Source organism: Nymphaea colorata, chromosome 1 (assembly GCF_008831285.2).
Source record: "Nymphaea colorata isolate Beijing-Zhang1983 chromosome 1, ASM883128v2, whole genome shotgun sequence".
NCBI lineage: Eukaryota > Viridiplantae > Streptophyta > Magnoliopsida > Nymphaeales > Nymphaeaceae > Nymphaea > Nymphaea colorata.
Window position 1 is genome coordinate 20,461,548 of NC_045138.2, and position 72,089 is coordinate 20,533,636.

The 72,089-nt window shown below is 36.4% G+C and overlaps 4 protein-coding genes across 6 annotated transcripts in view; 2 read left to right on the forward strand and 2 right to left on the reverse strand.

Annotated features, from left to right (window-relative positions):
* Positions 1-7,318: 7,318 nt before the first annotated feature.
* On the forward strand, positions 7,319-32,714 carry LOC116257625 (beta-galactosidase 10). Its single transcript, XM_031634574.2, has 19 exons — positions 7,319-7,682; positions 7,932-8,027; positions 8,122-8,234; positions 8,699-8,765; positions 8,860-8,952; positions 15,463-15,606; positions 19,223-19,311; positions 19,919-20,024; positions 20,158-20,245; positions 20,386-20,504; positions 21,402-21,566; positions 22,691-22,899; positions 24,359-24,468; positions 25,314-25,423; positions 28,154-28,261; positions 29,189-29,299; positions 31,217-31,428; positions 31,588-31,918; positions 32,424-32,714. Exons 1-19 carry the CDS (start codon positions 7,491-7,493, stop codon positions 32,532-32,534), a joined length of 2,574 nt encoding a protein of 857 aa, XP_031490434.1. The 5' UTR covers positions 7,319-7,490; the 3' UTR covers positions 32,535-32,714.
* A 103-nt stretch (positions 32,715-32,817) lies between these two features.
* On the reverse strand, positions 32,818-38,515 carry LOC116257636 (N-glycosylase/DNA lyase OGG1). Its single transcript, XM_031634584.2, has 3 exons — positions 37,708-38,515; positions 36,434-36,644; positions 32,818-33,545 (listed from the first exon to the last, which is right to left on the reverse strand). The coding sequence occupies exons 1-3, from the start codon at positions 38,475-38,477 to the stop codon at positions 33,315-33,317; spliced, it is 1,212 nt and encodes a 403-aa protein (XP_031490444.1). The 5' UTR covers positions 38,478-38,515; the 3' UTR covers positions 32,818-33,314.
* A 1,704-nt stretch (positions 38,516-40,219) lies between these two features.
* Positions 40,220-59,355, reverse strand: LOC116252673 (protein EI24 homolog). 3 transcript variants are annotated; one of them, XR_007573376.1, is made up of 12 exons: positions 59,196-59,355; positions 58,964-59,029; positions 56,091-56,241; positions 53,299-53,351; positions 52,171-52,293; positions 49,346-49,409; positions 47,491-47,576; positions 46,246-46,328; positions 44,895-44,971; positions 43,568-43,700; positions 42,486-42,601; positions 40,668-40,691 (listed from the first exon to the last, which is right to left on the reverse strand). XR_007573376.1 is itself a non-coding variant. In XM_031627113.2 (11 exons), exons 1-11 carry the CDS (start codon positions 59,297-59,299, stop codon positions 40,625-40,627), a joined length of 984 nt encoding a protein of 327 aa, XP_031482973.1. In that variant the 5' UTR covers positions 59,300-59,355; the 3' UTR covers positions 40,220-40,624. The 3 variants fall into 3 exon arrangements, 2 of the variants coding, with proteins under 2 accessions (XP_031482973.1, XP_031482966.1); XM_031627113.2 differs by lacking the exon at positions 43,568-43,700 and having other exon boundaries at positions 40,220-40,691; positions 46,252-46,328; XM_031627106.2 differs by lacking the exon at positions 43,568-43,700 and having other exon boundaries at positions 40,220-40,691.
* Positions 59,356-62,876: 3,521 nt separating this feature from the next.
* LOC116246291 (cleavage stimulating factor 64) overlaps positions 62,877-72,089 on the forward strand; it is a 10,154-nt gene continuing 941 nt past the window's right edge. The window contains exons 1-9 of the mRNA XM_031618093.2: positions 62,877-63,097; positions 63,217-63,295; positions 67,883-68,057; positions 69,271-69,304; positions 69,386-69,621; positions 69,713-69,790; positions 70,347-70,382; positions 70,470-70,967; positions 71,483-71,800. Of these exons, the coding sequence (XP_031473953.1) occupies positions 63,067-63,097; positions 63,217-63,295; positions 67,883-68,057; positions 69,271-69,304; positions 69,386-69,621; positions 69,713-69,790; positions 70,347-70,382; positions 70,470-70,967; positions 71,483-71,800 (1,485 nt within the window). The 5' untranslated portion in view covers positions 62,877-63,066. The remainder of the gene's footprint in view (positions 63,098-63,216; positions 63,296-67,882; positions 68,058-69,270; positions 69,305-69,385; positions 69,622-69,712; positions 69,791-70,346; positions 70,383-70,469; positions 70,968-71,482; positions 71,801-72,089) is intronic.

Consider the following 72,089-nt stretch of genomic DNA (forward strand, 5'->3'; position numbering starts at 1 on the left):
CACTTGCAAGTGTTTGTTCAATGCATGTGCTTTGCTACTGAAAGCCTCCATTTTTGGAGATGATTCCCTTCCAACACTGGTTATGGGAGACATGAGAATGAGGTGCATGAGGGTTGGAAACCCATTTGGTTCCCTTCTCAAGCTACCATTGCACATGCAACTCCTTGTTTTTATTGGGCACACAAAACAAAACTAGGTCCCACTCTAACCAGTGATTAAAGCAATATCTGTTGGCTAAACAAACTCAGCTGCACTTGCCATGTCAATGGAGATTGCACATCATTCATGAATGAGAAAGTGTTTGGTAAAGTTTAGTCTCTCATAAATTATTCTAAAATCTATTGGCACCATTGGCCTGTTGGATTGTCTTGAAGCTTTGAAGTCGAGGAAAGGTTATGGTTTAGGGTAACACTCTACTTTGAAAAGTTTAGTCTTTTATACAAGGGTAGAGCCAAGGTAGGGCCCGCTTGGGCCCTGGCCCCACTCAATTTTTTTTTTTTAAAGTTATATGTAAATTTTAGAAAATTTCACTTGTTTTATACAAAAATTTTGAAAAATAATATTTCGGCCCTAATCAAAATTTAGAAACTTTAATTCGGCCTCCCTCAGAAAAAAAAAATCTGGCATCGCTCCTATCTATATATAAGATTGCAAAGAATTTTGGACGACTTGTAAAGGGGGGTAGTTAAGCGCTTGGTTGTCCTAGAAATTCTGTTGGTGGAAATTTCATCGAAATGAAAATTGTGCTACCACCCATGAGCCCGGATATATATATATATATATATATATATATATATATATATATTTTCTCTTTTCAAAAGTTTATTTCAAGATCAAGCGATGTTTAAGAGGCTTAGGGTTTGGCTCCATGAGTCAAGTCAATTTACCCAATGAAATGACACCTGTTTACTCCTTCAATGGGCGTCCATGGTGGATAAGAACGTTGAAAAAGGGAAAAACATGTTGATGACAGAGTGAAAGAGAAAGGGCAGACAATGGGAATTCAACAAAGGTAGCTCAGTATGCATTTAATGAACATACAATATACTATGGCTTGACATTTTAATGAACCTACAATATACTATGGCTGACACTATTTGAGATTCGCCAGACCATCGGTCTCTTAAGTTAACTTTTGAGCCGAACTATTTACAATTGATATCAGACCCATGTTTAACAATTAAACTAGGGGCCACCATACGATCACAGGCGTTCTTTGAGAGGTTAACAAATTGTAGCATATATATCTAAGTATCAGAAGCAATGGCGGAGTTAGACATATTTGGCTGAAATGAGTATATAGGAGGGATATTTGATATGGAAATATATAAAAATTTAGGGTTAAATAAAATATAGTTGGACTGTGTGAGCAATTGCCCACACGTCTCATCGAAAGCGGCGTGAGAACAATCGTATATATACTTCAGAAATTGAGATATATATATATGCTCGTGAATTGTGATCCCCCACTTGAGTTTATTATGACATCTGGGATGTCTTGTCTTCTTTCTACTGTAACTCATTGGACAAATGAATGGTGGGTCTTTATTGAATGAGGCTGCTGATTTTGTGGCCTGAGAGTTGCAGAGAACGGTAGCTTTTTCAACTAGAGTTGATAAGTTGAGCAGATCTGAGAACGACTCTTGTGACCACAATTGAGTATGCTGCACTCGCATCAGCAAGTATCACGACGACTTATGATCATCCCAACCCCTACCAGATTTAGTCAATGAAGATGTGTTCATGTTATGTATTAGATAGAGTCTTCATTTTCTCAGCATGAAGGTTTTAAGCCTTAAACTGTTTGCTGGGCTTGGCAATATTTATCAAAATCATGAAACCCAAATGTTCTTTTCAGACAGGGAGAGAAAGAGCTGAAAAAAAACTTCATTAAACAAAACTGCATCCAAGAGTAACAAATAAAAATTTCGAGAAAGAGAGAAAGAGAGCATGGAGGGGGAGAGACGTAAGACAATGTTTATCAAGAGTAATACGACTTGAGAGTGAAAGTAGCTTTTTCTGTCACAATAGAGGTGATCCAAAAGCTTCTACTCCACTTCATCCCAAAAGGAGAGTGCAGTAGGTGACAGCGTAATCTGAAGATCTAAGTAGTTCATGGGCAAGCGAGCAGCCGTACACCTAAAGCAAGTTTTAGCAAGAAGTATCATGGCCAGCCACGTTATTGAAGATAAGGCTCGGGGCAAATATGTTGCCGCTTTTGTTTATGAGAAGATTAAGAAAGAAAATCATATGTATAATCAACAATATCGTCAAGATATTAATGCCAATCAAGATCCTAAAAATTGAAACAGATGACCCTTGTATTCTTTTAAATGTCAATGGAACCTCTTACACAAATGACTGAGGCGTTAGAGAGAGATAATTTGTTCGTGGATGTAGACTCATTTTTGAGTCGAACCTCGTTAAAATCTCTTTGTTTGCTTCTTTCCCTTTTACAAGTGAATGAGAGAAATGTGACATTGGAGGAATCAATAGAAAAACCCGAGATGAGCTCAAAAACTCTAAGGATAAGTTGAGTTGTCCCATTCTTTTGGTGAGAAGCAGTGCCAAATAGGAAAAAGTCGTAAGAAAGAAAGAGAAAGAGAAATATTATGACATCTTTGACAGACAAAAACTTTTAATTTGGACCACAGTGAGATCACGTGTTTGCATTGCAGTGAATCTTGAATCCCTTCCATAAATCAACTGACCCTAAGCCATACTGGAAAGGGTCAATTAGATTTGGATCTGGTTCAGAAAGAGCCCTGACTCTCACTGGGAAATTTCTTCTAGACAAAAGTTAAAACATGATAAGGTTTTAACGATCCTGGACTTATATTTTGAAGGTCCATTTTAGGGACCAACTTTTGGATTTAAGCGCAACAGGGCAATAATGGATCCTGAACGGGGACCATAACCGACTGTTTGGATCCATCTACCTGCTGTGTCGTTACCACAAAAACTGCAGGTCTTTTTTTCTTTAATTCCATGTGGAGATGTGAAATGCTTCCCCGTGTTTGAACCGCCAAATACTTCTAAAAACTTTCTGACGGTGCCCATATGGGCTTGCATTGGATACCTACCAGATTCCATAAAAATACAGGAAGCATTTAATGTCACGTATCACTCATAGAAAGCACATGTCTGCAATGGCACAAACGAGTGATTAGTTTCAGCACTATATGTAATTTTGAAAAGGTAAGGCCTATATATATATATATATATATATATATATATATATATATATATATATAGAGAGAGAGAGAGAGAGAGAAACCAAATTATTTTTGTACCATGTAACCTTATAGGTAAGCACTTTAGAATAATTAATAAAAGTAGTGCTAAACAAAACTTTTTCAAATTTGTGCCCTTTTATTCATAAAAAAATAACGGCTCTTATATTATTAAAAGTTTGATAATAGATAAATTAATATTTTTTATAAAACAACTCGCATGTATATTTTGTTTATTATATATTTTCAGAATAACTTAAATATTTTGGTTCTTCTCTATATATGCCAAATGATTTGAATACATATATGTATATATATAAACATACACATATGGGTAGGTACCATACCTTTGCATGGTATACCAGATGGGAATTGGGTGTTAAGTTGAAGCAAGTTATATTTTCAATAAATAGAAATACCTTTCATAGGAAGAAACAAAATAGTTCTTAATTTTGATTCTTTGTTTCCTTTTAACAAGTATTTTGTTTCCTGAAAATATAACTTGGTTTCTAATCTTTTCAACTTAATATACACAATTTAGTCTCTTTAAAATCGATCCCATCCAACTGGCATATAAAGGTAAGGTAGCTACTTATTTTCTTATATATGTATATATATAATAAAGGGCAGAGCTATGATTTTTTTCAGGAATGAACCAAACGGTCTAACGAACTTATCTAAATATGGTCGAACTAAAGCCGAATCTAAAAAATACACTATGCAACTAAAAATTTTCAATTTTTTTAATGTATTTTTTTTTTTAATTAGCTTGGGTGCTGAGGCGCCCCCCTTCTTCCGCCCGTGTATATAATCATTATAAGGGAAAACATGAACTTATATAAATTATCGACATGGAGAGAACAAGAAAGCAGATAGTCAATTACCTATATAGTAACAGAATGATTTTTCACATAGTAAGGCAACTAGATCAGAACATGGTAAAAACTGAAGAAATTTGTTCCTCGTTAAAAGTAAAATATATTAAAAATTGCAGGGCCAGGGCAGCAACTCTCGTGGTTGGAAGAGTGCTTACAAGTGACCGTGGGCTTGATTATTGATTATTTTACCAAAGTACGTAGATTTGATCTTGGGACTGCAGTAGCATTAAATATGACGGCTCCGACACTACCGATAACAAAAAATTTTTAATAAAGCGCCCTTATTTTATAATGTAAAAGGCAATCTTATTAAAAAATAATATGGCAAATTTGTCAGCGTCCCTGTCCCTACAAAGAAAGATGGTGCCACGAATACCAAGAAGACGATTTAGACAGTTTATTCAGGTGATTAAAATACAATTTCATAAGTTTAAGAGGTCTTTAACTCATTATCCCCACCTGACACGGCATCACGCGTTTGTCACATTGGAAAAATATACGAGAGATATGATAAAATATATGAGAAAGAATGCCATATCTGATTTGTTGATAGCCTTGGATTTAAGATACTAAGTTAGTGTTTGATGATATGAGGAAGCATTGTATGGTAAACATATGATCTTAGTAGTGTGAATCATATTTCACATTACATGTAAAAAACTGTGGATTTCAGGTTGGATGGATTGAGGATCTCTGACTTTGAATCCATGAATCTGAAATTCTGGTGATTTCATATCATGGTGGATCTCCTATCCACGGTGTAACAGGTACACCCAAGTGATTTGAGGTCTGGAGAATTTTAACCTTTCCTTAAACCTATGGTTTTAGAACTGTAAATCTAAAAATCTACCGTTTATTTAGACAATAGATCTCTCCTAATTAACATGAATCTGAGATTGGCCCCGGATCTTAAATCTGATGTTATCAAACACCGCCTTAAGCTTATGAAGAAATAATTAAAATTTATGTTAAATTTAAGAAAAGTGAAGCATCTAAGCATGTCCCTGGGACATTTTTGTAATGCGAAACCATGTTGCACATGATTTTAGCTTCACTAACTTTCATAAAATAGAATATTTATCTCTTATGGTCTTATTTATTGGGACACTCACCTTAGCATCATGTGCATGCATGTGTTGTGCTTTCTTCTTTTTTTTTTGTTCTTTCCCCCGAGAAACCTGACAATGTTGGTTTAACTTGTTCTATTTGTGGTTGAAGTGGTTGAACCACTGAAAGACTTCACTCTTTCCAAGTATGGGGATTTTCACTCCTTTGTTATTTGAATAATTTTTGGCACATCATTCAAGAGAAAAATGCATTTAAGAGGTGTTTGATGGTTTGGAATTTTGATTCAACAATGAAATTTCTAAAAGTTTAATTCCTCCTGAAATAAAATCATTCATGCTTTAGTTTTGTAATCAGAGAACAAAACATCTTATTTGTTTAAAAATTCTGATTTCTTAAAAAATGAACATTTTGATTCTAAAATTTTATGGAACACTTTGTAAGTGTTTCATGATTGAGGCTAGTTTTAGGTTTCGACGAATATGTTATAAACTTTGAGACAGATTCATGAAATATATAAAAGGTGATCCAATTACCAAACGATCCCTTGCGGATCCAACCCAGATCTGCAACAGGACGACCTTTTCTTGAAAAATAGTATTACACTTTTTGCATGTGCTTCGGCGGTGGAGGACTGGAGAAAGGGAGATCTGCTTTGTTGGTATTTCGGTGGTCAACTGCTGCGGATCACAGGATCATAGGTGGGCCAACCCGGTCCACATTATCCTTCATAAACAAGGCCACTTTAATTAAATGAGAAATTTAAATTGGTACTATTTCTTCAACCTAAAAGCCTGGGGTGCAAACTTTTTAGCTGTTATTTTACCAAAAAGAAAAAAAAAATCAAATAAGGGCTTACTTTGATAATTGCATCATAATAATGATTTGAATTAAAAAACATCGAATATGAATAAAAATTTAGCATCCGACTAAAAAATAAGATCAAATTTGGATATGATGATTGATGAATGACATCTTATCAAATGTAGATTCATATTAAAATTGTGACAGCTATTTTCAGAGTTCCAAAAGGGGAATGTGCAGCCACATGGCTTGCTCTCCTTTATTGAAACGACGCGGTTCTTACTGAAACAAAGCCCCTCGGGAAATTATTTACATGAAAATTCATTCGTAAGATTTTATATTTCATTAATGATTATAGAGGTGTTGTGATTTATAATTCTCGTAACGTGTCTGTCACCATCCAAAACAAACACGTCTTAAAATACTAAACTCTTTTTAAAGCTTCCAACTCCAACGACGGGATGGAGAGGACTAGGGTATTGAAATATTTTCTTTTTCTCGATGATTTTTGGCATTTTGGCATTTTTTTTAATCTAATATTATTTTGAGTTTTTAGAGGTTCACAACAACCCACCATTTGGAAAAGATTATCAAAAAAATGTTCAAAAAGACCTTTGTTTGAGTCGGAATTTTGTTGGATGGCGGGTCTCTTTCAATTTGATCGATTTGATCAAAGCACGGCGTCAAAACTATATCCCCTTCTACTTTTAAGATTTTAGTTTCATTCGAAGTATGCTTAATCTTATAAAACACCCTTTCATGCAACGTTCATTGAAAATGTGAAATATTATTTTTTAAAATTTTTATATAAAACAAGTAAAATTTTATAAAATTATATTAGATTATTAAAATAATTAAAGGAAAAGCAAATCTCCGACGTCGCCATCGACGGCAAGTTACCAAACGCGATCCGAAAAATCCATGCTGAAAAGTTTTCTATGATCATTTTCTATTGTTTAATAAAATAATAATATCCGGATCTCTCTCTCAGTCTCTCTCTTACTTTTCTGATAAAAAAACCAACGTCTTGTATCAAACACACTGTTTAAAAAAGGAAAAACAAGACGCTTCCTTTCTTTTCTCTCTCATGCTCTTTCTCTCTCTAAATGGCGGTGTGACCTCATCTAGCTGGCAACCAGATTATCTTCTGGTTGTGGGTCCCACGGGGTGGGACCACGAGTTCAGAGCGATAACAGGGACGTGCACCAAATCACGGAGACTCCGCGTAGCAGGTGGGTCCTACCTGCACTCCATCCCTCCACGTCAGCGGCAGCGCGAAAAACAAGCAACGACACATGAACGAGAAGAGGCCGAAAAGGCTTCGAAATAAAAAGAAAAGCGGAGAGAAGCTTCTCCCCACCAAGCTCCATCCCCCAGTCTCCTTTCGTCTCTCTCTTCTCACTCTCGAGATTCTGCGTCTGCTTTCTCGCTTTCTCTGTGGAAGGGATTGTAGACCAATAAACAGAGGAAAGCGAGAGTAGTAGAAGAAGGAGAAGAAGAAGAGACAGAAATGCGGAAGATGATGATGGGGAGTGCTTCAACACTCTCCAGCTTCATCGTCCTTCTTGCTTTGATGATGGTTTTCTCGGCTACCACCACTCTAGGTTGGAACGTCACGTATGACCATCGATCTTTGATTATCGACGGACAGAGGAAGCTCCTCATCTCTGCCTCCATTCACTATCCACGTAGTGTTCCTGCGGTAACCAGCCTGTGAACCGACTAGCTTAATGATGGTCTTTTTTGCCTTTTGTATTTTTCATTGATGAGTCTGCTGACGTACAAGTGTTCATGGACTAGTGGGGAGAGATGGGCCTTGTAATAAAGTGTTTTTTTTTTCCTCCACCATTGGTTACCTCTGTTCTTTCAGTTGGTGGATGAGTACTTCTTGATAGGGAGTCTAGTGGGGACATGGAGATTGGCTTCTTAATGTTATTTTCATAAATTTCAGATGTGGCCAAGCCTTATAGAGACGGCGAAAAGAGGTGGGATCGACGTGATCGAGACTTACGTCTTCTGGAATGGACATGAGCCATCACCTGGAAATGTGAGTTTTGTTTGACTAAATCTTCTGATTTCTTTTGGATTTGCTTGTCTGTTTTGGTTAGTGTTATGGTTTTTGGGTTTTGCGGGAAGTGCAGTATTATTTTGGAGGGAGGTTCGACTTAGTCAAGTTCTTGAAGCTCATCCAAGCTGCCGGGCTATACTCCATTCTTCGAATTGGGCCGGTCGTTGCTGCAGAATGGAATTTCGGGTCTGTCATTTCCTCCTTTTTTTCTTTTCTTTTCCTTCCTTTCCTTTTTCCCATTCATAGGAACGATCCAGAAAGAGAAGGCAAGGAGCAGATATTTGCGTTACGACCACAATGTGCCATCATAAACTATCCCAGTTTCCTGAAAAACTGATGCCTATAGAGGCCGTAATCGCTTTTATATTGACAAGTTCTCTACATTGTCCTTTGTGGCTAGGATTTTTGCACTTCACATTCCTGTGCTGGATGAATTCTTGACTCTAGAATGATTCCATCCATTCTTTTCTGCTAAACAATCTCCATCAAAACCAAACGACATGTTTCAATTGTATAGGTTCTGAAACAAGATCGTGGATTTTCTATACTAGATTCTGCAATAAGATGTAATTACATTCTGTATGTCTTATGAACCGCGGTGTCCCTTGATTGAGATTTCTCATATGTTCTTCTGCCCGAATACTTTGCAGTGGCGTGCCTGTTTGGCTTCATTATATTCCTGGGACAATTTTTCGAACAAATTCTACTAACTTTGAGGTATGAGGGCTGTAAGAAACCTTTTTATCTTCTCTTCATTTCGGATTATAAAACCAGGTTTGGTTAGATTATAAAACCAGGTTTGATTTTTCAGAGTCACATGGAGAGCTTCACAACGTATATAGTCAATTTGATGAAGCGTGAGAAACTTTTTGCATCACAAGGAGGGCCCATTATTTTGTCACAGGCAAGAATTGATTCTGTTTCTGTTTCCATTTTATATGCATTATATCAAGGACTTTAGCGTCATTCCATTTGCTATGGTAACTCAAAGTGCTCCTTAGTTTCAGCTGCTATGATAGAGTAAAATGCATAGGTCGAAATTGCAGTCAACATATTGCCAATTTCATTGGCTAAAACGGAAATTTTTTGGACATTTTCTGTTGCTCATGAAGTTGCAGTTACCATTCGTTATCAGCACATCCTCTGCCTAATCAAGTGGCTGTTGGCTTTCATGGGATTGCCCTTAGATAAGTTGATTTTGGAAAATGACCATATCAAATGTTCCATATGAAGGAAAATTACTAACACGATGCATCAACTATGTTAAATTTGTATGTTATGCAGGCATAAAACAGTTACCAAGAAATGTATGCAAATAGGGAACAGCATAAGTGAATGCTCAAAAACTAGGATAATCACTTGCGGTCATGTATCACTGATGCAATATTTCTTTGTGAATGACTGGAGGAAAGAACTCCTCAAGGATATGCTTATTGACGCCTTGAATGGTTGTTTGAAGTTATGAGATTTCTGATTTTCTGCAAACCATTCATTGTGAAATGGAACAAAGCAATAAAATAGTTATCAACTTATGCTGACTGTATTATACGGGATCTGGTCATATATGTGAAAAGAAATGGTACGTATAGAAAATTAAACCAAAAAAATACTTAAGCAAGCAATATTGTCAGACCATATCCTGTAAATAAGTTCATGGTTACATCTCATGTGCACACTCTCATGCAAATTAAGCACCAAAAGTTCTAGAAATTCTGAATTACATGTGCAGAAACTCTCCACAGGCACAAAGTTGGGTTTTACTCCAAACTAGCCTACAAGTGATGGGGCTCTTAAATCCAGTCAAATGAGAAATATCTTCTTTCATGAGAAGTAGAACACATATAAGGTTTAATTCTTAATTATTACTTTTGGTTACTGATCTGCTAATGAGTTTGTGTTGTTGCGAGAGAGAGAGAGTGGCAGCAAAAAGTTGAAAGTTCATTACGTGACCCTAATCTCTATTAAGAGATTAGGGTTAGGGAAAATTACAAGAGAAGTCCACTAAAAATAATAAAACATTTAAAGAGATCCTCCCTAACTTCCTAATATTTCAGAAAACCCCTTTTTGTATCTTTAACACTCCCCCTCAAGCTGGAGCATATATATCAATCATGCTCAGCTTGTTACAACATCTCAGGAAATCGCCTATGAGAAGAGCTTTAGTGAGAATATCTGCTGCCTGATCTTCTGAGGAGACGTGAATAGTGCTAACAATTCCTCCTTGAACTAAGTCCCGAATATAGTGGCAATCCACTTCAATGTGTTTAGTCCTCTCATGGAAGACAGGATTGTTAGCGATATATGTAGCTGCCTTGTTGTCACAATACATCTTCATTGGGAGATTCACTGAGACACCCAACTCTACAACTAGTGATCTAACGCACGACATTTCAGCTGCAGTTTGAGCCATAGCCCTATATTCCGACTCAGCACTAGAACGAGCCACAACATTCTGCTTCTTGCTCCTCCAGGAAATAAGATTACCGCCCACAAAGACACAAAAACCGGTAGTAGACTTCCTGTCATCTACAGATCCAGCATAATCAGCATCACTATACGCCTCGATGTCAACACATTCTTCTTTCTTGAACCATAGCCCCTTTCCCGGAGCTGATTTCAAGTATCTTACAATCATTAGAGCTGCATCCCAGTGAACTTTTCGGGGTTTTTCCATGAATTGGCTCAACTTATTTACAGCAAAGCTAATGTCGGGACGAGTGACAGTCAAATATAACAGTTTCCCTATCAGAGATCTGTAAGATCTAGAGTCAAACGGCTCTGAGTCATCATCATGTATATGAATGCGAGGATTCATGGGAAGTGTGGCAGGTTTAGCCCCCAATAGTCCTGTTTCCTGTAGAAGATCAAGAACATATTTCCTTTGAGACACTACAACTCCTTTATTACCACGAGCCACCTCAATACCAAGAAAATAACGAAGTTGTCCAAGGTCTTTCGTAACAAAGTGTTGCTGTAAAAACTCCTTTGTTTGAGATATCTCTTGATCATTTTCCCCTGTAAGAACAATATCATCCACGTAGACAATCAATATCACAAGTCCTGCTGAGCCTCGCTTGATAAACAATGAGTGATCAAGCTGGGATCGGCGAAATCCACACTTAGATAACACTTCAGTAAGCTTTTGGAACCATGCACGGGGACTCTGTTTGAGTCCATAAATAGCCTTCTTTAACTTGCATACCTTGGAACACTCCCCTTGTCGCTCAAAACCAGGTGGTTGCTGCATATAAACGATTTCAGAAAGGTCTCCATACAAAAAGGCATTTTTTACATCCAATTGAAAAAGAGGCCACTCTCGTTGGACAGCAAGAGAGATAATCAAGCGAATAGTGCCCAACCGGGCCACAGGCGAAAAGGTCTCAAAGAAGTCAACACCATAAGTCTGAGAATACACTTTTGCGACAAGACGGACCTTGAACCTTTCAACTGACCCATCAGAATGATACTTGATGGTGAATACCCATTGTGAGCCAACCACATCACAGCGTGTTGGGGGGTCTACCAAATCCCAAGTCTCCCGAGAAAGAAGAGCATCCATTTCCTCCTGCATAGCTTGTCGCCAACGTGGATCTAACAGGGCGTGATGGTGCGAGGACGGGATAACATGACTAGATAGAGCTTGATCAAACTGTACTAAGCGTGTACTCAGATGAGCAGTAGAGACAGAATTAGATATAGGATGTAAGGTACACTGTCGCTTGCCCTTGCGAATAGCAATAGGGAGATCTGCTGTAGAATAATCATCACTTAATCCTGAGTCAGTCTTATCAGTAGAGCTTACCTCTTGAGACGATGCTGGTGGACGGTTGAGAGAGGGACCTAGACGACGAGTGTAAACCAACAGAGGCTCAAGAAAACGTTCATGTGACCTAGGTTGAGATGATGGAAATGACTCAAGTGACACTGGTGGAATAGGAAGAGGTATAGGTGCATGCATCTCAGATGAAGAGGGACTTGACGGAGGGAAATAAGGACGAGACTCAAAGAAGGTAACATCCGTATTGATAATGTCTTTCTTGGTCAAGGGATCAAAGCATTTGTATCCCTTTTGATTGGGAATAATCAATAAAAATACATTTGATGGCTTGGGCAGCAAGTTTGCTTTTGTTCGGGCCTAGGATATGTGCAAAGCAAGTGCATCCAAAAACTTTGGGAGGTAAATGAAATAATGAACGCCCTAGATATAGAATTTGAATTGGAATACGGTCTTGAATGGAGGAAGAGGGTAATCTATTAATGAGGTAACACACAGTAAGAATAGCATCACCCCAAAAATAGGCAGGCATGTGAGAATGTAACATGAGGGTACGAGCTACGTTTAGGAGTTGCCGATGTTTGCGTTCGGCTACACCATTCTGTTGGGACGTATGTGGACAAGTATATTGAGGTCGAATTCCATGGTCGGCATAAAACTGAAGTAGAATGGAAGACTTGAATTCAAGAGCATTATCAGTGCGAATATTTTTGACAATGAGTCCAAACTGAGTTTTTATTTCCTTGATAAATTTTTGAAGAATACATATGACTTCAGATCTTTCCCTTAACAAGAAAACCCAACTGACTCTAGTAAAATCATCAACTAGAACAAGATAATATCGAAAACATGATCGAAAAGGAACCCGACTAGGACCCCATACATCCACATGAATGAGATCAAAAGGACTCTGACTCGACGGACTCTGACTCGAAGGAAAGCTGCTCCGTATATGCTTGCCCAACTGGCAGGCATCACATAAGAAGGACTCTGATGCAGGAATATCTGGAAACATGCGACGAAGTTTTGGTACTGAAGGATGACCCAGTCTGAGATGCCATTGGAAGGGAGAAGGCTTGGAAGGGACTGAAGATGCAGCAACATCAACTGGGATTGACAAAAAATAAAGGCCCTCACGCTCATGGCCGCCACCAATCATCTTCCCAGTTGGTAAGTCCTAAAAAGAACAAGAGTCAGATTCAAAAATGACTTTACATTGTAAGTCGATAGCTAGCTGTTTCACAGATATCAAATTAACAGGAAACTGAGGAGCATATAGTACATGTGTAAGAGTGCCTAAACGTGGAAGGTAAATATCACCGCTACCCAAAACAGGAGACAACTTGCCATCAGCCAGCTTAACATGCTGTGGTGTAGAAAATCTGACAAATGATGAAAATTTTTGTGGTTGATTACAACAATGTCTAGAAGCGCCCGAGTCTATCATCCATGTCATACCTGGATCAGCAGTAGGAGCACCAACAGAGAATGCTGAATCTACAACAGCGGCATTGGTAGATGTAGAGGCAGACCTCTGAGCAAGAACACGATCATATTCATCCTTACTTAGGTTAAGGGAATATAACATAGATATAGAAGGATCAGTAGAAGACTCAACCACAGATATTGTTGCCTTTGAATGAGTTGCTTGGGATGAAGAAGGACCTCTGCTTGTGGTGATTCTACCTCCACCACGTCCAGATGAAACATTAGACCTGAGGTGAGGATGTTTGTCCCAACAACGATCCTCTAGAATCTAGATGACCAATTTTGCCACAATAAGAGCACTGAAATCTGCCACGTCCAGCACCACGGCCTGTACCACGTCCCCTAGTGCCTCCAAAAGAACTAGGGCCCCGTCCTCCTGATATCACAAGTGCAGAGACTGGTGTGTCATGCGTAGTCTGAGAAAGAGTGGCTGCAAAACGACTCAGCCTATTATACGTGTCTGCTAAATCTGGAAGTTCACTGCCTGTTAGAATTTGAGACTTTGCCACAGAGTATTCTGAAGATAGGCCAGATAAAAACTTCGCCACCATACCAGTCTCAACGTGTGATGCATAACAATGCTGGCAAGGTGGACGAAGAGCCTTTAACCGTTCATATGCAGCAGTCAAAGTAGCAAAATATTGGGATAGGTCCTGATCCCCTTGTCGAATGTTACATAACTCCTCTTCTAGTTGTAGGATTTTGATTACATTAGTGGCATGCGAGTATGTCTTTCTCAAGAAAGACCACATATCCTTGGCCTTGGTATAATATGCAATAGTTGGGGCTATATGAGACTCCACACTATTCATAATCCAAGACATAACAATATAATTATCTTCATCCCACGCAGCATATATTCCTTTTTTCTCAATAGGTTCATCCTCCTCAAGAATATATTTCTTCCTATGACCAGCCACCGACATTATGAATACCCTAGACCATATTTCATAATTTGAGCCATTAAGTTTCATCGTGGTTCCATAAGAGAATGAATTCCCAACCATCTTGTAGTCAGTAGACCCTTCAGATTTACTGTTTTCAGCCATAGTAAATAAAGAAGACCAGATTGACGCAAACGTTTAAAGAAAGAGGGCTAGGAAATTACTGTCACTTTAGATCTGGTTCAGCCGATGACAAAAAAATAAACAAGAATGAACTCCCAACGACTGAAGACTGCTGCTCCCAACGACTGAAGACTGCTGCCACTTATAACAGCAGCTAGTTCTCATAAAACTTCCTGTCCACGTGTCAAAGAAATCCACAAAATCAAACAAAAAACTTGTACTAAGGATCAGCAGCAGTCCTCACTCCTCACGCAGCCTTACTTTACTGAACTTGTATCCACGATCTATAGAAAAATTCTGATCATATTCAAAAAACTGAATTTATAAGCAGCATATAGACTCCACAAAGCATCCACAACACCTCACGCAGCCTGACTTTCCCGAAATTGTATTTACGATCATCACAAACCACAGCGTCACACTACATCCACAATAGTCTGCTTCATACGACCAATATGAGGATCTGATTACGCCTTCCACATAGGCGTGATCAGGTCCTCCTTCACACGGAACGCCCAACCCCTATTCCCTCACTGTCTCCTTATTGGGTGATAAGAGGGAATAAGGAGTAGCGATGACAAGAGAGAGGACGAAAAAGAAAGGAACTCACTTGGCTGTTCGCCAGAAAGATTGTCGCCGAAGAAGATGGTCGCCGGAGAAGGTCACCGGAAAGCGCACCCTGCCGTCGACGCCCACACCCGCTCTGATACCATGTTGCGAGAGAGAGAGAGAGGCAGCAAAAAGTTGAAAGTTCATTACGTGACCCTAATCTCTATTAAGAGATTAGGGTTAGGGAAAATTACAAGAGAAGTCCACTAAAAATAACAAAACATTTAAAGAGATCCTCCCTAACTTCCTAATATTTCAGAAAACCCCTTTTTGTATCTTTAACATGTGTCTTGTAGCATGTGCTGATCATATTATTTCCTCTTTTCCCCATAAGCCATGGTATTCAAACTCTATGTTGGTTATGCTTCCTCTACTGGAAGAAATAGAATGCAACTGGAGGACATGCATTAACTAGTTCTTAACCAAATAACGTTATAATTGACTTCAAAACTTTTTGGTACTGAAATTTTTGTAGATAGAAAATGAATATGGATACTATGAACCATCTTATGGAGAAGGAGGGAAGAAATATGCAATGTGGGCTGCAAATATGGCTGTTTCTCAAAACACAGGTGTGCCTTGGATTATGTGTCAACAATTCGATGCTCCTGATACTGTGGTGAGTTCTTTCGATTGGTGAACAAATATGTTGAAGGTATCTTGCAGATAGTATTAATTTTTCCTTAATGTTTGTCATTTATGACTTTTAATTGATGCAAATTTGATATTGAAGCAGCTTTGTTGACAAGGTATGTTGTTGCCTTAAGTATATAAATGTTATACATTTTTATAATTTTGCTCATGAAATTAGGCCAAGTACTTTGCCACCTGATTTTATGCAGATGCAGGCCTTGGATTTTCTGGTTTATTTACCTAGTACCATGTTGCATTATTGCATATATGCATCCGAGGCCGCTATTGCACTTCAAAATATCAATTTGCAGTTACAGTATAAGTTGTACACGAAAATGCTTGAACATTGACAACTCGAAAAGGAACTATTTGAAAGCGCTGCAACAAGGACTCTCCTAGTTATGCATTTATATTGTCATCATTTCTTACTTCTGGATGTGATGTATGTTTGAATATAAATGTCTTGACATCCAATAGATCTTGACCAACTTCTTGCCTAATACCACATTCTGTGAAATAGACTTTCCATTGTGTCCTAGTTGTTGAGGCTCCCTATTGATCAGAAGATTCAGAACAAACATGGTTCATTGAGCCACTTTGCACTTTGTTTAAGGCAACAGAAACTTGTTACACTTTAATAATTTGTTAACTGTTATAAGAACAACTTGTTTATCTTTATCCTGAGATGATGACCATTTTGTTGATTCCTGCGAAACAAGATATCCATCTTTGCCAAACAATGTTCTGTACTGGAAAAGGATCAATGAGTCTGAAGGAAGTGGAAAAACGTCACTTGCTTATACATGCAGCACACACAATTATACTTACAGTATTACAACATTAAACGTTCAAACGAGAATGCAAATGCATATAAGTTGGAAAGCAAATGGGATACCTTGTTTTTCAAGGCTTTTCTGCAGTAGAATGTTCTTGCAAGTGAATTGAGTAAATCAGGTGATGAGTTATCTATGTACTTAAATGCTTCAATGGCATGCATATACAACTACATCACCTGAAAAAGACAGTTGAAGAGATGACCTGGAAAGGTGACTATTTATCTAAGTAGGAAGGACGAGAAGTAAGATCAAAGTCTAATCCGCATTACCTAGAATTATGTATTGCCCTCAGTAGCAAGTCCTGAACTTGTTGACCATCAGAAACCTAATTAATTTTCCATACCAAAAACATATACATGCACAAGTGCACAAGAATGTCAATACGAAAAATAACTTCTATATGGAGCTGCAGGCAGAGAAGATGGACCATGTTTGAACATACTAAAAGTATAGAGATAAACTAGTCCATAAATAAGGCCACAAAAGAGGCAGGGAATTCAAGGTTGTCAGGGTACTTGCAATTTTTGATAAAATTGACTATAAAATATTGTTTATATTTAAAATCACAAACCCTGAAATTATATAAAAAAAAGAGTTGAATGTTAGATGAACTGCAAACTCCATTCTTCAAGGACAAGTGCTGCTAGCAGCAGTGCCAAAAAGCATTTGCCATGAACAGAGCTGGTGGAGATGAGTGTCCAGTTAATGTAGGTTTTTGGTAGAAGATAAATCTGGTAATGCATGATTTGGATCACATACATGTGAACCAATAGGAAGTAGGAACAAGAAGTTTAAATCCAAACGTGGGAGTGTGAAAATTCTCTTGAAGAGCAAATTTGGATTGCATGATGATGTCACTTGCAGCTTAGTTTGCTCATTTTGACCAGTGCCAAAAGCACTGTACTTGAGAGCTCATGGAAAATTAAGCCTGTATTCAATGCAACAGATGTTGATTTACCTTTTTTCTTGTTTAATGACCTTTTCATTCAGTTTAAGTTAATAAGAAATTTGCTCTTGACTGGATCAAAATTCAATTTTCAACTTCGGCATAGTGTTCAATTTAATTTTAAATAATTCTTAGTGTTTATGGTCAGTGGTCGAGGATGTCATTAGTTCCTAGATCAACAAGTTTGAGTACTCCATTGACCCTGATGGGAGCAGCGAGCTCTAGGACCTTCAAGTTGAAGGTCAAGAGTTCGATACTCTGGTGGGTCTTTTGGAATAAATTGGTAAGTGTCTGTTAATCAGCAACTTGCCAGTGACAAGGAAAAACAGGTGCACACTTGGGCTGCCTTCTGCCCAACTACAGCCCAAGTCATTGTCTTGTTAGACATCCAACCACCAAATTAACTTAACATACATACTCATATTACATGTATAAGAACATCAGGATTTTCCTGGTAAACAATTTGTGTCTGATGCAAGTCCAGCATCAAACTGAAGTTTGTGCTGTATGCAGAGTCATCAGCACTTTCAGTTTTTAACTGATGAAGAAAATAAAAAAAGCGAGTCCACACAGGCTTCATTATATGAAATATTTCACTAATATCGTTGAACAATCGATATTCATAAAAGAATTACTTGCTTAGAATAGTTTGTTAGTGTTGACAAACATGAATAAGCAAGTAACCAATCGACCATTGGAAAAATTTTAACTTAGTGTGTGTGCTCATGATCATGGGGAGTAAGGTTCACTTTCATGGTACTTGAAAGACAACATATCTTATTTTGGACTGAAACCTTAAACATAACCTAATCTGATTTTGGACAACAAATTCTGTCTTTAAACACTGAAAGGTTCTCTATACGTGCTAGAGAACACATCCTATGCATATCAAGGTGTTTCTATTATCTTCTGGTGGATATTGAGCAGTTTTTCTCTTTTTTCTTTTATTTTACCTTTCTCTTTTGCTCTTGATGTTTTTTAGCATTAAGGTTTGCTAATGCAGTCTCATGTGTTGTTTGGAACTATATTTGCAAATTTAAAAGGGCAGACATAAAAAATACCTTGGATTCTATTACTTTTGTAAAAGTACAATGAGAAAGTATTAAGAATCCCTTTATTTAAAAGTCCAACTGTTTAAAATATTTTGCTTTGTTTGTAGTAAACCTTTCTATACTTTGTGTTGGTAATACATGATTTGAATTGAACTCGTTAGAGACGACAAAAGATTGGTATAATTCATTGTCATCCACCAATTCTTTTATACTCTCTCTCTCTCTCTCTCTCTCTCTCTCTCTCTCTCTCTCTCACTCACAGACACAAACTCACATGCATGTATGTACCTGTACATTGTTTCTGAATATTGGATTTTATTTCTTCATATGACTTCTGAGGAAATTTCAAGAAAGTATCATGATAAATTCGATCTATGAATATGACTTTAAAAAAGTGAACTTGTATTTATAATTTTTCTCCTTGTTTCATGGTGTTTGTTTTAGTACTTAACCTCTCAATACAGATGTTTGCTTAAACTTTCAGTCAAAATTTTCATTTTATGTCTGTCATATTTGTCTCCTAAATGGTTATTTGACTCTGGCCCATGCTTTACTTGTAAGTTGTAACAAGTTAGTTTTCTAAAATTTTATTTGGTAAATGAACATGTAGCAGATTTTACTTAATCTAAGAAGTGCCTTTAAAAGAATTACTTTTTGCAGGATACTTTTTCATGAATATATCACCTTCGTGGTCAAATTTTTTGTCTTCCCAGAGCATTCAACTTTTTGTGGTTATTTCATCTCATAGAGTTCCACTTGTCATTGCAGATCAACACGTGCAATTCATTTTATTGTGATCAATTCACACCAATCTACAAAGACAAGCCAAAAATTTGGACAGAAAACTGGCCTGGATGGTATGTTCGACATATATGGGGAAAAAAGGTTGCCTTTCCCAGCAAAGTATTTTTTATCTTTCATTAGAATCTTATCTAATTTTGATGCAGAACCATGTTTTGCACACTTAATGCATATTTGCTTATGTTATCTGTGTAAGGAGTATGTTCTTGTGTGTCCATGCATATGCCTTGCTCTCTGGTTAGCTAAAGTTAACAACATGTCTTGTTGCAAAGACAGATATCCTTTCTTTGAATTTTCAATCCTAGGTGCTAAAAATATGTCACATCTTCTCAGAACCTTTATTTTAAGCAACTGCCCAGAGTTTTTGCTTTGCACTATGTTATAGGGATTACGGCAATTTTTGTTCTAGAAACCTTGTACTTGCGTGCATATCTGCATTTAAATGAACTTATGGTAGTTCACCTGCCATTAAGACATGTTTATTTCTATTTCCCACAAGTTGGAACCTCACATCCCAATGACAAAGATGGTGGGAACACAGTTCATCAAATATTGGTCTGCTTTGATCTATAGAAAAGGCAGTACATACTTTGATGTTGAAACTGATGCAAAAAAACTGTGCCCTATGATCCACAGTGATTCTTATCCATCTATTTTTTTCAGGTTTAAGACATTTGGCTCTCGAGATCCTCATAGACCACCTGAAGATGTTGCATATTCTGTTGCACGCTTTTTCCAGAACGGAGGAGCCCTTCAAAATTATTATATGGTAGTAAAAGTGACTCTGCGACTGATTCCAATTTTATTGCTTTGCTCTTGCACCTCATCAGATCTTGAAGGTCATCTCTTCAATACTGTCCCCTTATATTTATCCCACCCACTACATTGTGATTTGGTTTCAGTATCATGGTGGAACAAATTTTGGTCGCACTTCTGGAGGACCATTCATCACCACAAGTTATGATTATGATGCTCCAATTGATGAATATGGTACGGAAACATGCTAGGTCTTCTTATCTCATGGATCCTCAACTGATTGGATATGTTTGAGATTAAGGATATTTGCCTTCTCTATTGTGTAAGAATTTCACATTCAGTTTTTCCATCAAAAGTTTAAAATCATTGTGCAGGTCTCGCAAGACAGCCAAAATGGGGACATCTAAAGGACCTGCATGAGGCAATTAAGTTATGTGAACATGCAATACTCAATGGTGTGCTAACAAATATTTCATTAGGTCCTTTACAGGAGGTAAGTTGCCAATGACACATGCACTTTTGATTATTGTTTAAGGTGTTTGCTTTAGAATAATATGGACTCTGGTTATAGAATAAGATTCTTTTAAAAGATTGGTTGGTCGTAGATTCACTTGAAAATGTCATGTGCTAAGGATGCTGGAGAATACATTTCATGAGTCTCACATCTTTGCCATATCCTAGGTGACCAGGTGCGCCACTTGTCTCCCAGATAGATGTTAAGTATAGGGATTAGTAGCATTTCTCTTTAATATAGCCGTTTTCTCTTCTCAAGGAACCATAATATCTGACAATGCCTATTTTCTCCCTTCTGTTATGGTTGAAGCCTTGGCTGGACATACTGGAGATGCCACGCTAGAACATTCTGAAACCTAGGCTACCTTATGCCTGACCATTGGCCATAACTAGGTTAGACATGAAAAAACTGAAGGATAGGTGATATTAAATTTGTAGCATGAACTTTACCATAGAACGTTGTAAGTTTGTATCTGTCTTATTTAATGTCCCACTAAGAAAAACTGGGAGCCAGTTTCTCTAGCTTCCAGAATGTTATATGTTATCTGTCTTTCTGAGAATAGCATCTTATCCACTATCATGGCTGGTGGCTGGTGGATGATCAATTCACAATTGTATAATTTGTTTTCTTGTATCATTCTTGCTACCTAATGCCTACTGATCATTTACTTCTGCTTTCTGGCTGTTATCTTAGTCAAAAAATTTATTCATTTGTGTCTCTACGTGCTTATTATGAATATGCTGGACCTTATTTGTCTTGGAAATGCGTGTTTTTATTTGTTGACATTCACCATAGTCTGTTATGGCCTTGATTGGTTATCATTGTCAAACATAGTTCACTAGTTGCCATTTAACTGCAGTGTTTAATCTGATGCAGGCTCATATTTATGAAGATGAAACTGGAAAATGTTCTGCTTTCATTGCTAACATGGATGATCAAAGTGAAAAAGCTGTTAGCTTTCGAAACCTTTCGTATGTTTTGCCAGCATGGTCTGTCAGCATCCTGCCAGATTGCAGAAATGTTGTCTTCAACACTGCTAAGGTGCACCAATTTCATCTTTTAATTGCCAACTGCTATATGTATCTCAAATCAATGTATTTACTTACGGAAATAGGTGATCTGTTAGAATTTGATACTTATGTTTGAGCAGAAGTTCATATTTTTACCATCATTCTTTCCAGAAAATAGTTTTTGTGCTGTGATCAAAGATAGACTTTTTGGGATATAGTCCCTCGTACATGACAATCTCTGGAATGGTAGTACAATTCAAAGTCATGAATGTGATGCCATCAGTAGACCAAATGGACGTGCTTCTCCTGAATGGGATCTAAAACATCGTATCAGAAATTCCCATATTTTCTTGCCAGTGGTGCTGCCTATAATGTTGACTCAGTATGCAATGGTTGTATGATGGCTTCTTCATGTGCCAGACCTTTTTTGTTGCATCATCATTTTTCAGTGATGCAAGCAAACATATAAGAACACAAATTTTCTGAAGATTTTTAAAGAAGAATAAATTATTCAATGTAACAGATAGCAAGTCAAGCTTATATAGAACTACTGAATCTCCAGACTCTGAGCTTTTTTGCAACGAAATACAAAACTACTGTAAAACCTGGTCCAGTATGTACCAATAAAATTGATTGAAAGATTGATATGGGCCTCCTCTGAGTTGGTCAAAAGGAAGCTGCAAAATATGTTCCCAAGGGGGGAAAATGTGCAATGAAACTGTCCTCTATATCATTTAAGGGGTGCTTGATGAACAAGAAAAATGTTTCAAGGCATACTTCGTTGGAGACATTTGTCTCAGAAATACACCTACGCCTAAAACGCTGAGAAAATTTTCTTGAACGATTTTTCTTCTTTTCTATGAGGTTGGTATGGTTTTTCCATTTCTTTTTTGTCCCCTTAAAAACATTCTTTTTTTTCTTGAAAAATTTCAACCACCTTACACTTGAATTTTTTTTTTCCTTTTCACCCCAACAAACCTTCCCTTAGAAAAATCTGGGAAGGTTCAAACTGTGCCCATATTTCTTGTTTCTTGTTATTAGTGTGTTGACATTAACCAGGTAGGTCATGCTTTAAAGATCATATATTCATTTATGCTCCTTCAATATTTCTCTTGCATATCTCATCTCATGTTTTTTCTTTTGAAACTTTTACAGGTTACCTCTCAAACTTCTATCGTAGAAATGATTCCAACGAAGCTTATGCCAACTGTATCTTCACCTGAAAGAAACATAAGCAGCATTCAGTGGGAAGTTTTTGAAGAGACACCTGGAATATGGGGGAAAGCTGACTTTGTCACGAAAGGCCTTGTTGATCACATAAATACCACAAAAGATTCTACAGATTACCTATGGTACTCAACAAGGTGAATGTTTCTTTTGACAAATTATAACTTGTTTCCTTTTTGAATGTCCAGTAACTATTTCCTGAATCACGTGGAAAGCACAAAATGCTAAAAAAGCGCCAAATTCTGTATATGCCAATGCTGGAACACAAAGTGCTTAAAAAATGAGAAGCATATGTCAGTGCTGGTCTCCTTTTATGTTCAGATGTTTAGGATGTGCATGATCTCTCAAACAGAATCTCCTAATTCAAAGCTACACCAACAGAATCGCAACCATGCTGAAACCTTGACCGTCTTCCAATCGAAGGTTTTATGTCCAATGCGCTGACCAGGCAGGAGATTTTGCTGGCATTCACGTTTTTGTCTGTTAAAAATTATTATGTGAACACAAAACTAATTTTGTTTCACGTATTATGTATATACATGTACACAGATTTAGGTGTACCTATATCTTTTTGTATACAATAAAATTTTTTGTATATATATCTTCTTTAGTCCCTATGTGTGGTTGCAGTTTTATTTTTGCACGAAGTGACAAAGTGCCAATCATTGGCTAGCCGATCTTTTGGTGTGTGTGTGTGTGTGTGTATATATATATATATATATTATCCTCTTTTATCAGCGTGTTTTTCTAGTTATATTATTTCCTAAGCAGTATGACATTTTTTTTAATGTTTGGGAATGCTTTCGAGCTCTATCATGAGCATTGTGATTGTACCTTTGAAAGTCATAAATGTGTATGTTAGTTTTTGAACCATGCTTTATATTTTTTTTTATTTTTTGAATCCTTTGGTCTTGATAAGATTTCTTCACATTGTAATTGTTTTATTTCTATTCATTATTTGTGCAAGGTTAGACTTGTGCATCTACCATGAGCCTAATGGATAGGTTGTTGAGGGAAAAAACGAAAAAGTCATTCCATATCCCTCTTTTTCCAACTGCACCTTGATCTGTTTGCAGCACTATGCTATTTCAAATATATGGCTGCAAGCATCTATGGTAGCTATGACTGTGTTTTTCATGTATTTGTTTTATCATTCTCTCGTGTGTTCTTTTTCCTGTCAACCTACATGTTCATTCCTAACTGCCATCTTCTGTTTATCCATCGGTACATCAGTTCATGTCCCTTCTTCATCTGAAAGGTACAGAGGCAGTGGTTATTTTTGCCCATAGGCAAAAACAAGGTGTATCTGGAAAATTCCTTTTTTCAATGCTCAGAAGTTATGACTTATGACAACGATGACTTAAGTAATACGTCCTCATTTTGTTTTACATTGCATCATTTCTGTTAAGTCCCTTTAACCAAATTTTACATTTCATTCCTTGGAATTCATCTTCTGGTGTTGGTTTCATCTATCTGTTGAAATAGAAGTTCTTTATTTGCAATCATAGAAAAAACAAAAAATTAAGAAAAGGAACTGATATATGCTGAAAAGAATCCAAATCACATACTTACCTTTTGCATCTTATGATCTTGCAGTGTATTTGTAAGTCGTGATGAAGAATTTCTGCAGACAGGAAATCAGCCAATCCTCATTGCTGATTCAAAGGGACATGCTACACATGTTTTTGTCAATGGACAATACATTGGTAAAATTTCTGCTTTATTTCACTTTTTTTCCCTACTACAGATCATTCTTGCTGTGCTTTGACAGAATAATGTCGTCCAGTTTTATAGAAGCAGACTGTCAATCTGATTTTCAAGCAATGTTTTCATTATGTTAATGAATTACATCCTCTGATTCCTAACAGGCTTATATTCTGAATCTGGAAAGTTTTATTTTGTGAACTATGTCAGTATGTCCGCCTATCTGATAGGAACAATTTTAGCATATTTTGAGGTTCATGGCTGTGAATGTCAACACAAACTATTTCATTTATACTTCTGAATATGTTTGGCCCAAAATCTCTCAGCGTATGTCTGAATATGTTTGGCCCAAAATCTCTCAGCGTATGTCAACACACACACACACACACATATATATATATATATATATATATATATATATATATATATATATATATATATATATATATATATATGTATAACAGTTTGTAGCAAACATATTAAAACCAAAATAAAACAGATTTTGAGACCCTATAAAAGGTTGTATTCATAAACCAGATTACGTAAAAGTAAAACAGATTATGCAATAAAAGTGACCATGTAATGAAGTACAACTTACTAAAATATCACCTCTTAGAGGTCCTTTGAGGCATTCGTATAGAGCATATATGTGCAAAATAGGTGTTTGTGTAGATGTGGGTGTATGATGTATGTGCATGTACTAGAGTGGCATGATATGGGCATAGTTATATGTGTTATCATTACTTAATGTCCATAATATGGTCATTTTATTGGATTGAGTTTCGATTGATTCTGCTATGACCATTGGAATCCACCATGTCCATTCATATGTTATTAATTTTTCTAGTTAGTGTCTCTGGAAGTGGCTCAGATTCAAAATTCAAGTTTGAGAAATCCATACCTCTCAAGGCTGGAGAGAACGAAATCAGTTTTCTGAGCATGACTGTTGGCTTACAAGTAAGTGTTTTTGAAGGCATCTTTTTTATATCTTTAGTATTTTATTTTTTTATTTGCAACTTAGTTTGAAGTTTGTCATTCTATAAGTGATGGCTTTCCCATTGTAAACCATTACATGATTTTTACTCAAAGTAAATGTTTTAACTCTAAATTACTAATCATGAAAAAGACTGATCAGTGATCATGCTTTATAGGATGGCTTTAGGACTTCAAAAGTTTTGGAAATGAGTCATCATCAATAGATCAAAATAGATTATAGAAGTGATGGCATGTCATACTTATAAATAGGGCAGTATATATCAGTTCTAGGCAAGATAATTTATTGGAAGTTAAGAAAGAACTGCAGTAGTAAATGATTGTCCTTTGGTAAAAGAAGTGTATGTAAATGCGTGTCTTTTTCCACTAGCTTTTCCTTTTGAACCATGTGGACTTGTTAACTTGTCGAATGGTTGCCAGGTTCATACGATTTTAGTTATCTAAAGAGGTCTAATTAGCCAGAGCAATAGAAACAGCATTGCAACATTGTGGGTTAAACTTTATACTGCATAGCCACAACCATTGTGATATTTTTGAAAACATCATGATATTAACAAAAAAAATGAAGAAAACAAAAAAAAGGAACATATTGCGATATTTTGAAAAAAATCGTTAAAAATCAATTTATTGTGATTTTAATTTTCGCATTTTTCATGATTTTCATTTATTTTTATGTTTTTCTACTTTTGTTTCATTGTTTTATTTCCTCTTGTTTTAGGTATTTAACATTACTCTTACAAAACTTGTTAGTTTTTTATTGCTTCTATTTTTACCTAACATTTTGATTTTCTATTTCTATGAAAAACTCCAAGATTTTCCCATGAACAATAACTTTGCCGAAAAATACCTGAGAAAAACTTCTCGTATAAAAACCTGGAAATGATATTTGTGGCTATGCTTTATAGAAAGCACCATGTCCCAAGCTCAGACACTGGATTCCCAAGAATAAGCACTTTACTCATAAATATGTTCTTGTTCACTAAAATGAAGATATGTTTACAAGAATTGTTTTTTTTTTCACTTTACTAATAACTATGTTCTTGTTCGCTAAAATGGAGATACATATACAGAATTGTTTTTTTTCCTTCATATGATACTAATTCTTAACTAAGTACTTATGGGCTATCACACCCCCCTTATACCCCCCTGAAAAATAAGATTTTCAGCAAGAAGCGACTAGACCAACTATCATGAAATTGGAAACCTAAAACATATACGTAGACATATGTATGTTAATCAACACGCACCAGATGAAAGGCCATGAGATACAATAAGCCTTTGATCTTGAGGTAAAACCGTAAAAGATAAGCAGAAAAATGAAAGAAGTTCTTATGGCCATAATAAGTGCTTTAACCTGCATAATCCTTGGCATCATCCTGAAAACTAGGGTTCTAAAGGAAACTAGGAAAGTGCCCAGGTATCAAACTGAACCTCCAAGAAATAGTAAATAGCACCTCTATGTAAGGTGGAAACAGTGCTGTCATTGCACAGCATATGCGTTGAACTTTGTGTGTTGTACACTTATCAGGCATTTGTTGGTTGCAATCTTTTCTTTATGCTTAACCATTATCTTCAGAAATATCAAACCACAATCTTATGCTTCAAGGCACTTCTCTTGGCATCTGTAGTCAACTAAGCCAGCTGTTATTCCCATCAAGTCCAGTACTTGGAGTTCGGAAATTATTAACAATTCTAAATATGACTTGAAAATCTGTATGCTTGTCTAATATGGGTATCAGTGCAGCTGTGGCAAAAACATGGTAACCAGTGAGAATGTGCAGGTTCCCTCTCAATTAAAAGATATAGTACCTGTTCTCTTCTTATGCATGGTCATCTGATCGCACATGGCAGAAAACTAAGTTACTTAACAAAACTGTGATACTACGTCTTATATATAAGCAGCTTACAACTTTTACATACTAAATTGATAAATAACTTGTGTAAAGCATATAAGCAGCTTACAACTTTTACATACTAAATTGATAAATAACTTGCGTAAAGCATTCGAACTGCAGATTGAAACTGTCCAGATTAGATTGCTATGCAGTTGAGTGATGTTCAATGGGGTTCAACATGTTGACTTAATTGCATTCCCTTTGGCATGTGCATTCCCTTCCTCTGCTACACTTGCATATTTTCTCCACAGTTAGCAAAATTAATATCTTTTGCTTAAGAATTGTCCTTCTCAGATCTCCTTTCTATAGCTCGAATTTCTTTCACATTCACATGCACATGAACACGGACAATTATTGCCATTACTGTATAAGCTACTTACTACTGCTAGAAAGCTCATAAAGTGCAATCTTCAAACTTATACATGAGGATAGTCAGTCAGGTATGTAGGTACAAAACTACAAATATGAAAATGTAACATAAACATGTAAGCGCAGCTTGGATCCAGTATGATGTTGAAAACGCTTGCAAGATATGGTGTAAGAAACAGCCAACAGGCAATGGACACATGGTGAAAATGTGCAGGGTGCTTGTGTTGAATCTAAAATGTGAATATAACTTATGTATGTTGTAAAGAGGTTTATCATTCGTATTAGCTAAATGGTCTTCAAAAGCTTTGGAACATTGCATTGTTGTTCAGCTACCTGTTCTAGTGCACAACTGTTGGCTCCTTTGAAGAAATTTGTGTTTAATAGTGGATACATGCTTCACTAACTCTTGTTGTTCTTGTCCTCTCCTAAGAATGCAGGACCATTTTATGAGTGGGTAGGAGCTGGTTTTACCAGTGTCAAGCTTGAGGGATTTAATAGTGGGATACTAGATCTGACATCAAATGTTTGGAAGTACAAGGTAAAATGAAAAATCATTGTCTTCTTTCTTTAATTAACTCTTTTGAGCTGCAGTTAACTTCATTAAAAAAATGCAACCATGATATTACACTTTAATTTGACAATGAGAATCAGTTGGACAAAAGGGTTTCGGAATCTGACTGTTATGCAGTTAGAAGTTTTTTCCTGTTCTTATGTTCTGCATCAGGGAGTAAATATGGAAGAGAGCGAAAAGCAAGAGAATGGAATAATTAAGAATAGTCATGACTCATGGGCATGATCAAATTTTATTTTGTTTATTCATAAGCATTATCCCTTGAAATTTGACTGAGAACAAAAGGCAACCTACTACCAATCCAAAGCACGGAAGTTGATTTTCTATACTTGAGATATACTGCGACTCTTGATGGGTAACAGAAAAGCTATCTTCTTAACATAGATTTAAACTTGACTGCTATCATATACTGCATTTGTGGGCAATGCTAAAAATCCAACAAATGCTTACCTAAAAGTATCATGGCTTGTTGTTGACTGATATCTGCAATATAGTTGCTGTAATACAAATTACAGACAGGTTGAGTTGATCCTATAGTTACAAATCAAGAGAACTGGACAACCAAAACAGGAGTAAAATTAATCCACTATTTTCTAGACAAAAGTGAGCAGTCTCTCCTTTCGCTTTATCTTTACAATAACATATCCATTGGAACAAGAAATCCACTTAATATTTGTCACTATATGCATGAATTGTTGCTTCGTACTTCAGCTTAGGGAAGTGTGCCTGTTCTGAAAAATCTTCCCACTAGCTCATTGGTTCAGTATCAAGTGCTCTGTTGTTCACTTGCTGCTTTGCAGATTTGACCTTTCTCTCTCTGAACACATTGATGTCACATATAGGAAATCAAATTTACGTATAGTCTCTGCTATTTCTTATGTATCTTCTTTACAGATTGGGTTGGAAGGGGAACATTTAAATATATTCAAGGAGGACGCGATGCAAAACATGAAATGGAAATCAACTACTAATCCTCCAAAGAACCAGACTTTGATATGGTACAAGGTATGATGCTAAATCATGTGATGTGTTTGTGCATGTGTGTAAGATATATGCTTGTTCAGTATGCAGAATATGTAAGTGCTTGTACGATGCAATTTGCCTGTCTGGTCAAATTTTCTTTTCATACACGTAAATGACTATGATTTTGCCCTTTAAGATCTCATGCTATCACTACCTCCAACAATGATGGTCATGATTCTGTTTCTTGTAGATTGTCCGCATGCAAGCACCTAGTTATTCCCACTTCTCAGTGTCATTATTGCTGCATACGAGTCTGAATTAGTCAATAGACGTTTTATCAGCCTCCCAATGAGACAATAAAAGCTAACTGAGGCCCTATAATTTTTGTTTTTTGGTGGGGGGGGTGGGGCACGTGGTTTATGAACTTGGGCAAGCATTAATCTGTCAACCTAGATTTTGGTTTCCACGTTATTTATTTTTTCTTGAAATCAAATACCAGGCGATACCTATCAAGAATAGACAGAATTCATCCATTTCAGCCTGTGTTGATTTAATTTAGAAATTGCAAAACATAATAAAAATAACAAAAACCCCTCTGAAGGTCTATTTGAATTAAGATGCCTGCAACTTTAAGGTCCTTTCAAAACTATCATGTTCTGATCTGGAGGAGGCTGAAAGAACCGTAAGAATTTTCACTGGCAAATATATCATATGCTTGATTATAGGAGCCTTGAGTCAACTTATTATAGCTAAAAGCAGAAAGGGCCACCTAGGGGAACTTTGTGGTTGATTCAGGTTCTTTCCATCAAGTAAACTCAATTGGTATTCTTCCGTCTGCGTGTATCCGTACTGCTGTAATGAGGCAGAACATTCATAAAGTTTGACCACTGGATTGGTTGAAAACAAAAATAGTTTAACAAATATTAGGAAAATAAATTAATACTTATTGTACGTTTTGTGCGCAAATGCGGCACTCTGTCAAGACAAGGTTGAAAGCGGACTGTGTTCTGCTCTATTGAAACAAGGAATTGATTTTCAACTTATTTCCTTTCCCTCCCTCAGGATATAAAAGTTTTATAGTTTGCTTCAGCTTGTGTCGAACGGAGGTTTTTCTTGAGGGCTTAACAGCCTTCCGGCTTTTCGAGTGCTTTCACCGCCACCCACCACTATAAGAAGACTCCTAATTCTGACTGAAACAAGTCCATCTCCCAACCAGATTTTGGCATGCTTATCTACAGGGTTTCAGGATCTATTTTCAGAACTCGCCAGGATCTCTCTCTCTCTCTTTCTATATATATATATATATATATATATATATATATATAATCAATATTGGCAGCACCAACCTTGCCTCATGCTTACATTGTAAGCTCCAAAAGGATGGCACAAACCACCATAAAATGGTGTCGAAGAGAACCCAAAAGGGAATTTTGGATTGACGTGTATAATTCTCACCCCACTTGCCAACTTTGTAGGAGTATATATTTGGAAGTTTAGTTAATTTCGATCTGAACTGAAGGGAGTCCTCGTGCATCTGACCACATTCATTCATTTTCTATCGAGGTCTCTTTATATGCTCATGCATTTGTTAAGATATGCTTTGTCCTACTGAAGAGCAGAGACTTGAATCCGGTCATTTTTCTGAAGAATGCAATTAGAGAAAACCACTGATTCGGTGTAAAAATATCTAATAAATTCAGCACTTGCAAGTGTTGACCACATGATTCTTCATTTCCTTGAGAATGCAAGATGAACAGAGAAGGTGCACTTTCGTATGTCTGCTTATTTAAATTGTTTCCCCTGGTCTGTGGCGTTTTTGGTGCATTATAATTCCCCTGTTATTCAGCAAGCTTATCTAAAGGAAAATAAATCAGGAAAATTTCGATACTGGATGAGAACAAATTCCCACATATTGCTGTTTCAGCACAATCTTAACCAATACATTATTATACTTTGCAGGCAATTGTAGATGCCCCCTATGGGGATGACCCAGTTGGTTTGGATATGATAAGCATGGGAAAAGGACAAGCATGGTTAAATGGAGAACCTATAGGGAGATACTGGCCACGAACAAGCTCCATCAATGATAATTGTGTTTCAGTTTGTGATTATAGGGGGAAATTTCTGCCAGACAAATGTGATACTGGTTGTGGTGATCCTACTCAAAGATGGTACACTTTTCTGTCTTCATCAAAACTTCATTTTGTTATTCTTTGGAATTGTTGTGGATCATGCACCAAGTCATTGTGGCATCATAGTTTTCTTAATCTGAAATTTCTATCATGCACAAAGTTTGTAGAGTTTAGCTACTAATCTTCTGCAGTTAGCAGGTACCATGTTCCACGTTCTTGGTTTCGGCCATCAGGAAATGTTCTGGTGATCTTTGAGGAGAAAGGTGGAGATCCAACAAAAATTTCATTCTCAAGACGTCGTGTAACTGGTGCCTGTGGGTTTGTCTCCGAGGACTATCCTTCTCTCAAAAATACACTAAAAGAGCAGAAGAGCAGTAGCAGCAATAGAGCTAGCCTACAATTGATTTGCCCAGATGGTACACATATTTCATCCATAAAGTTTGCAAGCTTTGGCACTCCCACTGGAAAATGTGGATCCTATAGGCAGGGAGCCTGTCATGATCCTCTTTCAATGACGAGTGTAAAACAGGTGATCACATTTTCTTCAAAATCAAGTGCATGTAATCAAACGCAATATACCTTCATGTTCAGAATTCATAGAAATGCTTGAAAGTTGCAATAATCTGTCGAGAGCATGCTTGCACATTTCTTTAAGTCTTTGATTGCAAATTCATGTTCATAGAAATGCCTAGGATAGTCAATGCATGGGTGATGGGTTCCTATAACTGCTAGTGGATCATTGCAGTCCCTTACAAAGGCATTGGATAGAACATTTCAAAGATGATATCAAACTTTGTGTGCATATGCATACACTTACTGCGAGACATGAACTTTTATGTATATTTCTGTTGCGTATCTGCATCTATTGTGTGCACATAAAGGAAAGGAGTCATGCCTTTCAATAAATATTTAGCACTTCTGTACAAATCTATACCTCCATCCATGCATGTTAGGAGACGACAACTCTACGCATGTTTCTACAAAAATACTGGTGCACTCTGAACTGATAGCAGCTTTTCTCATGGTGTTGCCAGGCCTGTTTGCACAAAAAGGAGTGCAGAGTTGTGCTATCAACTGGTAACTTCGACATGAATTTATGCCCTAGCTCGGTGAAATCTCTTGCTGTGGAAGCCGTCTGTAGCTGATCAACAATTTCAAGCATGCCCAAGAATTTTCCTCTTTTCACTTCAATAAAGTCAATATTTTATTGGCATTTCATGTCCTGCAGCGAAAGAAGTTGCACACGTGAAGGCCTGCTCTATAGCCACTTTGATGTTAGGATTTAGTATATCTTCCAATTTAATATATATCATTTTCCTGAGCCACGTCTCTCTCTCTCTCTCTCTCTCTCTCTCTCTCTCTCTCAACGTCATAGGGAAGTCCTCAATGGCAAAAGACTTTCATGCACTGAGCAGGAAACGGGAAACATATGTCAACCAACAAGTTCCTGACTTCAGATACCACATGATTCCATGATACAGTAACCGGCATCAGGATGTGTTCGTAATTATACAGATATCAAAAAATGAAGCTTTAAAGAATAAATTTTGAGAATGACGAAAATGTAGGGACTCTCAGCTGATATCAAGGAGAGCAAGGGCCTAACAATTTTTCTACACTCCAAAAAAAACTGGCCTTCTTGCAAAATTGTAAGTTGTTCACAATTCCCTGCCGCAAAATACCAGATGAATATAGCTTCTCATAATTTTATGTCAGCAACTGCCAATCAGAAATAAAGTGGAACTGTTTCAGCTCCACAATGCCAGCTTATGCAAGCTTGTCAAACTCATAAGCTGGAGTCCAAAAAATAAGAAGGTCAGCCCATGGATTGCTAAAGGTTGTTTCCAGCATCTCTGCTTTCAGAATGGAGTTTTGACACTAGCTTCTGTCCAACCAAGAATTCTACTCGACATAAAATCTCATGCTTAACCTTCTGCCTTTTTGTGAGAGGACTTTCTCTGAGGAGATTTCTTTTTACAGTACAAATCTGATGGCAATAAAGCCTGCTGCATTGGCAATTCACTCACAAAAAGTACCGTCTGTGCCCAGCCAGCATATTTCCCAAATTTGCTCACAAAGGCCTCAGATACACGTTGGCATAACTTAGATGTCAGTTTCGCACCCTCGAGCTCTGGTAGAAAATACCTAGTTGCAATCTGATGCAATTCAATCAAATGTGAAGTTGTTAGAAACTGATACCACAACTACACACACACATACACACAGAGAGAGATATGAGTAAAGCCAGTTAATTTTAACTGGTCCTAATAGCTACAGACCTTCCTTCCCTCTCCTCTCTTAAAAGGTGCCAATGGGGTTGACTTTGTTTTGGATTCTAGAACCGAAAGAACCCTCACTAATATACCAGGTTATGGAATGAGAAGTTCTTAACCACATGTCATTTATATTACTTACATGCAGCTGCTTTTCCCTTATTCTTTAGATGTTCTTAAAAATCTAACAAATCTCTTTCTTATATTAAAAGGGAGGCAAGTGAAACACCATATATAATAGTTTTATTTTCCTCTCATTCCATGGAAATTCACAAGGTATGCTGAAACCAAAAAAGCTGATTTTATTTCGTTAGTTAATAATTGATTATAATAAGCAGATCCGCTTTTGTTGATTTTAACTTTTCCATCACTTTTTTATTTTCCTATATTTTCCATAACTTTTTTTTTGTCTATTTCTTTTTCTTTGTTTAATTCATAAGCTGATTTTGATAGCATTTCATAGGTGTGTGCTTAACCCCATTTAGAACAAATAAGAGAAAGAGGCTTATTGACCAAATAAATAATCAACATCAATGTGATCATCAACAAGACAAATATAAATTAAAAATTTAAAACCAGCATCACAGAAAAATCTCATGATATTTACGAGAAAAATAAGTAAAATCAAAATATCAGGAAAATCTCATGAGATTTTAAAAATTTGGGCAAAAATCATATCTTGTGATTTTTTAACAATTTATTGATGATATTATTTTTTTTCTAATTTTTAGGATTTTTATTCTTTCTAAATTTGCCAAGATTTTCTCAAAATTTTCCACTGAAAAATACCCGAGAAAAATATTTCTAATATTTTCTTGAAAATGGTATCTTTGACAATGATTAAAACATTTACCATGTTGTCTCTTTTGTTTTTTCTCTTGAACAACATAATACAAACAAAATATGATAGAGAGTAATGGGTTATCGTGATTTAAGATTAATACGTGCAGATGCTTTCAACGTACAAAATAAATTGCAAGTCGCTTATTTCATATGAATCATTTAAAGAATGTACAAAATAAATTGCAAGTTGCTTATGTCATATGAATCATTAATGTTGGAAGGAAAATGAGTGTTTGTTGTACCTACAAACTGGGTCAACATGGGCCAACTTAAGGTATGAAGACTAAACATCTCATATCAGGAGGGAAAAAGGAATTGAAGATCAAAGTCAGCATCAGGTAGCAATGCAAGAGCATTGATACCCTTCGAACTTCATATTTTATCAATCCTATCCATTAAAACAATATATGTATCACATCAAAGCGTCCTACATTTATTTCATGCATATAATGCATCAACATTTTTATGCATTATATGCATGAAATAAATGTAGGATGCCTTGATGTGTGATGCATACATTGTCTTAATTGTTAGGATTGATAAATATGGAACTTGAAGAATATCAATGCTCTTGCATGGCAACCGGATGCTGATCATAATCTTCAATTTCTTCTTCCCTCATATGAGACATCTAATCTTCATGTCATAAGATGGCTCATATCTACCCAAGTCATATAGGCTCATTTTCCTTCCAATATTAATCATTCATGTGAATTAAGCAGTTTATGTACAATTTATTAAGTTTGTACATTGAAACCATCTACATGTCTTGATCTTAAATTACAATAGCCCATTAATTTGTGTCATATTTTCCTTGTATTATGTTCTTCAAAAAGAAAACAAAAGAGAGATTGTTAATTCAGCCTCTTTCTCTTATTTGTTTCGAATGGGGTTTAGCATACACCTACTAACTGTGTAGAGGGACTATGCATAGAAGAGTTGTGTACAGGAGCTGTGTAGAGGAGTTGTGTTGTGTTGCACTGTGAAGGAGCTGCACAGATTTTCTATGTTTCATGCACACACAAAGGAAAAACTCAAACAACGTTTTATGAGGGCATATTTGTCACTTTGAATAACATCCCCTTCTTTTCCATCCCAAGTTATCCATTTTAAGGGGGATTGAAAATAAACCAAAAACTCCTTTCCTTTCTCTCCTTTCCATTCCTCTCCTCTCAACCATACTTTTACATACTCTTTCATCTGCCTCCTCCATTTCCCTTCATCCAAACACCTTTACCCTATCCTTTCCTTTTTCATTTATTTCTTTCCATCCAAACAAGGTGTGGGAGAAACTCATTTAACAACAAAATCACCGTGGAGGTAAAATGCTTTAGGAGAATGAAAAACTCAATAACATCTTAGTATTTCACAATGCGAATGAAAAACTCAATAACATCTTAGTATTTCACAATGCAAGAACACACCAGATTCCTCAAGAAGAACACTATAGAGTCATCCGATAGAAATCAATGATATACATTTTCCTTATCTTAGGTCAAAAGCATTAAGGAAACATGCCTTTTCGAAAAAAAGGACCATTTTATACATCAAAAGTAGGTCAATGGAAAAAAAAACAAACAAAAAAACACGTTTTTTCACATTTTTTGGTGTTTGTTTTGTTTATTATTGTATTTTTATTTTTGCATCTTTCACGTTCTATTTTTAGGATTTTTTTCTATTCTTTTAATTCGTCCAAATTTTCCTGAGTTTCCTGAGAAAATAACTCTGTCGCATTATAGACAAGAAAACTTAGCTGTTTAAAACCCATAAATAATATTTTTCACAAATAATAATGGGTTAAAGCATGTCACAAACATGAAACAGCATTAAGATGGATCCAATGGAAGTCACTTTAGTCCAAAAATAACAGCTGATGCTCAACATTTTCTCTGCAGAGGAAGTTAAAATACCAAAGCTTTAACGGTTACCTGCCATACATGTGTATCAACTGGAACAGCTTGATTCTGATCAAGAGAAAAAAGAGCCACACAAGCAGCCACCTTAGGACCTATTCCAGGTAACGTGCACAAGCTTGCCGTAGCCTCTTGGAGTTCCAACTTTCGAAGAGATGACAGCCACTCTACACCGCCACCAGGTTTTGATAACAAAGCCTTTACTGTGCCAGCTATATAGCGGGCCCTATGATAAACAGCATGTTTTTTTGTGTATGTTACAACAAAAATCCTAATTGAACAAATATCAACAACATTTGCAGGATTAAACGTGCAATCCAGAGTGTGAGATCTTATCAAGTCTAGGCATAAGAAAAAGAAAAAGAAAAAACTACAGTTGGAACCCAAGCCCTTCCCATAAAATGTGAAATCCAATGTGTGAGATCTTATCAAGTCTAGGGTGCAAGTAGAAAAAGTAAAATGTTAAGACTAGAACTCATGAAAAAGAAAAAGTCTAGAAATGTTAAGACTAGAACTCATGAAAAAGAAAAAGTCTAGAGCTCATGAAAAAGAAAAAGAAATTATCATGAACCCAAGTCCTTTAGAGAGAGAGAGTTTTTCCTACAGCCTCCTGATGATATGCAGTTGGTCAATCGTTAGTTTTGGTCATGATAGCAACCAAAATGCATCATGCTCTTGGAGTTGAAACCAGGGAGCAAAATCCGAAAACAAATGCATCTTTTATATCCCAATTATCAAAATGCAGCATTGGCTATTATTGTACTCCTTGGCACCTGCTCCAACAGGCAACAGAGCCTGAGTGTTATAAGACTGGAAACAATCCCAATTTCCAGAATGCAGCATTCGCTATTATAATACTCATTGGCTATTTATCCAAACACGCAAGTAGGTTTGCCTGTGAATATGACTTGAAGTATAAAAGGGTCAAGACTGCCAGAGATCCTAACCAATCAAAGAAACGATCAACATTTAAAAAAGATGCAAACAGCACTTAAAAAGCCTCGAGGAAGCACACCCAACTTGCGCTTTTTTGATAAAATAACTGTTCGAGTTTGAACCAGTTTGAACCAGCGGCCTTCAAACTCAAGTCAGCATCACCTTACTCCTCAGTTTCATCATCTGTAGGCTAAGAGTGTTTGTCGCCTCCTTTCAAATTTCGCTAAACAGAAAATCGTAAATAGACTGACGAAGATCTTACAAACTTCAACTCGTCATCACCAACAAGGCAATAAGAATCCAAGATATCAAACCAAATAAGAGCTTTCATCAACAAAAATCCAACTACATACCGGTAACCAAACCCCGCATTCCGCAGTCGCTCTTCGGAGACATGCGCCAATTCCTCTAAAGAAGGGAATTCGTAGAAATCAAACCCACCAACCGAGCCCAAGGGACTACCAAACGAGGAAAGGTGATCAACCATCTTGGTGATCCTCCCAATATTGTTATTGGAAGAACAGATGAATTGAAACAGGCACTCTAACGGGTCCTGTCTTAGAACTCGAATACCGGCCACATGTGGAGCCAAAGCTGCGAACCTAGAATCCGCCTCAACGAAGCCTGCCCACATCTCCTTCGTTGATATCTTAAGATTCAGGTAGTCTATCAGTGCTTTCTCTGCAACAAGGGAGTTGGTTCTCGAGAAATGTAAGAAGTACCCAACATCGTTGTCGAGCTGTTTGAGCGAGAAGAGATGAGATTTAACAACGCCTGTGAACTGTGAAGGCCCCGTTTGCTTCCATCTGAAGGTCTGACCGGTGAGGAGCGTGAGGGGAAGGGAGAGCTCAGAACGCTCGACGTTGAGGGGCGTCCATTCGAAGTCGGGGGAGGCCAAGAAGCCATTCAGGGAAGGAAGATTCTTGTTGGCCTCGCCTGGAGGAGCGGAGAAATGGGGAGCTAAAGCCTTTCTGGTTTTGAGTCTGGCCGGTGGAGAGGTCGACTGGAGAGAGATTTTGATGGTTCTGGAACTTGCTCGAGAGAGCGATGGGGAATGGCGTGACGGAGGTGGAGGGGTGGAAGAGAGCCGGTTTGCCGGCTTTACAGGCTTTGGCCTCTTCATGCAGACAGAGAGAGAGAGAGAGAAAGAGAGAGAGGTGGGGGGGGGGGGGGGGGGGGGAGTCCGGAAGTATTTCGCATCGAGCCTTATGGGAGAGCCTCCCAAAACCTTTTTATAGCTATAGAAGCAAACAAATTGGATAGTATTTGTATGAGGAAAATAATCTAAAACATGAAATTTCCATTGATAAGGATAAACTACGAACACCGAATTCCCTGTGCCAATCCCTGTGCCAACCGCTAACTGCTCGTTTCAAGAAACTCCAAGTACGGTCCTCAAGTTAATTATCCAATATCTTGGAGTTTCCATTTTAGTTTTCAGAAGATTACATTTTCTTTTAACGGAAGAAACTCCAAGTACGGACCTCATGTTAATCATTTAATATCTTGCAGTTTCCACGTCATTTTCAGAAGATTACATTTTCTTTAACAGAAATAAATTTCTTGATGTAGTTTCATTTCTTGGAGGCTTCAGAACAAAAGCTAGACGTTAACGACATCAAACCATCTTGTAAAAATATAATTTGTTTTTATGAGCTGACAATTTTGTGCGATTTAGCTTTCTATAATAGGGAGTGGCGACTTGAACCGGTCTCTTTTTGCTGGCTTCAAAAAATCATAGGCTAAAAAAAAACTATTTAGCAGCTTAGATTAAATAAAAAATTTTGAATTGATTAGCACAAGACTGCAGCTTCTTCTGTTACGGTAATAAGTTATCAACTTTTCTTACCACCGTAACGGCAAGCAATGGTGTAGTGAGAAGTGCAAAGGATGTCGAATTGAAGACCACTCGGATCAAATCTCACCATCAACATTCTTTTGCGTGAGCATGTTCCATGTCCTGGGTTCACCCTCAATTAAAAATAAGGCTGTCACTTTTCTTTTGTTCCAGCATCTCCATTATAAGCTTTCGTTTATTAGGGAAATAAACGACCAGAGTATAACTACATTGGAAAAAAGAATCAGCCGAATTGGGTGCAACAAGATAAAGACCAATCTGAAAACTATAACTCCGTTTACACCGTTGCCCATAAAGTGTAATCCTGGTGGTGCAAGTGTAACAGTAGCACTGCAGTACAAATATACGAGGCAATGGTTTTGAACCACAGATGCAAGTACGGAATAAAAAAAAAATCAAAACAGCAATGGAGGCAGTACTTGAGGCATGAATATATGCCATGTACTTTAGGGAAACAAGGTTGCATGGAAGCTTCGACCTTCAGCTGGATGGTTGGCCTCCTCTGCTCACCCGAAAGTATGAAATCAAAAATCGAAATATTAAACTGTAAAATGTAATACTTGCACTTTTAATCAAGTTGGAAACCAGGGTTAACCGAACGTCTTTTTGGCTAACTGATGCTTACTTTAACGCTTTAGACTAAAATTTCCAATCATAGCTTCTTATGGTCCTCGGGAGCAGCAGCATGCCCGCAGGCAAATCATTACACTATTAGCAGGGAAGGACGCGACGGGAGAAACTTAACGGCCATCATGTATCTGACCGGATTCTGACTCCCATAAGCAAGTTGAATGACAATTAATGGTCTAATAGGTTCGGCCATGCCTACGGCTTTACAGACCACAAAGCTACATAATGGCGATATGCACTTCCTGCGCGTATACATGCATGTACATGCACACGCACACGTACATACATACACATGCACACAATCTTTTCTTCACAAGGTAATAACACAATGACTCGAAGATATCTAGGTGTCTACCCTTGTACTCTGCCATTACAACTTTTGATGAACAAATGCTTTAATTGCTTTGAATATACATGCGACAGGAGTCGCGCTTTTGCAGTTTCATGTGCATCAATACAGGCCTTCATGTGAACCATGTCATACATGATACATTTGCAGGGAAATTGCCTAATGTAAGAAGAAAATGCACACCGTTTTTCTGGGGGACAATGGCTTTCTACCTTTTGTACAGGCACTCTGATTGTCGACTTCAAATTATCATCAAGCTGAAGAAATCCAAAAATAGTCTTCACCCACGACTGGAAAGCATCTTCAAGTTTGCAGAGCACAATAGTTATACATTGAACAGGATGTAGTCAATTCTCCGGGTATGTTGTCCAAACATGTAGCTCTGCTTGGAAACTTGTTCAAGAAATCAAACCACCGATGCCCATAGGACATCTTAATGTGCCTTGTCATCCGACTTGCCATGCGATGTAGCGCTGAAAAAGTGTCGCAGTGTCCATGTTCTGTACCACCACAGGAATATTAGATCAAGAGCCCACTTACAACCCACTTACCAATGACGAAGTTATTCTACTGGAAGCCAGAAGCTCCACAAATAAAATAAAACAAAATAAATAATAAGAGAGAGAGAGAGAGAGAAGAAAGCAAAAGAAAAAAGAGAGAGAATGCAGCTAATCGCCCACATGCTATGCCAAGGTTACAACGATAGTTGTCATCCAACATGTCAATATAAGGAGACTAAATGTCACAAACACTAAATTAATGTAGTCATATTTTTTTCACCATATTTTTATAGTTCGAGTATTTTGTTCCATTTCATCTGGCTGCCAGGTGCTTCTCGTTATGTACATTGTTTCCAAATTGTTGGGAGATTTTAGCCATTCTTTCTACACCAAGATTTGCATTTTGGCCACAAGAATAGCACGCACTACCTCCAGATATATTTACCTGACATTCAGGCCGATCAATTTTGTGTGGAATGAACCACTTGGCATAACATTTGTTCCACCAAAAGGAATAACTTGATTATCCAATTTGTGAACTCTGCCCTGATCCTCATGCCACTAAAACAATTATAACTATGAAATAATATTTTCAGATTTCAAAAATTCCCAAGTCACGTCTTGTAGTAATTGCATTGCAATTTTCTTATTGCATGGCCTGAATCTTTCAACTGTGGGCCTGTCTCCTGCTTTACATATTCAATTGGCATATTAAGTTTTGGACTTCAAGAAAGGTGATTGTGCCATTTAGATTGCTCAATCTCTTGTGAAAGAGATTCCACACAAGAATCTTTCTTACAATCGTTTTAACAAATCACACACAGTTCAATGGTTAATCAAATCCTCTCATCCATAACTGCAACTTGAGTTCAAGTATTGAGCTAAAAATACATATGCAACATGTTCAACAATTAATTTCGTGAGACAACAGGAAAGATTGCCAAAGTTCCTAAACCACTCTACTTGGTGGAGTAAAATATACTTTATTAGTTGGACTATCTGCAGTTGAATTAAAGCTACAACCATCTCTCCATTCTAGCTGCTTACCAACTTCCAAGTAAACATCAAAGATCACACACATGCATTTTTGCAATCGATACAGGACTTGAAATGTGATAAATGAGACACTGCAATACCAGTAGCCCAAGATGGTGGCTTCAAGCAATTTCAATACACCAGATATAGAATTATTTGACAACAAACCTTCCAAATAAAAAATATATATAATTTGAAAATTACTTAGGCAGAATATAGGTATTTTAAGCTGAATGTCATGTGTACTGCCTATCAAAAACTGCTAGGAGGTCAACCTGCAAGTATGTTTCTGTATTGTTTAGGTAAGTTGAGGCTTGAACCTGACAGGTCTAGACTGAGGCCTTTTGTGATGGTGCAATCTGATCACAGACCTACATAGTTCATTTTCAATACATAGAAGACTTAAATACATGTTGAAACAACAATCAACAGATCCAACATAATATAAATTATGCATGGGAAATAACAAAAACTCCAAAAAAATCCTACTAGGTGCTGGTGCTTTGTAGATAAAGATATCAGCTGTTTGTGCAAAAAAACAATCACAATTACACATAATGTCATGATACCTATTACTCAGCAAGCAAAGCTAAAATGATGGTTAAACACTTCACATGAAAAGCATCAGTGTCACAATTACAGAACCAAGTCGAAATAGTTACAAATGCTGGAAGCACGTAAAGTCCTGGCAATGTGATGAACATCCACATTCTTGACCAACATCAAGAGGGAAAAAGAATAGGGCAAGTATCTTCTTACGCTAAGATATCGACAGCATAAAACACTGGGATCTTCACAGGTTCTCTGCTTCCCATCATTTTTCCATGAGAAAGAATTAATTGCCTCTCCTGAGTCCCAGTTGCTGAGAGCACAAACTGGGAGCACATTACAAGGGCAGAAGTTACACTAACAAACCAATCCAGACAAACTTAGGGATGTAAATAGATGAATACTACCAGTCTGATTAACCATATATTGCATAACTGGAGACAAGGTCACATCAGATGTAGAAAATATGATAATGAATCCAAATCCATCAGATTCAGTGAGAAAATTTTATATATATTCAAGACATATTCAAGTCTGAGCAAGAACCATATCTGGAGCGGATGTCAGAAAATGTTCGAGACAGTATTTGGAATGAGTTTCTCATACTCGAGGATTTATCAAGGATTTGAAATAATCTGAAATTTCTCCACATTTCCAGAGAGTACAAGTAGATCTTAACTACTGCAAACATGACAACCATGATTCCTCTGGCATTATTTTGAAAATTGCAATATTATCACCAAAAAAAATATCATTTAAATTGAGGAAATATCATATAGTATCTTCAACGTATCACCACCCAAAAGGATATTGTGACATTTCTTCTATTATAAAAGATCCTTTTGTGTGTACTTTAAGCGTGTGTTTTCCACTTATTTGTTTCTTTTAAAATTTTAAAAACTACTTTGAATATATCAGTATCTTTGTTTTCCATAATTTCATAATCTATTATTACTTTCGCATATTCTTAAATTTCACTAATTTCCAAGACATTCCTGAGATTTTCTAAGAACAACACATAAATGCATTTTTTAGGGCTCAGAATAGATTAATGGTGGAATGATCCCTCTCCTTTATGAATCTTCCACGAATCTACAGATGGTTTACCCTCCCTATTTTGAGTATGGCCTTAACTTGAAAAACGTCACAGCACTAAAATTTTCTATTCTGTGTGCAGATTATTGCATGTCTATTTTTATAGAAGAAGACATGCGCTTTGAAAAAATCATGTAACTAACAAAAAGCTATTGCAAAGGGCTGATACATTAAAAAGTAACTAATGGAGGCCTCACATTACATAAAATTGTAGCAACCAAAACTATGTCACATGGGTGCCTCTAAAGAGCTGCCACACCCCCAACGACATGAAATGAGTGCTGGTGCTGGTGCTGCTCTGACATGGCATGTCCACTGCAGTCAAACGAACTAGGCCAAAACTGACCATTTTAGATGCATATCTGACTAAACTAGTCCTAGTACAAATGTTTATAATCACTAACATGTAAATATAGATAAATAAAGCTATTAAACAGTTAAATAACTATATAATAGACTATACATATATATATATATATATATATATATAAGCAAGCATGTAAATAATAAGAAAAATAACTACACTCACCCATTTTATAATCCAAATGTCACAAAAGAAAGAGAAAAGAGAGCGGTGACAAAGAGAAGAATAAGATGAAAAGGAAGGAAAAACAAAAGCTGCAAATCCCAAGTAAAGAATTGAGTACCACCTTAGAATATAAAAGAGATACAGAATCTATGAGAAATCCAAAAAAAATGAAAACGTTTTGCAAAATACATAGTGTTTAATGCAACGCTTGTTTAGAAAATGAAACTCAGAGGCCTGTTGTTAGAGCTCATCTATGCTGTCAAGAAGGGCCTAGGCGAGGGCTAGACAAAAAAGGCAACCAATTTTTTTAAATTTTTTTAGTTATGTTAATATGTGTTGGCACCTATGGTGGACTTAGGCGACGAGTGTGGACTCATGCTTAGTTCATGCCTAGGCGAGGCCTTAACAACATAGGAGCTCATAATGGTCAGCTACAGTCAATACTGAAAAGTTAAAAGGTTAATCTATAAAAAATCATATGGTCCTTTAAGTGCCTAGACATCACACATGGGGTACTCAGTACTCGATGCTTGACACTATCCAAAGTCTAAGCCTTTCTGGGAGATTCTTAACGAGTTTTAGCACTGGTGTTTGAAACAGCTGGATATAGACACTCTTAACTTAGAAATGGAAAGCTGAAGAAAATAAATTGAGTTCAATAATTTAGCAAGGTCAAAATACAAAAGCAGCATCAAATGACCAATAATAAACAGTTTATTGCCAAAAAAAAAGGAAAAGGATCTTAATTAAAATAAAAAAAAGTATAAGAAACAAAGAGACTTTTGACACGCTAAGAAAAAAACAAATTGACAAGGTCCAAATGATTTCAAAACAAGCTGCTCAGGTCTTGCATCTGTTGGCTAGGACCTAGAAGGTGCCTACTCTCTCTCTCTAAAGCACATGCATGTATACAAATAAGGTTTGCATTCCAACATGTGTGCCTGAAAATATTTAATCCATTCATAGAAAGATCCTAGATAAAGGGCTTCGCATACCAGGGGAAAGAGAATGGCCATGACTCCACCACTAACAAGTGGAGAGAAAAAGAAAATTGCCAAGGCACAGGGGCTACCTACAAAAGGAATAGAAATGTTAGAGTACGACCAGCTTTTTCGTATTGTATTTTGTAATAATGAATCAAGAACAGAGACAAATCTAGCCATGAAAACAAGCAAAGTGAAATGTCCAAGTAAAAATGAAATTGAAACAAGCTATTGGTAATAAGATAACTTGAAAACCAATGTCAAGCATTTCATTAGATGTACCATGTCCAAACTTGTTCACAATCCATATCAAAGCATGCCCTAAAATGACCAAATTTACTATGCTTGGTACGTGCATCATATTGGATCTTAACAACTATTAAATTTCTTGATGTGCTTGCGTTCCTTATGTGAAGCAAACAAATGTGAAAATAGTCATCAAAAGGCACAAATAAGTACAGCCCTTTGTAGAAGCTACATAGATCTTTAGGAAGTTTCTTTAGTTTTAAGAATAAGGACATGTTCTCCAAATAAGCACAATATCAAATATTAGAAATACTGACAAATAAGTTGAAAACCATTTCAGATCAATTAACTTTTATCTTTGGTCAATTAGATGATTTCAGCTTAAAGGTAAAGGGAAAAGCAAGGAGACCACCATATGTATGCACTCTAAGAATGAATGTTTTAAGAGCACATTTGAGGCAGCCAAAGAGTATCTTCATTTGGGTGAATGTCCTTTCCAAGAATCCACCCTAACGAGGATGCAAAATATGCTAGTCGGAAGGGAATTTTGCATTTAACTTCTTTCAGAATTGCATGGTTAACTATGAGTTTTTTATGGATCCTTCCCTTTCTCCGACACATACTGCATGACAACCATACCACAAGATCTTGCCATAGGAAAAGGCCTGTCCAAATGAACCAACATGACCTTATCTGCCAATGGCATCTTGCCATCCCACCACATTCAAACTAGTTAACAACATTCATCTTTTGAGGGACTGAAATGCAGGAATACCTAGTAAAGTGTGAAAACAGGTTAGACAAATTTTACTCCTCCAGGCTAGTGATTCCCACCATTTTGTGGTAGTCAATATTGGTGTCAGTTGATTAGCAAAATTTGAGTTGAACTGGAAGTGAAGATTGGATTGATTGAGAAACTCCTCTGGAGCTATGAGTACACATGGTTGGCCATGAAACTTCTTTCTTACACTAGTTTCAATTCTTGACCTTATGTAAATTGCAAGAAGGTCAGTCCAAGAAGGAAGAGAATCAAATTCAAGGGGTTCCTAAAAAACATGGTAGAGGGGAAGTGCCTTCACTGTAATACATAACACCAAAAAGTTAAAAGAATATTTACCAAAACCTGCGAAGAAGGCCCAGTTTGTGTGGAAGAGCTCTAGCCTTTCTTTGCATCCAAAATCAGCAAGATTCCATTTATACCTAAAAGAATGGTAGACAACAAATCATAGTCACAAAAAACATTTTGTGTTTTAAATGGAAAGGTTTTTCTCAGGCATAATACAGTCAACTTGAAGAAAAGGGGAACGAAACAGGAAAAGTACAGTAAATTCTTAAAAACTTAAAAAATCTAAAAATTAGAAAAAAAATAAAGTGAGAAACTAATAACCTATGTCACATAGGTGCGGGGTGCCGGTGCCGGTGCCGTGCGGCACATCCCCAAAAATTTAGGTGTGACGGTACGGCGAGAATATTTATTTGTTATTATTAATTTATTGTTATAATATATATATATATATATATTGTTATTATTAATTTATTATTACAATATATATACACACACACACACACACATATAAAAATTAAGAAATTTAGAGTGTACACTATAGTCTATACACTCTACATTACACACTTTATGGATAAATTATATATGAATATTATATATTACATACTTATAAGTTATAATGTATTGTGTATATGAATGTAACATATTAAGCATTAACATGCTTACAAAGTACAAACATTAAACAAGTAAACAAAAAACAACAAAACCAGGACAACACAGAAATGGAAAAAAAAATGCTAAACCCTCTTTTTAATGTTAAAAATTCTTAAAATAAAAAATATCAAAAAGGGACAAAAATAGCTTGGCGAGGTTTGACCGCACCCAACTCAAGTCAAACGCAAGTCGGGTGTGTGTCCAAAATGGAAAAAAAAATGATCGGGTGCGGTCAGCCGCACCCGACTCTTGTTGACTCGAGTCAGGTGCAAATCCAAGCCGCACCCGAGTCATGTCGACATGGGTGCAGCAGTCAAATTGCAGCATCTGTGTGACTTAGCTAATAACACAAACATCAAAAAACAAGAAAATAAGCAACAAATAAAAATTAGAAAATGAAAACAAGCAACAAGCAGTTTGACATTAAAAAATGTGAAAAAACGCCTAAAATGAAAAAACAGAAAAAAATGCAAAAAATTCAAAAAACGTTGTTTTTTTATTTTTTAAATGGCCGACTTATTCTCTTGTTTTATATACATTTTTTCGAAAAAAAAAAGCTTGCTTTTGTGACTATGTGACAACTTAACAGGTCCAACACCAAATCAAAGTAATGACTTGAAAACTACAATGTAGAGCTAGACATACTCAAAACAGTAGTACGAATACATCCAGGAGAGGAGAATAAACTTGGCTGGGACGCCAATATAGGGGAGAAGCCCAACCAAAGAAACCTGCATAAGAACATGATATGTTATCCAACAACACCTTTTATTTAAAACAAATATAGAGACAGTAATAAACTAATAAGCTATCAAAATTGGCTTATTCCTATAAAATTTTTCATCATCTCACATTTTCTTGCATAGCTTGTTGCTTTTGTATAACTGAATTGTATAACACCATGGCTATTGGCTGTGTATTCTAATCCTATGAATTCTTATATAACTTGCAAATGCAGTTAATGACTTGTAGCAATTTGCAGAGTAAATGTCTCAAGTGTCCACTTACTTTCACGCTATCACCACATCATTGTCCATACTATGAACATGTCAGAAGCATGGAAAGCATCAAACATATAGGCAGCTGTGGCATCATGCAAAGGCAGAAAGCACCACTAGAGATGGAATTTGATAAACTGGTTACTCATTGAGGAACAAAGTTTGGGTGTACAATACCAGACATTGAGAGGCATACGCCATACACTCCCTAAGGATTCCCAATGTTAGCTGGAACAAACCTTCTCTTGACCAAGATAGGGCCTCAGACCTACCTCCAGGCTTAGGGTTTTTTTTTTTATTTGCCAAATTCACAAGCGCACAGAAGTCACTTTTTTTTTCTCTCTAATTGTTAATTAGGTAGTTGATGCAACCTGCACCTTCATCATGACCCACGGCAGTCAGGCCTATCCCATTGGTGAATGGCTCCAGTTCAGAGTGCAATACCAACAACCTGCCTTCACCTTAGGGTTCATAATCCAAGATATAATGACCACATAATGTAACAAAGCAACATTGCCCTGTACATTTTTGTGCACATAGCAAAGAGCAACTTTCCTGTACACACACATATATTCGTTGAACCTGCACTTGCACCCTATAGTGGTATGACATAGTGACAGCCATCTAAGGGTAACTCGGGTATAAAAAAAATGTTATAATAGGAGATAGTAAGTTGGATTAATAAGTGGGCTCAGGATTGTTAGAATTTAAGGATTAGCTCTAATGTAAGTACACAGATACGTTTTTATATGTATTGTCATATATATTAAACTCCTAGTAGTTTGATGTATGATTTGTATACATAAAATAAATGTATGTATGCATAGGCCTTTATGTATTTACTTTCCTTTTATTTTTTTTATATTTTTTTGTATATCTTTTTTATATTTCTTTTTTTGATCAAGGGAACTAACTGTTGGCTGCTCCCAATGGCGAGATGTATCTTTTGGAACTGCCCAACAGCTAGCTCCTTTTCTCTTTCTTCTTTACTTTCTTCTATAAATAAGGGACTTGGGTCCCTTGCTTTATATGGGCTTTAAGGCCTGGTTTTGTACTTTATTTGAGATTAATTAAAAGCGTTACACCTCTGGTGCTTCAGGAATTAGGACCCTTCAATTCCCATAAGGAAATGCCCAGACATGTGAACATTCCAAAAGACACACTCAGGTACTTATAAGACACTATATGTGCTAGACACCACATTAAAACCAAATTTTAACAATGGATTTGTTTACAGAAAATCCATTAAAATGCATGCAAGTTCATCTATGCTAAATTTATCCATGCTATGAAACATTTTACAAGTGGAAATTGAACAAAGATTCTTTTCCTTATGTGTTATTCACCCATCATGCTTGTTCAAATTATGTCCTTCACTAGAAAACACCAATAGATATGTGCATCACTCCGACATTGTGTAACTGGATGAGTCCTGCCTACACAGGCTAAAACTTTAACTGGAAAGGGAAAACATCAAAATTCCACAGAAAAGTTTAATGCACCTCAATGAAGAAAAATATCAGCAAGAGAACAGAATAAATTTGCTCTGCGAGCCCAATTACAAACCTAAAGAAATTCACAACACAAAATGCATGTTAGAGAATTAAAATAATATTTAAGGAAAAAGAAAGGCCATCAAGATCCATATAAAACATGCCACAGGCATATGCCACTTTTTTTTTGACAGTTACCAATAATTTTGCCCTGTGATGTCATCATTTTGTTATATATTTATCAGTTCCTGCAGTATTTTTACTTTTCTTGGAGATGATTAGTGGCAAAAGGATGCACTATAGGAAAACAAATGCTCTATCATTTAGCTCAGATTCTCAATGAATCTATTCAACAATGATAAATATCCTGTAGACTCATATACTCCTTTCATTTAGTTTCTCAATGTTGTACTGAAGGCAATCATTAAAAGAGACAATATACTTGCATGTGTTCTGTGTCTCAATACATTTCGTGCAAACTTTTAAGTTTTAACTTATGTGAAAACTATCAAGTTCCATCAATGTACACACATGCATCATTTGTGTGTTCTTTTTCCTATAATTGTTTAACAGTGTTAACTCCTATGCTGATCCCATGAGTCAACCGTATGAGTCTGAGTGATAAGTCTTTGGGCTGAAATTTGTGCAAGATTGTTAGAAAACTATGTTGTGCATGGTTCTTTGTGAATGAAGTGTTTTCTGAACTTATGCTCTCAACTGTTTGAGTTGATGGAGTAACTCATTTGCAAGTTTATGTACTTAACTTGTTATATCGCATGATGTGTTACAGTTTTTTTCATCTAGAACAATGGCCCTAATACAAGTGCTACTTAGATTTTCTGTTGGGCTTGAAGGAAGAGAAAAAATACATTAGGTTAGTCCTAACCCTTCTTAATAGAGATTAGGGATAACAATAAAGGATTACATATTAGTCCTCCAAAAATAATGAAATAATAAAAACATCATTCTAAATTTTCTAGTTTTCAATAACCCCCTCAAGTTAATATCTCTCAACGATTCCTCTCAAGTTGGACCATAGATATCATAATTGCTCAGCTTGTTACAACATTTAGAGAATCTAGAAATAGGAAGGAGTTTAGCAAACACACAACCACTTGATTTTCTAAAGAGAGTTGAACTCTGCAGCAACATTCCCTACTTCAACCATATTATAAACATAATGGCAATCAATCTCAATCTACCTACTCCTGTCATGGAACACCAAATTATTTGTTATGTGGGTAACAGCCTTATTATCACACATCATTTCCATTATTCCATAAGAAAAGAAACTTGTATGCCCAGGAAAGTAAACATAGACTTGATCCATATCATCTTTACAACGCTTTGGGTAAGAGGCCTACGCTCTGATTCAGTGCTTGACATCACAAAAACTGTTTGTTTCTTGCTTTTCCATGTGATTAAATTTCTGCTGAAAAAACGCAAAACCCTATGGTGGACCTTCTGTCATCAAGGGATCTTGCACAGTCAACATTAGTATATGCGAATGCGACCACATCAAGAGATTCACTCTTCATAAACAATAGACCCTATACTGGAGATGATTTTAAGTATTTGAGGAGCATCATAACAGCATCCTAATGAATCATCTTTGACTTATCTATGAATTGACTCAATTTTTCAATAACTAAAAATATATTTGGTCAGGTTTATAGTGACATAAAGAAGCAATACCAATTAGAGACCGATAAGACTTGATGTCAATAAGTTATGATTGTTCACCATTGTTATAGTTCATGTCTCCTCAAAAGATAAAGTGGCTAATATGTTGATAAACCCTTTCTAATTTCTGGATTCTCTAAATGTTGCAACTTATAACCAGTTAAGCAAGATTGACTTCTATATTCCAGCTCGAGAAGTAGTGAGAAATATTAAGTAAAGGGGTCTTTTGGGAACTTAGTAAAGGACTAAAGAGAGATTAGGGCTCATACTAATCAACTTTTCTTGCTTCCTCCCACCCATGTTCAACAAGTAAACAACATCAAACTTTTCTAGTTCTCAAAAAACCCCTCACATTAATATTTCTCAACGTTTTCTATATCCCTCTGCAGCCCATCTTCATAAAATGATGGGTTCTTCACAAGAAGAATCAGGAACATGTTTGCAAATGAGGCAAGGGAGATCATGTTGGGCAACATCTGAGGTCAGCTTTATATCTCTCTTTCAAGAAGGAAAAAAAAAAAACTAAGGTACATAGGTTCATGCAGTTACTTGCAGATCTTGTGATATTGGTATTTGTTGGCTTCACCAACATCAGCCATGTTCAAATCACTTTTGAGAACAAAATAGATGGAGTGTCACACATCTTCCACTCATTCAATCCATAAGTAACTATAAAAGGGCAGATATTGAGAACCCTTTTCCCCAAATTTTATCATGTCAATGACAGTATTTCCATTCTGTTTTACAATCTTCTCATAGAAACGATGCCAATCATGCCGTTCTGGCTACTAATATCCATAGCCCCTTAATAAAAGTATGGTGCCATTATCAAGATAGTACACTATTCCCAGAAGAAAATAGATGAGTGTCGCACATCTTCCACTCATTCAATCCATAAGCAATTGCAGAAAAACAGATATTGAGATTTTCATTTCCAAAATATTCTCATGTCAAGGACGGTATTCCCATTCTGCTTCACAATCTTCTCATAGAAAAGATGCCTGGCTCCTGAGATCCATAGGCCCTTAGTAAAATATCGTGTCAATATCAACTATCAATATAGTAATATACTATTCCCCAGTATCTGTCATGCTATTTTATTAAGATCTAAGGACAAAAAAGACTAAAGAACATAAAACAATGCAAATTACCCTTCAAACCCTTCCCGCTTGTCAACAAATGCAGTAGTGCTTGTGCTTGAACCTGAGGGATGTTCCTTGGCATGTGAAGTGTCCTCCATAACAAGAAAAGCTTGTTGCGCAATGTCATTGTACCTAGATGAAGCATGAAGTTAGACATGGTGATCAACATAATCAATTCAAAACACACAAGGAATCAGCATTATCAAACATAACAAGCCAATAACACTAGATATAAAGAATGACAACCAAGGACAGATAAAAACATAGTAGCAGGAGCAATCAAAATAGTTGATTTTTGGACTAAAGGATTGAATGACTACATGTGAATCAGAGGTCCTCACACCTAGCAAGGGGGTTGGACTTAAGACCTTACAGTTGATGGAGGTGAAGGTTCCCACACCTAGGGGTGTGCCGCTTGGCATAAACTGGTAGGGTCTGCCTAACCTCTTGGCTTCCCAACACTCACAAACTCCATGATCAGAGACTCATTGATAAGCAGATAGTGACTTCCCATTTATTGCACTATACAAGTGTATGCATCTCGTTGTGTGGATGCAGGAATACCATCATTTACAACCATAAACAGGTCACAAAAAAAACAGACAGGAAAGGAGGAGAAAAGGAACAAAGCCTTGGCACATGCATGACTATATAGATATATCATATATGTAGTAGATGAGTTTAGGATTCACTTTGACAAAATTAGGATTGATTAGAGATTAGAACAACATTAAGAGCTAAAGAATGGATTATGGAGAAGAAGATACAAACACAAACATATTGGGTATTTTCTCAAAAGATAGAGTCAGTGCAGTAAACAGCAAACACAATCACAAGAAATCAAGAAGCTGGATCCAATTGAAATCAAGAAGAACGGGATTAAGTAACCAACACACACACACACACACACATATATATAGATATATATATATACATACATATATATATATACATACATATATATATATACATACATATATATATATATATATATATATATATATATATATATATATAGTGTTGCCACTCAAATAACTAAAACGGTCATTGATCCAATCAACAAGTCAAGTGATAAAGTGAAACTAAAAAGTTACATTTGAAAGCTTTTCTTCAACAAATAAGGCAAGAAATAATTACCATAAACTGCTTATTATGAAGCTGAAAAGATATAATGGGTAAAACCAAAGTACCTGAAATAGTTATCCACATAAAAAAGATGTCAATGGAGCAAACAGAAGAACAAAAAATACAGAAACTCAAAAACAACTGATCATGATAGAAAATGTACAGTAATGAGCTCAACGATTGTGCATGCACAAAGAGACACCCTAGCATGTGTTGGGGGGGGTGGGGGTGGCATATGCATGTCACATGCATGTGTGAACATTTAAAGTAAGAAACCACAAAGCTTTCTTATAGTGCAAGCCACTGAGCACTTATGTCGACTAGATTTTAATGGATAAGATAAATTTCAGAATGAAGCCACAGAATAACAATATGCAAAAAGCGAATCAGATATAGTCCGTACTGAACATAGTGTTGGGCAGGAGAACAATCCAACAAGATGCTATCACTTGCCCAAAATACCATTACATATTCAAGCATTTGATAGTCATGCAATGAATCTCACTCAGTGGAACTAATTCCCATTTCAGTTGGGCCATGAATGCAGATATTGTGCCCATCCAAAAAGGAATAATCCAAACCCACCTTTTTTGCCTTTCTATTATGCAATTTGCTCTGCCTCTGAGATGTGGCAAACTATTCCAAGAAGGGTTTCAATGAACAGCAGGTGAAAAACATTTCCTATACAGAATATTCCAATCGATGCATTACAATGTGGTGAAAGTTATCCCCGGATAACTTATTTGCAGCTAAAAGTGGGTGATTTTTTTCACTTAGGGGAATCCACATGCATGGTGGTAGTGTGCATGCTCAGTTGAGGCAGCAGCTTGCCATCAATAGCAGCAGTGGCAAGGATACATCCTAAATGCCGAAATTTCAACAATAAATGAAAGAAACTAAAGGTGTCCAAGAAAAAAAGTAGATTCTGCTTCAAACCAATTTGGAGTTTACATTTTTCTTTCTTCTGCCAAATTCTCCAATCTCCATAGCATGAAATAGAAAAAAAAAATTGCTAAATTTTGTGATGATGGTAGGCTGAAAGAAGCCATGAAGTGTTCAAAATTTGCAATGAAGTTTTACGTTTAGAAAATTACTGTGGCCTTCTTCAATTATGTATAAATCAACTAATCTTTCGAAGATGGTAAGAGAAGTGAAGCGAATCTACTGTGAAAGTGAAGATTAATGGTGTTTTAGAAGTAAAGTTGGTTTCACGTAATTACTATTTGATGGTGTAGAGAATAAGGGCGTCCTTTTTGGAATCTGACCATGAACAACTATTTAAAGGAGGGTAGTTATAAAGAAATCATGTTGCTTTTTCTTGCAATATGAAGGAGTGGAGTCAGATGACTCAGACCTCATGCTTACAGCTTTTCATGCGCCCTGAATTGTTCCAATGCAGCAATGGCAAGACAGGCTCGTGATTGGTGACAAAACCAGGGCCTCACTGCTAAGTTATAGCAGGTAATGCTCTTGTATCCTTTCACTTGATGTTTTAAAACCTAGTGACTCGGGACTCGACTCATCCATTCTTGACTTGTGACTCGGTGGGTCAACTCTGTGGCTCGGAGCCATTTTTGTTAGCTGTCATTGTTGAAAGAAAATATAGCTTGACATTCAAACATAAAAAAGTTGTAAAATGACTTTATCACAGGAATAACTCAGAACTAAATCAACTTAACATCACGTAACTAAGTTATATTTACTCATGTGATAACAAGAAATCGAACAATTGCTGCTTATAGTTGCATACTTCAAAACTAAGTATCAAGAATCAACATATGAATAAAAAATAAGTCGACCAAAAATGGGCATTAAAATCAATATATTCAAGTATTCAACTATCAAATAGTTAACAAATTCTACACGTGCGTATGTATTTTGTAAATCCAAAAGTCCAAAAGTTAAGAGGCCAAAACTCTAAAAATAAAAATAAATAGATAACCACATTTGCAGTGAATTTGCAGTATGTAAATTTAATAAATGAACAATAATTGTAAGTTCTTATGTTCCAATAAGTTAGAAGATTTATGTGAAAAACAATGTAATTAAGTAGTTAGAAAAATACAAAGTTTATTACCAGACCGCATCGACTCAAACTAGTTCCGGCCAAGTCAAACAAGTTTTATCCAAGTCGACCGAAGTTTCAGCCAAGTCAGGCCAAATCACAGCCGAGTCATGCCAAATTTTGATCATAAGCGAGTCGCCCTAGTGGGTTGACCCAGTAGAGGTCGTCAACTCAGTGAGTTTTAAAGCACTGCTTTTACTCAAGAAATAGGACAGAATAAGCATGGATAAGTATTTCTGTCTGAATGAGATATTGTATTATTCAATGCTAGACTTTCAGTAAAATTTATGTTTGCCATTCAAACACAGGAGACGTTTTGCAAGCGATAACTTTTTTCGGCATAACTTTTACCCCAGACATTCAATCCAGTATTTTTTTTTTACCCTGGATTAAAATGTCCACGTATTCAAGCACATCTCTAAGGATTTGAATGCATTAATCAGATGTATATTGTTTTACTAAACGGATGCAACATAATATGGATGTGAACACCAGAGCAGATTATCCCTGAAGAAGAGAGAATAGTCTCTCCTTTTTCAGAAACATATCTAACATAGAAAGCTATTAATAGTTCAGAAAATCTTATTTACTGAACAGAAGAGATATTGCCAACTATTGCAGAATTATAATGTGGGAAGGCTTCAAGACCAGCCGTCATAGAAAAGCTGGCTTACTTGACAGTTGACAATAATCAGATGACATGCCTAACTTTCTAGGGAAGATGGAAAAGCATACTTACATAAAAAATCTCAATTAGGAGTGAGCGTAAGAAAGCGTAAAGCTTTAAAGTTCGCTGAAAGTCACATGGTACACTTGAACTAAGCTGTCTACAATCATGTGGCAATATTGAAAACAGAATTGGCTTAATGACTGAATTGAGAAGAAGGATGCTGCAAAGAAAAAATATATATATTTCAGAGAACTACAATGAAACATAATTGATTACTTATATGCAACCTATAAGAGCACATGGATTACTGGTTACGATGCAACTGTATAGCTGTGCTACCTTTTTAACTTCACAGGCATTCAACATGCTGTTTCAACATAACCATCAATTTTTTGAGATACTCAGCATTTATTTAATGGAAATATATCAGGACATACAAATGCACAAATAACTAAGTGAAGAATTTCTCACGAAGGGATCCAACAAGGGTAAATTGCAAGTGTAAACGTAAGTAAAACAGCATACAGAGGATAGTGCTGTAAGGAATCCTTTCAGTTTAACATACCACAACAGCAAGAAAATTTAGCCGTTCTCAAGTTATAAAGCGGCAGCTGGTGGAATCTGGATCAGATAACCAATTGAACCGAGTTTGGAAATTAAAAATGAACAGACTTTCCCATGTTCTTCACCAAATTCTGAATAAGAATTAGATGAGAAAGGCACTTCAAATGTCTTACCATTCTTAAGTTCCTGACATGCATTTGGACACGAAATCATTGCTAAAGCAAAAGGTTCAATGTGCCAAAAAGGAGACAAATAAATCATCAATTCTAAACTCATATAAATGCTGAGTGCTGGCATCCTTCTCAAGCATTTAATAAACTAAATGCTAGGAGCTTCGACAACTCAGCAAGAAAAATTTTAAAAGGAAAATAGCCAAGAAAGTAGGAGAAAGAAAAAGGAGAGTAGAATCAATTGACCCCATAGACACACAATCATTCACTAGCTCATGGCTTCAGGGAGATAATGTATCTAAAAGCAAAACGTAAGGCCTTCCTAGGAGCTGCTCATATGTTCACTATCATTGAGTTCTGTCCCAACTTACATAAGAGCATTTTTGTTACTCCACTACTTCTTGTCTAAAGCCACATACTCAATAATCTTATAGTTCTTCACTAATTTCTTGTAAGCCTTGAATGGCTTTTCTCTTTCGTTAATGTCTTCCATCTGCACAGTACCCTTCCTCTTGTAGGCTTTGTGATAAGCCATTCTACACATTACACCAAACCACCTTAAATGGTAATTCCTCTTTTTTTCCAAATTAATGCAGTATACCAAACATTGTTTGATGTATTGAGTTCAACATCCTTTTCAATAATGTCACACGTCAACTTCAAGATACAGATTTTGCAATATGTTCTCTCTTCTTATTCTTCAGTGGCGATCCACCATTTGATAACACATAGGATGATAGGAGTGTTGGTTTTGTTACATAGAATTGATATGGCAGTATATTATTCAAGTTTTTATGGCTATTATTTCATTATCTGATTGTGCCTTATAGAAAGCATTATTTTACTTGTCATGGTTGTCATTTCTTTGTCCAAATGGACCAAAGGCTACTAGGAATATCTTCTCAGAGTCACCATCTTGCTGTGTCAAGGATAGTTGAAAAAACCATACCATAAATTTACCATACATGTAAAGGGACATTCTCAATCAGAAACCTGTGAAAATTAGCAATTTTATGCTTTGAAATAGCATACTAAAGTCTCTAAAAAAGTTAATCAACAGTAGGCTAATTTAAAAATATTGAGAATGACTGACCTATCTTGGTGATAAGATGCACCCAGGACGAAATACTTCTCAATATGTGGCCAAATTAAGCACATTTATGCTAGATGATCCAGAGAAGTTATTTCACAAAATTAAGCACATTCATGTTAGATGATTAAGAAAGTTACTGTTGAAGCAGTTGAAGAACGAGCAATATACAGAAATTCAGTCATCAGACCAGCTAGGTAAAAAAAATATTGATGACAGGTTTGTCTCCTTTCGACACCTTCTTGTGGTATTCAGAAGCCGCTTAGTGAAACTATAAAAATGGTTATTAAAAAATAATAAATGCCTACACATGGATCAGACTTGAAGAGTTGTACAACAATAGGACCTGGAACACCATTAAAAGGCAGTAAGACAATAATGTGGGTGGGGCAAACTAGGTAGACTTAGTCATCATCAATCCATGATACCTTAACTGGTTTATTGCATAGCTGCTATACCAGCTATCGAAAAGGCGCTTCAAGGCAAAGAAGAAAAATAGCTAGTACATATGGGCCAGTAGCTGATTTCTACATTGATTTCTAAGGAGAGAGCCAAGAGGTGTATGTGAACTCGACTGGTATATGTACATGATGGAACATCTTCCCGACCTTGGTACCAACTGCCACCAATGTGTTGAATCATAGATATTTCATCAACCATTCTCCAAGGCCAAAAAATATATCCATTTGCTTGTCTTCTTTGGATAGATGATGTCATAACCTGCCAAATTGCTTCGATGATGCCAAGGAGAGTCTAGATGACATCATTTAAAATAGAAAGTACAACTGATGAACATGGAGAAACGTAAAACTAGTTCCAGCAAATAAGACACATGCGCAAAAAGCTTTGGTACTAAAGAAGATTCCGTAATACTACGGACAAACCACTTTCCTTCTTATTTTTACAGATTCCTTAGATTAACTTAACATGCCCAATTCAGTGCAAATGAATGTCAATCATATGATTTCAACATGCTGTAAGTAGGTAAATGTCAAAACCACAAAGTCCACAATGCCCAAAACCTTAATTTTTGGCTCATCAATCATATGGTTTTTACATCCAAAAAAAAAAATTGAGATTGACAAATTTGCAGGAATCAAATGGCCCGTGACTGATACCTTCCTAAGAAAATAAGGCCGTTCAGAATGAAGCACTGTCCCGTTCTGATCGCCAACTTCCTCGACCTAAGCAGCAAAAAAGGGATAACAGTCACATGAAGAAAAAGAACGTGGGAGAACAATAAATACCTTGGAACGTTATCAAGTATACGCCATATCATCATACAGAGGCGAATAACGAGAAATCGAGGAGCACCAAGAAAATGAGAGAGACAGTGAGAGAGGGATTTGCCTCTTGCAGAAGAAGAAGGCTCGGTGTAGGGAGCAGGCTTCTCTGAAGCCAGAAAGCCAGAGGAAGAAAGCATGCTTGCTTAGAACTCTTAGAACGTCGATCATGGTGGAAAGGGGGGGGAGGTAGAAGCAGAGGAAGGGGGAGGACGGAATTTCTTGTGGTTGCGTCCGTCGTCAATTGCCTTTCTTCATTCCTTCTGATAAACTTTCAATGACGCACCAGATGTTTTGTCAATAATATACGATACATCTGAACTTTTCAATAATGTTCGAACCGGCCCTAAGTTATTTCATGATTAATAAAAAAATCATATTTATGTTAAATCAATCTTAAACTCACTTTACTTTCTACATAGCTTAACCATGAATAACATAGTTATTTTTCTAATACAAATAGCTTTCTATCGTTAACGAATAAACAAACTTTCATATAATTATTCTTTTATACCAACAAAGGTTTATTAAATCCAGATGATATTAATTATTATGGAATGTAATCGAATAGGTTAGCGTCAATTAATAAATTCCAATTTTTTTTTCATTTGGTCCTTCTTGCTCAATAATCTGACCTTAGGTCCTTAAGTTAGTATTAATATAAAATAAAATTAATAAAAAGGTCAGTTTTATTAATGACATAAAATATAGGTGCAAATCAAGGAATTCTAAAAAAGTTGACTGCAGTTTTTCATTATGACCAATTTTTTGAGTGCATTTTTGAAATCTTCCTTGTATTTTTTTAGTCATCCCACGAGAGAACCTGCACCTGCAGTTTCAATCATTCGTGGGGCCCGCTGCCCTTTTGATTTCTTTCTCGGGTCTGGATCCCGGATAGAACCAGGTGCCATCCAAACTCCAAAGACGCTTCAGCGGGTCGGATCATGAGTCCGAACTTGAATCCAGATCTGACTTGTCTAGATTCTAGAACCTAAGGATTTTAAATATCTGAACTGACGTGGCAAAGCTTTGTTCATATTGGCAAAAGATCCACATCAAGAGTCATTATTTATCAAATTAAGAATCTCTGGTAGGAAGTGGGATCATAGTTTGTTAGATCTGACTTAAGATCCAAGTACTTAAGATCTTCCTTTTAGTGATTTTACATTGTTCAAATGATCAGCTTACGAGAAGATGATACAAAGAAATGCCTGAATATTATAGTGATTTTACATTGTTCAAATGATCAGCTTACAAATAAATAATGTTTCCTTTTTATACTTTTCCATAGAAAGATTCACCCTTAAATTGTCCATCTTTTTTGAAACATTATTTTATAACCTTAATATTAGTAATGCATAAATAAGTTCTTAAATGTATTTATTTGCAACAAAAATTCTCATGCATGTTAAAAATACACAAAATATATATATATACATATTATTGACTTTAAAAAGCCTATGTTTGTTCTATATGTTTTTAGTAGTCATTGGTGTTTGGAACGAAATAAAAAATAATCTATTTTTTGTTGTAATTTAAATTTAAAAAAACAATTTGGCGTATATGATTTGTTTCTTGAGAATCTCATTTAAGAGAAAACTTGACAATAACAGATATCATTATACTTCAATGTTTTCGTTAAATTGTTGGAAATATTTAGCTCAACTCATATATTGCGAGCTCGAACTCGAGTCAAACTTTACAATGCCAGCTTCAGCTTGACTCGTTTGACTATGTTAGAGCTCGAGCTTGACTTGTTTGAACTCGTGAAGACCCATCAATAATACTTCATCTTAACTCGATAACAAGCTAACTCGAGTTCAATATCAAGCTACCTCAGCTTCAGCTCTACTCTATGAGTTGACTTGGCTCAACCCATTGAACATCCTTGGTTGAACATAAGCCTACTTGAATTTACTTGAACTCAACTTTTTTACAAATTCGAGTCTTAATTTAACCTCAAGCTCAACTCGTTTAACTAAATGAACTCAATATTAGGTCCAGCATACGGATTGAGCTCAAGGCAAACATGAGTTAGCTCAAGCCATTGAATACCTCAAAATCTACCAAGACATTTACAACCATGGATCAAATATTAATTTCTGCAATAAACATCTATATATTGTCAGCTAACAAACTACCGGGCTGTTTGGTAATAGGAATAGCAACAAGCCATTTCATAAGTATGTTCTAATATCGATGTAGATTCATGAACACTCAGTGTTTCATGAAACTGTTTCAATCTTTAGGGCAAATATATGGAACATTTTGTTACCATCCACATGACCAAACGACATCCACGGGGCTGTTTAACAACTGAAACACCATGTTATTGTTTCATGAATTTATATGCTCCAAATATCGAGTTAGATTCATATAACACTTGTTTTTGTTTCATGAATTTAGCTAAAAAGTTGTGACAAATTTATAGAACAGTTGAACAAGTATTCTACAAATTTACCTCAATCTTTAAAGTATATAAAATAATAAAACACTTGTAGTTGCTAAACTATACCTAACAAAACATAGCTTTTGCTGGCAAATTTGTGGTATATGTGAAATGTATAAACCTTGTGAAAAGCTGTGTCGAAATTAGGCGGTCTCTTTATTCTATTCGTAATCCAATTTTTATGAAACTTGCCTGGGGTTGTCCAATTCACTAAGTTATTTTTTGTATTGCCTGAAAAATTTGGGTGCCTTATAAATTTACTGGGAACTCAAACCCCTTTTTCTAATAATTCAAGATATAAACCCTCAATTAACCCCATTCACTTTTTTTAATAATTCAAGATATAAACCCTCAATTAACCCCATTCACCTTTTATATCTACACTGCTCCGAGGGGCATAGCATGGCTGGTCAGTCCAAACATCGTGAATTTTCATGGAACGGTTCTGAGGGGCATAGCATGACTAGTCAGTCCGAACATCGTGAATTTTTGTGGAAGGATGACATGCATGACACTCAAGCCCAATTGTGTACCATGACTATCGAGGTCTTGAAACAGCCTTGAATCTTAAGGTTGGGAGAAGGGGGCTGGCTTCGCCTCTTGCGGATGGCCGCCTGTCTTTCTATACCTGCAAACAATACGCCATTAATGCTCACAAAGACCACACCAGATATAGTTTTCTCCCCAAAACATAGACGATCAACTCAAAAGATCCAATTGGTGCAACTACATACATTTGATGGTGAGATCAACAAGATCCAACTTTTTAACCCTTTTTTTTTTTTGCAAATAATGAATCCGTAGTTTTGATTCATGAAAGCTTTCATTTTCAGTTACTAAAATTCGACGTATGTTTTGATATGCTGGAAAAACAAAAAACAAAAGGATTTGAGACTGCAGTTTTCACGTTTCACAGTACTTTTGATGAGAAGCCAGTTAGTCAGGGTCGATCAGGTTCGATCCATAAGGAGAAAGAACGGCAGTGATCGTCAACGTCGGCAACGTATCGGTTTAATAGGCCGATACACATCATATCGGACTCTTTCCTAATGCATACCCCGCAGGGGTTGGAAAACAGTTTTTTTTTTTGTTTTCTTATTTATGTTTTTTCTAAAACGTATCGAGTGATTTTTGTAAATAAAATAAATAAAAAACGACCCAATTATGCATATTTCACAAGGTGCCTTGGAAGAAACGTTGTATCGGCCACTAGACCGATACATTTCCGATACGATACTGACGGCGCTCGGAGAAAGAATGGGAAGAGAAAGAGAGTGGGAGAGGAAGAGGAGGAGAGACAAAAGAGGAGAGGATCCCTAGACGCTCCCGCCCTGGATAGCAAGTAGCGGTTTCACAGCAGCATCCCTTGCCCCATCTCTATCTCCCGCGCTCTCCCTCTTCTCTCTGCTGTGAACTCAGCGGCGCTGAACTCGATCGCCTTCCACAATTACGACTGCCCAAGAATGAAGAATAAGGCAGGGCTGTGGTGATGGCTAGCTCTCAGCACCGATGCGTCTTCGGTAACGTGGTTTTCCTTATTTTTCCCTTTTGTGAGTTTTGTTTCGGAGAGTAGAAACCGTGGTCTTCTATTGCTGAATACCTTCCGCGGTTTCCGATTGAGTTGTGGTTGGTTTTGCAGTCGGGAACATACCTTACGATGCAACAGAGGAGCAACTGATTCAAATATGCGAGGAGGTCGGCCCCGTGGTTTCGTTCCGGTGGGTTTAACAGTTTGCCGCTTCCTCGTGGTTGTTTGGTTTCGTCTTTGTCCCAGAAAGAAAGAATTGATTAATTGGGAGTCGAATTATTATAGATTTCGGATTGAATTGCCGTATGCTATTGTGTCGGACAGTTCATCCCCAGTCATTATGGCCGGTCGCCATTACCCTTCGTTCATTTGTTTGGTAACGGTTGAAGGGGCTTCAGCGGGACTAGTTTGTTCCTAAAACCTGGATATTTGTGTTCAATTTGATTGATCTGCTCAATATGAACAAGACATCTTATTGCAGATCATTGTGGCTTGACTGTTGTCTACTTATTTAGTAGTGCTTTAAGTGAACTAAATAGATGTTTCATGAATTGCTCTGCTTTTGAAGCCAACGTTGTATACCACTGGCACTATGTGACCAAAATGGCAAACTTGTTGTGCACAAGTTATTTGTTTGGTTGTCTGGTCTTAGTTTTGGTTGGCATTTTATGGTTTTAATGCAATGAACTCATAGAGAAATCTTGTCCAACAAGTTCTAACCAAGCACTACAATGTGGAGTTCACAAACACAAACATGCTAGCTTGGTTACATATGCTACATCTTTGATAGAACTTTGGCAGTTGTACTGATTGAAGCTGCCTTACAAGTTACAATTTACAACTAAGTTGTCAAAATTGAAAGTCAGACACAGGTCATTCAAGATCCTAAAATGACTTTGAGAGTAGTCATTCCAACTCGGCATGCATATACTTATATGAACATAAATACAGAAAGAAATGTATATCTACATACAAAAAATGCACATATATTTTATATGTCATGAATTAGTCAGTTAACAAACAACCAGGATGACTAATTGACTAGTCTGACCAACTAGGCATTGGTTTGAAACACAGTAACTGATTCAACTGAGTAGTCAGGATTTTGATCACTAAGCTTTACCTTGAGCAACAAAACTGTTGCATAGATAGTAAGCCTAATTTGTGCAGCCTTCCTCACTTATTGCCTTGGAGCTCTTGTATAGTATTAAATAGGCTTCCTTGTAGGATTCTTGTCAAGATTATTTTAAAAAAGTGTAGATAAGGAAAAGAGCTCAGGATAATGACCATTGTATATTATTGCGATAATGGTGTACGAAGAGGCGTAGAAGCGCAAGATGGAAGCCATTGGTCTATGGCACTTCACTGCTTTCCAACTTTATCATAGAGGAGAAATCAAGCTTCTCATTCTTGTACCACACAACCTATCCTGGAGCATTCTCATACAATTCATAGCTGGTTCCCAGGCCAAAGATATCTAAGGCACTTAACTGTGACAAAATTGGTGATTGATTTCAGTCTTTATGCTTAAGCAGTGTCACAGAAAACACGTTTCATTCTTAATAAACCCAAAAAAATGTTAAAAACAAGTCAGCCGAAAAAGGGGAAAATACATATTTTTTTTAAATGCCAAGATGAAAAAGAAGCATTTTATTTGCATTTGTTTCATTTTTTTCATTTTCGCTTTTTTTCACATTTTTCTAGTTACCAGATTTTTGTTTTCACATTTTTCATATTTTGTTTTTAATTTTTTAACTTTTTTTAAAATTTACCAGATTTTATCAAGTAAACAACTTTGCTGTATTTTACCTGAGAAAACATCATGATTTGGTACCCAAAAACGGTACTTGTGAATTGTGAAAATGTGTTTGACGTAGTTTAAAGATGATGGTGAATCTGTTGGCTTGTATTTCTTTCCCTAAAGGTCTTGTGTCTATGTTCTGTAACCATGTCTATGTCAAGCCTATCTTTGAGTTTCCAACACCACACCCCAAATATTGCAAATCCCCAGGCCAAAATTCATATTGAAGAGAGGACTTGGTTGCTATATGCTGATGAAGACAAAACATACTCTGCGTTTGAGAACAGATGCAAAATTTACGACATTTTATCACTCAATTATCATGTTTTTATGTAATACCACTTTGTTCATACGATGCAACTATTGCTTTTCTGCTTACTTCAATAAAAAATCAAAGGATGTTATTGTCAAGTATCAGTTACTTCCTAAAATTTTGAAAAAGGAACTTCAAGACAAAGAACTACCAAGAGGTCATTGCTTTACAAAGATTTTTTACCTACTCATGAGAATGTCTAGTGACACAAATTTTTTTTTTTTGTTTCCTTGATCTATTTTTACTTTTATGTGGTGTCCTTAGTTCATTTTCTTCCCTATGAGCTCAAACATGAATCCATTATTTTATTTGAGTTATACATCATGAACCTGTTTGGTTGATGGCCAAGTATCCTGGTTATAGCCTGATACACACCTGACATTAGCATTTTGTAGCTCTTTTGAGTTATAAAATGCTCAATTTAGATGATATTTAGTTTCTCTAAAACTGAATTGAGTCGCCTTCCTTGCACTGCCATCTGTGAGAATTTCGGTTGTATCTTTCAGGCCATTGAATGAAAACGAGCCAGTTTATATCCACTTATAGATGTTTGGCATGTCTTTGTTTCTGATTGCATAGTGGCCTCTCTCTCTCCTCTCCCTCAAATTATTGGTGAAGAGATGCCAAACTTTGATCTTGACCAAAAATCAGTGTGTGTAAAGGCCAGTTGTTGCCTCTTATGTCCTAATTTCCTAAACGAGGCCTATGAGGTTCCCTCCTTCCCCCATTTTTTTTTCATAGCAACAATGAAGAACTGACAATGAGGCAAGCATACATGTTTGGGTCTGGCATTTCAAAAGGTGATCTCAACCAATTTAGATGAACAAGAGAAGAACCTGGAAAAACTGCCTTTATATAAAACAAAATCCATCAGTACTTCTTGTACAAATTAAATATTTTCTGCTAATCTATATGCAATAAAACGTTACATGTGAGCTGACCTTTTCTGTTCTACTTCCAGGTTTGAAAGTGTTTTAATGATACAGAAATTTGGAAAAGGGACTATCCCTATTATGCATGCACCGATTTCTGATGGAGATTGATTATGGAACATTGTATGTTTGACAAGCATTTTAGTGGCTGGGATGGAAATCCACCGTGGCATTATTAATGGAAATTCTAAGAATTTAAAATGCCTCGAGAAACGTCTGGCCAATTGTTATGGATCCTTCTTCCATTTTGATGATCTTAACTTTGTCAGTAGTACTTGCTTGGTTTCGTGGTCTGTCTGCTAATATGATGGAAAGTTTCAGGCTGTCAGCATTGTTGTATTAGTTGACCGAGATAAGAAGGTCAAGAATTTTGTTTGGGAAATAACTAAGCCTTGTAGATATGATAGGATTTTCTTGTGTTAATAAAAGCTGAATCAATATTGTTTATGAAGTTTTTAATGTGAATAAAAAGCATGTCATGCATTGCATGTGTATATATATCATAAGACATCCTTTAAAGTAAAGTGTTACAGGAATTGGTGTTCAGTTTCAACTTTCAACACAATATGGAATTTTGTATTAAATTGAAGACATTTGAACAAAAATATCCAAACTTCTAGGAAAACTATATTCCCTATCTATGAACAATCATCTGCTTGTGTGTATCATGAGTTTCTCGCTAAGCTTAAGACCAGCGTTAGTTGACATGTTTAATTGTCTCTAGCCATGAGAACCATAAATTGCTATAGAAACACCCACATTGAACTCCTTTTTTGGCAAGTTGGGGCTTGGAATGTGTAAGTTCCCAAGTTTTGTGGATCAAAATTGGAAAAAGTTGCTGCTTGTACTGTTATATATTTTTAAGAGAAAGAATAGGCAAAAGAAAAAGGTAAATTCAACCTACCTTCTGTTTCAAAATTCTTTTGAATCTACAAGCTTGAATTGAATATCTTCTTCCAAAACAGTAACCCGACTTTGTTAGCTCCTTGCTAATTTTGATATATCATATGTGTGCAAAATAAGATTACCATGACTGCTATCACTTCAATGAGTTTTTTAGTCCCTTTGGTGACTTGGTTTTTTGAAAATTTTCGGTAACTTGATGCATTTTCACGTTTCATGAAAGCCAACCAAATTTGGTGTTTGTACACAAGTACAAACAGATTCAGGAAATATGGATTAATAACTCATTTGGAAAGTTAAAGTCAAGGTAGCAGCTTTTGAAGGAGATATTGGGATGACCCAAAAAGATTTTATGACACCATTCTTGTTTGGTCAATTATTTTCACAGGAGAAAAGTATCCTGCACACTTCAGATATATAAAAGTAAAACAAATGATAAATAAAAATGTGTATTTGCATGTGTATAACTATATATTATTATCTATATATAAGTAAAACGTACTATATTTATTTGATGAAAAGAAAATGGCTGATAGGAAATAAAGGAGTCCCTTGTTATACTCATGTGTGGCATCTCTACTTCTCTATCTGCATATACACATTAAAAATGTTGGTTCCGTTGCATGTAAAATGGGCCATGAAACTAGTGATGTAACAGGAAAATTTTAGAAAGAAGCCTTATATTGGAAAAGTAAAGTTGTTTCCTGTGCATTTTTTATTTTGTATCTTTATTTTGCAGAAAAGATGAACAACAAGCCTACTAAAACAGGAAAACTGTTATTGTTATGTCTTCTGCCTCTAAATACTGACTGTCAAACTTGTTTTCAGACTGGTAATTGATAGAGAAACAGGAAAACCAAAAGGTTATGGGTTCTGTGAGTATAAGGACGAGGAGACTGCTCTTAGTGCTCGTCGCAACCTCCAGGGTTATGAGATCAATGGACGACAGTTACGAGTTGACTTTGCTGAAAATGACAAAGGGGCTGATAGAAATAGAGAACAGGTAACATGGAGAATGAAATCAAATTCAGATTTATTGGTTACTTTATGCAGCCTGTCAAGTTAACTGTGATGTGCGTTTTTTGCTGAGTAGTTTGCTTTATGCAGCCGATCAAGTTAACTTTAATATTTGTTTTTTTGGATGATTTCTCAGCATAGAGTTTCCTTTTCCATCTGGCTTTTTGAGATCATGGATTACTGGCCATCGGCAAATTTCAAATATGTCATATCTAGTTCTTCTATTTAGGTTGGACAATTGGTGAACTATTGTCTTTTTTTTTTTGACATCATGGATTACTGGCCATGGACATATTTCAAATATGTCATATCTAGTTCTTTTCAGGTCAGAGTTTTAGTGAGCCAGTGTCATCCTATATATACATGGTTATTTAGTTTCCTTGGAAGATGGTCTTTGTCTTGGATTATGGTTTAAGTGTTACCCAATGCATACCTTGCTTTATAAAAGGTCACTGAATTTTTTTTTTCCATGTGGCATGAGTTTCATTGTGCAAATGCAGCATAGAATATGTATGGTTACATTCTAAAATGTGGTATTGTTTGTTGCTACTGAAATTATGATCAGCATGATTCCATCCTGATCCAGTCTTACTGAGAGTCTGATTAGATGGTCAACCCAATTATCTGGTAAAAGTGTGAACGTCCATGCTTCTAAGGTTATATGTGCACTTTTTCCTGTTCCATTATTTGCTGAAAGCACAAATCTTTTGATTAACAGTGATTGGATGGTACAATTTTTTCTGGGGACCTGCGTCTCTAGTGTTGCTAGAGATGGTGTCATTAACTTCTAGCTCTTGTTGATAAACACATTACATATTTCATGTCCGTTCACAAATTAAAATTTGAAATATATTTTTTTCTTTGTAACATGAGAATTGCAAAGAAACTTGGTAAACATCTGGAACTTACACATGCTAACAATGTGCTTATTGGGTGCTGAATGGGCTGATAAATATCACCACCATCAACTCACTTTAGTATTCTGCACCATTTAAGATGAGGCAATGAATGTTGAATGTGGCTTACGGTATATAACTTTTTTATATTTGATTGCTGATTAAAAGAAGACCATTTTCATAGTTATCTCGTACCCCTTCCATTAGTGGTGGAATTGCCTACCTTGCAGGTTACTCCATGCATGCTATGAGTTGACTAATACTATCAGTTGCACACTTTTTGATATCTGATGTGTTTTGCAGGGTCGTGGAGGCCCAGGGTTGATAGCAGGCATTGGTATGTTGACCTTCTCTTTTGTCTATCTGTTTTTGTTTGAATCCTTTTAGTTTTTTTTTGACTTTAATGGCCATATTTCAGATACACAAAGGCCAGCAGTCCTTGGAGATGCAACTATTAATCAGCCTATAGGCTTGGCTGTGGCAGCCAATGCAGCAAGCGCCATATCTGTGGCTTTAAATGATGCACATGCGAGTGGCATTTCCTCTACACGAAATAGTTTCCAAAGTCAACCTGGAGTCGGAACTGATCCCTTAACCCTTTATCTAGCCAAAATGTCAAGAAACCAGTTGTCCGATATCCTGTCAGAGTTGCAGGTTGTTTTGTGGAACTTTATTTGTTTTTGACTTTTTATCTTTCTATTTACTAGTTTGAAATCGTGATATAGCTTAGTTTTATCTGTAATAGGTACTTACAAAGCATAATCAGCCTCTAGCTCGGCAAATGCTGTTGGCAAGACCACAGTTGTCAAAAGCAGTTCTGCAGGTTAGTAATTTTCATGTTTTTTTAACCTTTTGTGGAAACATGCAGAGCTGCTGAAATAAAGAAAAATAAGATCTTCAAAATTGAAATATTTATGATCTTTTGTGCATAAATTTTAGTTTGAGAAAATAGGAGCATGGAGTAAACAACTCCTGTATTAACATTCACTTGTTCTGGCTTTCCTTTCTTTTCTTTCTGTATTATGACAGAGCTCTTAGTCCTAAATGAATGAAAGTGTTTAGGAAGAGAAACAAATTAATCATTCACTACTGCATGAAAGATTCAGCCAAATGAAATTTGTTGCTCCTAGGTGTCTTGTATATGAATCTATGATTGGAATGAGCCTGTTTTCTTGTGTTTTTTCATCAACTTCTTTTGTTGGGGTTGTCTTCACATAAATAGCCACTTCTGTACATGGCACACGGTGCTTATTGAAGATTAGAACTGGAAAAACTTTCTCGAATCTATCCTCCATGTTTATATAGCATTTTTTTGCATATTTTTCTGTTTTCTTATCATGTAAAATTGTTTTCTGATAATTATTACAATATCCGTGCAGGCAATGATAATGCTTGGAATGGTACCACCACAAGTGGTATACCTCTTTTTCCCCTTTTCTTGTTTTCATTCGTTTTGCATTTATTTTTTTCACATACAAAATTCATATTATCCATGTATCCAGTTGCAGTTACCAAACATTCGGCAGGGACCAGCCTCACTTATACCACCTTCTTTGCAAGATGGTCAACCTTTGCCATCTCAACCGATCCAGCCTCCTTTGCAGACTAACCTGCAGGTTGGAGTCCTTAATAGATTACCTGATGGAAAGCCGCCTGCTGCGCCTCAGAATTCTTCTGTTATACCTCCTACCATACATGGGCAATCTAGGCTTCAAGTTGTGTCCCAAACACAAAATCAAGTTCCATTGCAGCTGGGGCAGTCGGGAGGAGCCTCAAGTTTAACAGCGCAGGTTCAGCCGCCCACAGGTCTCTCAGCCATACGACCACAACCTCCTCTAACAACTTCCAAACCTTTACAGCAGCAAATGCAGCCGCCTTTGCCGCAGCAACCTAGACCAGTTGGATATGCAGTTCAAAGGACTGTGCAGTCTACAATTCAGAATCCAGCTCTTCTACAGTCACTTCCATCCCAGCCCATTTCAAATCATAATGCAATAAAGGTGCTCTCGCTGTGCAATTCTGATTTTTCTGGCTTGATATAGTGTCTCGTTCTGTCTTTCCGGTGTGCATATTTGTTTCTTATTTGCAATTTATGAAGGCTATGTTTTTTTTTCTTTTCCTAATTTAACTTAGGTAGATATTGAGGAGGATCTGGTGTAAGACTCAAAAATATCTGAAATTTTGTCAGCTATGTCATTTTTAGTTTTGTTTTTTTATGAACTTTTCTCTTGCTTCATACATTTAGATTAGTTTTCCAATTTCCATGTATAGATCATCAAGTTCATGGTTGCATTCTTTTTTTTCTAGTTCATCTTTGGTACTTTCTGGAAGATGCTGGTAAGTATGCAAGGTAAGTGCAAGAGAGTATTCCTGTGGATGTCAGAAGTTATTTCTGCATTGTATTCTGCCAATTAGGCTACTAAAACTATTGGAGACTGCGACTTGCAACTAAGAGTAGACATGTAATTCGAGGCATTCTAAAACTATTCTTCTTTTCATGAATTTTGATCTACAGCCTGGACCTAGTGCCACAGTTATTGGTGGACAACCTGCAGGCTTCAGAGATACAGGATCTCTCTCAGTTATCAACTCAAATATCCATTCAAGTTTGGTGGATCAAACCGGCTTGACTGCTGATACTTCTGAGGTATTGACACGCCCCTCGAAGCTTACTAAGCTTGAAGATGGATGTGTATCCTCTGGTGCAATGGCTGGCAGTAATATTTCTGGAGTTGCTTTGGCACCTGCTTCAATCATTGGAGCTAGTTCTTTTCCAACAAATCAAATATCTAATTCTAATATAGCGGCAAATGCTGAACAGCAGGTTCCTCAGGTAATTAAAAGCCATCCTTAGTTTTGCAGTTGAGTACTAATGGTTTTGTACAAAATCTTTTACTTATACTTTCTCGTGAAGCTCTGTTGTGTTGAACCGGCAAGGGCCATGGCCTCCACTCAGTTTTTTAAAAATTTAAAATTTTACATGAAAATTTAAAAATTTTAGTTTAGCCAAAAACTTGAAAAGTTATATTTCACCCCTGTTAAAATTTTGAAATTAAGTTCAGCCCCTATAACAAAAAATTCCTAGCTCTGCCCCTGAGTGATTGGGTTCCGTCATCTTCAAA

Coding starts and splice junctions, on each gene's coding strand:
- LOC116257625 (XM_031634574.2), top strand. CDS start 7,491: ATGCGGAAGATGATGATGGGGAGTGCTTCAACACTCTCCAGCTTCATC. Junction 19,312..19,918: donor ACAGAAAACTGGCCTGGATG/GTATGTTCGACA, acceptor TATTTTTTTCAG/GTTTAAGACATTTGGCTCTC. Junction 21,567..22,690: donor TTGTCTTCAACACTGCTAAG/GTGCACCAATTT, acceptor AAACTTTTACAG/GTTACCTCTCAAACTTCTAT.
- LOC116257636 (XM_031634584.2), bottom strand. CDS start 38,477: ATGAAGAGGCCAAAGCCTGTAAAGCCGGCAAACCGGCTCTCTTCCACC. Junction 36,645..37,707: donor AATGCGGGGTTTGGTTACCG/GTATGTAGTTGG, acceptor TGTTTATCATAG/GGCCCGCTATATAGCTGGCA. Junction 33,546..36,433: donor TTGATACACATGTATGGCAG/GTAACCGTTAAA, acceptor GAATTGCATCAG/ATTGCAACTAGGTATTTTCT.
- LOC116252673 (XM_031627106.2), bottom strand. CDS start 59,299: ATGATCGACGTTCTAAGAGTTCTAAGCAAGCATGCTTTCTTCCTCTGG. Junction 59,030..59,195: donor GCCTTCTTCTTCTGCAAGAG/GCAAATCCCTCT, acceptor TTTGCTGCTTAG/GTCGAGGAAGTTGGCGATCA. Junction 40,692..42,485: donor TATGCTGTCGATATCTTAGC/GTAAGAAGATAC, acceptor GTGGTGGTACAG/AACATGGACACTGCGACACT.